At 46.4% G+C, this 72,089-nt stretch overlaps 1 protein-coding gene across 1 annotated transcript; it reads right to left on the bottom strand.

The window, feature by feature from the left end:
• Positions 1–32,836: 32,836 nt before the first annotated feature.
• On the bottom strand, positions 32,837–70,909 carry LOC142587031 (uncharacterized). The gene is made up of 5 exons (XM_075697914.1): positions 70,773–70,909; positions 63,687–63,823; positions 63,533–63,615; positions 52,977–53,063; positions 32,837–33,070 (listed from the first exon to the last, which is right to left on the bottom strand). Exons 1-5 carry the CDS (start codon positions 70,899–70,901, stop codon positions 32,922–32,924), a joined length of 585 nt encoding a protein of 194 aa, XP_075554029.1. The 5' UTR covers positions 70,902–70,909; the 3' UTR covers positions 32,837–32,921.
• Positions 70,910–72,089: the final 1,180 nt, after the last annotated feature.

The following is a 72,089-nucleotide window of genomic DNA, read 5'->3' as shown; positions in this document are numbered from 1 at the left end:
CATGTTATTCAATCATAAGCTGTCACTACTTATGTTTCGTCTTATAAATACCGAGTTTAATATTCCAGATTTTGCTTGCTCTAGCCTCGTCAATTATAACAACACAAGATTTTCAGCACAACTCAATCTTCTCCTTCCAAAAGCAAGAACTAATTATGGGAAATTTACCGTCGCGTTTTCAGGCATTTCTGCTTGGAACTCAATACCATCTGATACTAAGTCCTCTACATTATTATCATTGAAGCGTAGAACGAAGGAGCATTTCATGAAGACTTTATCTGACGCATTGTATAATTTAACGAACCTATAATTAGTTAGATTTTGTTCTGCTTCACCATTATGCAATGTACCGTTCAACTACCGAGTCACTGAATTTTGCCTATAATTAATACTTTTCCTCGTTGTTAGTTTTACGTGCCATTTATCCTCGTTAGAATTTCTGCAAGTTGTTTTTAAGATTTCTTCAATTATTATTCTTCTTTTTAATTGTGTGATTATACTTGTGATATTTTCAGTAAATTTTTTCTCTCTTACCGTTTATTTACGATGATGATGTAGAAATTGCATAATATATGACATGACTCACTCTCTCCCACGATCCTACTATCCCCTTTTCATGTCTTGTTAGGAGGTCCCCCGACAGTTGTTACTTCGGGACCTCCGAATGTGTACTTATACCCATCTTTTATTTGACTTTGTCAAAAAATAAATATTGATTGATTGATTGATTGATCACGACGCAGTGATGAAGATGGAACTACAGTGCGAATGACGTCAATGGAACCACAAGGGTGGCATGAATTCGACGGCATGAGGATGACGGCACGAAAGAAATTGGATGACAATGCTTGAATGAAACAACCAGGTGGTAAAGCTGGAATGAGTACGATGGTGTGGCCACGCCGGCATTACAATGGATGCATGGTAATGACTATCTGACGATGACGCAATGACGGAAAAGGGATGACAATGCCAGTATTACAGTAAGACTAAGGAAAAAGTAAACATGGACGCCGCATGAAATCAGTGAGAACAAAAGTTGTCATAAGACGAGCCAAGATGTATGCACTGAAAGATAAGCAGGGTAATATCCTCAGCAATGTTGCAGAATAGTAAAATCAACGGAAGAATTCTATACTGACCTGTACAGTACCCAGAGCAGCCACGATACCTCCATTCGAAGTAGTAATGAACAGGTTACAGAGGCTCCTTCTATAACTAGCGATGAAGTTAGAAGGGCCTTGCAAGCGGCAGGAGATGACGGAATAACAATAGATTTAATCAAAGATGGTAGAGATACGCTTCAAAAACTTCATGCTCTTTATACGAAATAACTCACTATTTCAGGGGTTCCAGAGAACTGCAAGAATGCCAACATTATACTAATCGAGAAAAAGGGAGACGTTAAAGAATTGAAAAATATCTCAGCAACTTTCGGTTTAGAGATGGCATTGTCCTGTTCAGCAACACTGGGGACCAGTTACAAGAAATGATTGAGGACCTTAAGAAAGAGAGTGCGAGAGTGGGTTTGAAGATTAATGTGCAGAAAAGAAAGATAATGATCAATAGCCGGGCAAGGGAACAAGTGTTCAAGATCGCCAGTCAGCCTCTAGAGTATGTGAAGGAGTACTTTTACCTATGTATCCTAGGCTAAGACACATCACTTTCTGGGTGTAATCATTGACCGCAACCTCTCGTGGAGCCCCCACTGCATCTCTCTAAAGAAGAAATTAGTTACTATTGCTCAGGTCTTTAAATTTCTCTGCCGGAAAAACTGGGGTACACCAGTCCGTTCTATGATGCAGCTCTACAGGGTACTGTTTCTCGTACTCCTACGTTACAGTATACCAGGGTTGTCAAATGCATGCAACACGAACTTTCGCGCTTTGGAGAGCATACAAGGTCAAGCCCTACGCATGAGTTTAGGGCTGCCTCGGTGCACGTCAACAGCCGCAACAATTGCCATCGCTGGGGACCATATGATCCAGACACACGTAGCTGTCTATTCTCTCAGAGCGCACATTCGCCATCTATCAAGGCTCCCTGACCATCATTTGGCCTCCCTACCAGTCGAGAAACCTCAAGCGACCTTTTCAAGAGTAATTAACGCTCATAAAGAGTGCATATCATCATATTTTACACCGGCGACGAAGCCTTCATCTCCGCTGTGGTGCCTACGACAGCCTCAAGTGAATTTTGTTATTCCTGGAATTGCAAAAAAGCCCGATCATCCAGCGCCGGCTCTGAAGCAACTTACGCTCCTATTACTGCACCAGACGTATCAGGACCACATACATATATATACCGATTTTTCGACCTCCCGTACCAGCTCAACTGCCGCATTCGTCGTTCCAGCCAAGAAGGTTACAGTTAAATTCAATTTGTCTCATACTACTACATCTGCATCGGCATAGCTTGCAGCTCTCCGTGCCGCTATGATGTACGTCAGCGAAGAGCCAACAGAGAAATGGGTCGTATTTTGTGACTCTAAGGCAGCCCTTCACAGCATCAAGTCTGCATTACATCACAGATCTTACGAGCAGATGACATCTGACATCAGGGAAGCGCGCCACCCTGCTCTGGAAAGCTGGCACACCATCATATTTCAATGGATTCTTGCTCACTGTGGCATCGTCGGCAACAACCTAGCTGACAAGGCTGCCCGGTCTGCCCACGAAGATGCCCAGACGCGTTCAATGCCTTTGGCGAGGTCGGACGCTGCCAGGGAACTTCGCCTACATGCACGCAAAAAGTCGCAAGATCTCTGGAGTTCAAGTGCCTACAATTGCCGATTATATAAACTGGACCCCACGCTACGGCTACAACTGCCGTCTAGCCTTTCCCGCGGTGAAGTAACCTTGTTGTACCACTTGTGGCTGGGAGTGGCGTTCACGAACTCATACTCTTATCGTTTGGGAATGACCGAGAGCCCGATGTGCGATTGGTGTGGGTGCGAGGAGACCATTGAGCACTTATTGTGTACGTGCCCCCGCTACGATGTACAACGCCTCTCTCTGCGGGAAACTTTACACCGACTGGACTTAAGACCGTTCAACGAGTAAAAGATACTCGGACCGTGGCCACAACCGTCACTGGCACGAAGAGCGAATCGTGTATTAGTGCAATACTTGAAGTGCAGCGGCTTACGAGACCGTTTATAGTGTCCCTGTGCATAGTGTCCCACCCACACGCACTCAGTGCTCACTTTCTACCCTTTTCCTCTTTCTATTCCCCCTTCCCCAACCCCCAGTGTAGGGTAGCAAACCGGATGCTCTTCTGGTTGACCTCCCTGCCTTTCCTATCCTTGCTTTTCTCTCTCTCTCTCTCTACTTTTACCTAGGTCAATTACTCACAAGGGACGGTGATCACGACACGGAAACTTACAGAAGAATAAAAATTGGCAGGAGCGCATACGGCAGACATTGTCGGATCCTGACTGGAAGCTTACCACTGTCATTGAAAAGTAAGGTGTACAATCAATGCATTCTACCGGTGGTAATATATGGGACATATACTTGGAGATTAACAAACAAGCTTTAGAACAAGCTGAGGACCGCGCGAAAAGCGATGAACGAAGAATGCTAGGCGTAACATTAAGTAACAAAAAGAAAGCGGTATGGAATTTGAGAGCAAACTGGGATAGCTGATATTAGAATTGATATTAAGAGAAAGAACTGGAGCTGGGCAGGCCATGTAATGCGTAGGTAAGATAACCGGTTGACCATTTCGGTTACAGAATGGGGGCCAAGAGAAGGGAAGCACAGTCGAGGACAGCAGAAGACTAGGTGGGGTGAAGAAATTAGCAAGTTCGCAGGAGCTAGTTGGAATTGGTTGGCGCAGGGCAGGTGTGATTGGGGATGGCAGGGAGAAGTCTTCGTCTTGCAGTGGACTTAAGATAGGCTGATGATGACGATGACTTCGTAGTAAGAACGACGTGTTTTTGAGCCGATATTTTCAACCGCAACCTCAGTGTTTAAAAAAAACTGTTTAATTCGTTGGCCCTGCTGGCCTCACTCACATACCTGCATGGCGTTCTTCGAGTTGCCAACAAGCGTGATGCCTATATTTTTTTGTGGGGTCTCTTTTTCAAACAAAGCGATTGTGTATCACAGACGGCTTAAGCGTATCTTTCTTTCTTATGTTTAGTAATGCATACGACAAACCAGAACCGATAACGTGTGCTTTATTCAAACTTGAATTTACGCAGTGACCTGTGCACTGCGTTGAATAGAAATTTCAATTGTGCCCGAAGTCTACTGCGGTAAAATCTGTCTGAGTGCCGGGGACCTTGCATCTTACAGTATTTAAATATGAAAAACAAAACCCGTATGAATAAGTGAAGGCGCGAATGTGTTAGACTTTAGGGCGTCTGGACAGAAAATCAAATATGTATTCTTTCCGATTTTTAACTAGACAGTAGCAGGATCTTGGGTATAGCAAGGCTAGGCGAGAACTTCTTGAGACTTTTGCATAATGTTAGATGACGTCATTCACAAAGATCAATGGCCAATATAATTTTTGTCTATTTAGGGTATTGTTGCTTGAAGCGGGAGAACTTCACTTTATGTATGACGTCATGTCCAGATGCGCTTCGTTGTTCTTTAAAGGATAAAATTGTGACTTATTTCACTTGATGAAAAGACGTAGCCTAGATACACATAAAAAAAGACGCCATGGGAGCGTCATGGCCTTCTTCGGTAGGTCATCTCTCCCACGCTATTTTTATAACGTAGAAGGTGCTAGTGCAACGTTTACGTTATTTACCATCAAAATGCTACAATAACTTCTTACCAGAGATTGCTTTTCTGTGGATGCTCACGAAGTCTTATAATAACCGTTCTCAATATTGAGGTTCCAACCGATACTCTAGATTGTCGAAACAGTTTCGAAAGGAAATAAATTGTACCACCCCAAAATCAGCTAGTTTCTGCCTGGGCACCGTTTCAGACCAGATGGCTTTCATCCATGGCAGTTGCCCTTCTTTGGCAAGCGATGAGTGCCCGTGGACGCCTTGTCATGCTTTGTATTGTCGTGGTCGCTTGTATAGTACTGTAACCTATATAAAGAAGAATTGAGTCGAAAATAAATCATTGCAAGCTGACCGCTTGCGGCTAACACCAGAAAAGCTTCTGTTTAATGCCCATCCTGGTAATTTTTACACGAAGCTGGAAGAAAACAAGCGCCTCGAGCAAGCGCCAAATAAATTTGTGTTTCGTCTCAAGTTTAAGTGAAACTGACGGTGAAAATTGCACTGGGCACAGGGTGTTATTTTACGATAGTGTTCAAACCAAATTATTCACAGTCTTGAAAGAAGTGTAGTTTCGCTGTACAGCGATATGGCTATGATACCATTAAACCAATGTTTTATAAGGGTGCAACGACACAAAGAGATGCCAATTGGGGAGCAATAATGCTTAGAAAAGAGTAGAAAACATGGAAATATGCATAGAAAGGACAAGGGATTCGCGGAATATCAAAGGAAAGCCTCAGAGGCTTGCTAAAATTGCATGCGTTGTTCCCACTACCAAGTAGTAATGAACAAGTGCACGTGCAAGTTCCTTTCCAGAAAAATGTGGCATGTCTAGGGGCTTTCCTAGAGACTTTGTTCGTCTAGTTGAAATACATTATAGTGCACAGAAAAGAGAGGGTGTCTTCACACAAGTCGGGAGTTTGTACAAGTTCTTGAGTTACTATTGGTCAAAGATGGGCTAGGTGGTCACTGCTATTGCTGAATATAAATTCATCCCTAGGGAACGAGGAAGACAGAACCATACAATTCGAAATAGCACTGAACTGAGAAAGTTGCATGAAGCCTGTGATCACCTCACACTACTCCAGGTAAAAAAAAATATAGTAGTCTTTTATAGCCAGTCCGCGCTACTTCAAATAAAGTGCGTGTAAGCCTGCGCCATCATAAAGCCCCATTGCAGTAGGAAAAAACCAGGGACTCGAAATGGAGACAGAAAACATGAACTCAGGTGCCCATTTCATCTATAGCGTAAACTAGCCGCCCAGACACTTCGGGTTCTTAGGCTATCCCCAGCATGAAATTTGACTCACCGGCACATGGAATGGGTTTTCCTTTCACAACCGTCACCTTATAGCGGTGCCTTTCTCCCTCCCGCTGCCTACGCAGTCTCTGATAGATGCCTCCTTCACATCTGAAGAGCAGTGGATACCACCTAGAGCAGTGTACGACTGGCCATAGACATCGAATAACACGATATCTGACCGCGTGTCAGCCGATTTGAATCGCGGTGAAAAACCACAGACTCCTTGCGTCGCACCTGTGTTCCGGTGCCTGACAGAAGCATCAAGCAGGTACTTTCTGACCTACGTGAGGAAGGAAAGTCTCATGTCATTTTCCATACCTCACACCTTAACCTCATATCAACGGGCTTCTCTGAACGCCATGCTTCTTGAAATGGGCACGACGGGCTTCTGTCAAAGTCTCAGTGCAAAAGACGACATCATCTACTTTGTGAGGAACGTCGAGCACCATCATGCTCGCGGTTTTCTGTACTTGCAATTTCCATTCTCGTATCAATGCTTGTCAAGTTGGTGTGCTAGTGGACATGGTAGTCACTGGCCATCCTTTGCGTTTCATAAACACATTGATGAATCATCGGCAGATGAAGGTAAAATTAGGGACGGCGCGGAATACTTTAACAGAAACTTCCTGAAGTGCCCCACGAGGAAGTGCATGTCGCAAATGCTTTTAATATTGCTACACGTGTGTGATGTCTGCTTGTTTGAACGAGGCGTGTGGGCGCCATCATTCGATAAAAGAGGAGGAAGAACAGAGTGGGCTCGCATTGTGGATCTAACCGGTCAGCGCTGCAACTGCTGTTCTAAATGAAACTTGTAAATAGTTGCTCGTCTTACTGACTCGTCCTTCGCGTAACATTGTGGTGGAGGTGGAACGTTGCCCGTGCTCGCCACGGAGCTCCGAAGCGGCCGCACCATCGTCTTCTCAGCCATGCCTTCCGATGGAATCACCCCGTCGCCACCTACTCCTGCGGTGCCTACCACAACGTACGTTACCGTTCCTAGACTCCGTGATCCTTGGACATTCTCCGTCCAAAACGATTTTGACGTCGACGACTGGCTCAGAATGTACGAGCATGTTAGCCAAAGCCGCCACTGGGACCCTACCGTCATGCTTGCCAATGTGATCTTTTATCTGGACGGGACACCATGTGTCTGGTTTTGCTATTTGGCAACTCGTCAGGTTGCCAACAGGCTGCGCGAAAAGAGCTTGCCACCCGCGTCCAGTCGTCGACCGAATAGTATGTCTCCTACATAAATGAAGTGCTCGCGCTTTGCCGGAAAGTCGACGAGCACATAACCGAGGTTGACAAGGCGGGCCATATCCTCAAAGCACATCCCGGACGACGCCTTCAGTTTGCTCGTCTATAACGACGTCTCTACCGTCGACGCCATCGTCAAAGAATGCCGCAAAGGTAGCCGAAGGCCGCCGCGTCGTCCCACACTTTTCCCGGCTCCCGAACAACCCTGCCACGTCCTCTTCCTCCGCTCTTACCGCCACACGACCATTTCAAGAGAACGTCACCCGTATCGTTCACTGTGAGATTGAATCGGCGAGTCTTGTTTTCTGCTGTTTCCTGGGCTGCAGTGAAGAGAAACACGGATGAAGATCAGCCGTGGAAGCACATCAATCGAACAAGCTAATCCCGCCCGATCTGTCTGTCTGTCTGTCTGTCTGTCTGTCTGTCTGTCTGTCTGTCTGTCTGTCTGTCTGACTGACTGACTGACTGACTGTCTGACTGACTGACCACTTTACCACCAATTTGGGTCCGCTTGGTAGGTGGACCATGGTCTAATAGGTAGCGCACCGGGCGGCTGTGCTGAGGCAACAAGGTTCAAAACCAACTGTAGGACCACGACCGCTAGATATGTGGCACTGGTTGTGTGCCTCAGTTCAACGAGCATATTGGATGCCAAATTGGAGCACTGCGTACGCGCCGCTGTTCAATGAACCGCTTTGACGCCAACTTGAGTCGCTGGGTAGGTGCCACTAGGCATGTCCTGATCTTCAATGAACATCTGCGACGCCAGCTTGAGTAATTGGATATGTGCCACTGCGCATGGGTCGCTCTTCAGCGACAAAAAAAAGGATCTTTTAGAATTTCTCTGCTGCTCGGTGGAGTATAACCTGGCACACGCGCTCACTTCTCAGCGGCGCCGCCAGATGGCGCTGCGTGTGCGGCGAGGAAAGAGAGAGAGAGAGAGAGAGAGAGAGAGAGAGAGAGAAAGGTGTCCGGTTGCATACACCTTTAGGCGTTGAAAATGCAGTGTGCCGCTGGATTGCTTTAATGCTAATGGTATTGACCTCGACATTCATCGTTAGCTGGGTTATGCCGTATTTCGTTTTGACGTAAAATAGACGCACGCTTAGTGGCACCACGGCGTGAGTCAAAATGCAATTCTATACAAAATGTTTCGCTGCCGTTTTGGCTGCCGAATAAATACAGTGCCAGTGGTAGGCGAAATTACCGTTCTAGATATGTTTATGGCAATGCTGTAGCTGAGAATGAGAAGGTGGCTTGACGACGCTAAAATAACGTTGATGACGACCATTGGTCGTCATTAGCGCAAGGGAGTGGAAGTATGGGCAGAAAAAGAAAGCAAGGACAGTTCTTAGCTCATTAAGGGCCTCTCGGTTGGTGTGTGCAATCCAGGCACAAAAGCCAGAAAAATGCGGTGCTTAGATCACTCACTGACAATCGGGCGTGTTTAGTACATCACCGTTACATGGCGCGAAAACACAAGAATATTCATGCCGATGCCCGTGATACCGTTCTACCTAGGAGTCCCGCTTCATGTAGGGGAATGAAGACCACAAGCATAAACCCTGTGACGTATGACGGAATGCCTGCAACGTCACCGATTTTAATAAGTCACCTTAATAAGCCACCCAATGCAAAAGACGCCTTACCACCATTAGAAAGGCACCGAAAAGCAAAAACTGAAAAGAAAGGAGAAGGGGGGGGGGCGGCTCTTGACGTATACATGATGCGGTCCGTCAAGAATTGTGTGGGCAAAAGGAAAGGGAGACTGCGGCTATGTTGGAAGCGAAGCTTGGCTTATTGCAGCAAGGCGATGCAAAGTTTCAAGTTTCAATCCCTGTTTTAGCACGGATTCGTGTTAGCGCATGCGTGCACACGAGACGCACGCACACGCACGCACGCACACGCGCACACACTGCAGAAGAACAATACACGCGAAAAAACAAGTGTTAGGCGCACATTGGCGCTGCCGATTGTGCGCCCCACTGTTTTCTTTCCGTTCCATGCTGCACGCTGGCTAGCATGCACATTCCCATATTTAAGCAACTAGCCCGTTCGTGCCCAGTCCTACTTGTGTTCTAATTTGACCAGATGTCTAACTAGAGCAAGCTTTATTAGACGGAGATGAAGTAGATGTGTAAGGCCATTCGTGAAGCAGACATTCATGAGAACGAAACTGCTCGAGGTAAAATAACGGCTGATGCATTTAAACGGCCGTAAATTCGTTGCTGGAGACTGTGAAAGCGGGGCGCGTAATATTTACGCACCACAGTATTAGAGTGCGGTTCAGTGCATCGAACGGAATGTTTCTGACAATGTACCTTTCCCACAGGAGCTTCCTAAGCCTAACCACACGACTTGGTTTCACAGCCGGTTTCTGTGTTCATGTACTCGTTTCAAACTGGTTAACTTGCACTGACCATACAAAGGTAATTGTCAAAAGGCCATACACTTGGGCTACACATGCACGTTCCACTCAATTTAAGTAGAATCGGCCTGCACTATTTAATACCGACGTCGCTCATGAAGGAAACGCATGTGTGCAGTGGAAACCACGGCCATTGTACTGCAACAATGATGTCTTACGTTTTTCTAAGCTACCTGAGATCTGGGCGAGGAGCGCTTTGTGTTGGTGATCCCCTGTGTTGGCTTGGATAACCTAATTGATCGATTTTGGCAGGCTACGGTTAGCACTCTTGTGTGAACTCACGTTCTTGTGACGTATTTTTCCGCAGCACTTAGTCCATTGCCAAGCACTTTTAGGTGTTTCCCTTCGCGTGATGGGATATAAGCTGAGTATTTTTGTATTCCTCGTATTCCTCATTGTTACGGCGGCCTTGTTTGGCTCTAAAAGGGAGTCAGAAAAGACGATTCACACTCATAGTCCGCACCATATGTCAGTGCATGGCTTCAGGCTAGAGATGCGAATGGTTGAAATAAAACAATATATTTCGTGACGAAATTCTATGTTTTCCAGTTTTCACATGAAGGCTTTAAAAACTACAACATCGTGTGCAGAAAGGGTCCACAAGGTCGCCTTTTTGTAAAGGAAGCTCTCAATCGAAAGCAGTGATACAGGCATAGAATATGTAGTGTGCTAGCGTTTTGGCTTCACATGTTTGTGTCTCCATATATTAAAGGTGTGTTTGAAGAAAGCTTAGATTTTTATGTCACGTTCTCTTGATTAAGTCCGCGCAAAGCTTTATTTCTAGTATAGTGAGAGAAAAACACGATCCAAAAGGTGTTTTCCTGGCAATTCACAAATTTCAGAAAATTATTGCATCTCTACTGCGCATGTAAGACTGCAAATAAGATTAAAAAAATTACAACGTGACCTTGCAGGGATGACTGTATCTCCAGAAATTGCGGTCGGGAGCCTGCACTATTCATTGCGTCTCCCTCCAGTGCGACATTACAAGCGTTCGTTGAATAGCATAATCCTCGTGATAAACTTAAATAAGAGCATAATATGGACAATGTTCTTTGGCAAGCGATCTGTGCACATGTAATACGCATGCTCAGTCAGTTGAAAGAAATGTCGCAGCCCTGCTTTCCCTGCCAACACGTCACCCTAGAAATCATGGTGAGCTGGGCGTCCTCAAAAAATGCTCCTTCTTTATTTGAACATGTACAGTTGTTTTGCAGTTTAGTTATTTCAGTCTGAGAAGATGTAAGATGAAAGGCATGCGTTGTCGATGTTTTGTTTATGACATTTGTTTGTAGGCTCTCATTCTCGAAATTCCGAGCAACAACTTTGTCAAGAACATAAGACAAGATACGAGCAAGTTTAGTGGCAGAATGGTGTGACAGTATTGCCCGCATACACCGCATGTCATACAGCAAGGCGTGGCATTTGTAGTTGCCGAAATATATGCGGCAAATATTGCACGCAGGACGCCAACACCGGATTTTCTGCGACATGGGGCCCTTAACGCTCTCGCGTTAATACATCTGTCGCCTGCAGTGCACAACCCAGTTTAGTCAAGCCAGATGGGTACGTCTAAAATCCGCAGATTCCTACTACGTTCTTATGCGACGCAGCCGAACGGTTCAGCGTGCAGGAATTCCTCCTGCAGTTAACTATACCACTTTAGCCATTTATTGTACACTTGTTGCTCACCTATATGTTAGAATCACCGCCATACGTGTGCCGTTGTTCATCGTCTGTCTACTATCGTCCAACCACTGAGATACTTAATCACCCCTGAACCTACAGTCTAGACAGGTGCACTCGCGGGCGCTGGAGTGCCTAAAATGATTAGATCCTACTTTTAAAAGAGCAATTTATTTTACGCACTAGCATCGTCATGTGTGATCACTTACAGTAACCATATGAACAAACTTAAAAAAGGGGGTACCAGTGAAACACAAAGGACGCTCACACAAGAAAAAGGCTCTTACGCAAATTAATAAGTCGCAGTTTCGCCCGACTGGCGAAGCATCGATTGCGATAGCAAATTAGTAGACAGTCATTTGAAGTAAGGTTAATAGTTCTATCGGCCATGCAAACTAGGAAATATTCGCCTACTAACTTAATTAACAAGCATGGTGTCAGCGCGCACAAGAAAACATGAACACATCACACTCACTCGCGTTCGAAACGCCGGTGTGAGCAAGTGCGGCAGCAGCAGCGAGCGAAGTGACCTTCGTGCGCTCTATCGCTTCAACGCGAGAGCGTCGAGAACACATCGTGCTCAAAGGTATGAGCCGTCTGCAAATCCCTTTCAAGATTCGGCGCGCGTAACCACAAGCGTGCATCGCGCGCATCGCACATCTGCATCGCGTGCGAGATTGAGCCGCGATAGCCAACTCTCCTTGCGCCCGGTCGGGAAATATGCAGTTGCAGCTGGAGTACAACATCAACCCCTACTTTCAGCCAATCCCCCCATTCCATATTGCGCGACCGCAGACGGCGCGTTTCCTCGCGGCTTTCCTCTTTCGCGCGCGCCAGATTTAGCCGTGATCGTCGGCTTCTCTCGCATGCCTTCACTCACACACACAACATACGACCCGATGCGACGGTGTTATCGTCCTTGGACTTATGTGGAACATCACGGCGACGGTGACGCAAAAATGAGCATGTGTCCCTATAATTGCTATGACAATAGAAAGCTTATTAAAATGTAGCAAATGTAGATTCTTTATTGTTGCTTTCTGCTTGCTGGTTGTGGAAGTTTTTGCAGCAAGAAATATTAAAAAGACGTAACAATTTTCTCTTCCCTCACAGAACCGCTAAAGTTGACTGCGTGGTTGCAGATAGAAAAAAGTTGAGCTCGGCAACTAATAAGTACCAAATGGAACGGTCCACAGCACATCATGGAGCAGCGCCTAATCTTTTTCAACATTTGTATTGCAAGTGACGCTCCGCAGAAGACCCCTGATATAAACGGGCAAATTCGAAGTAGATGGGAAGGTGCTTCACGTATGAGGTTATTTGTATACTAGCAGATATCCTTTTGATCGGGAAAATGTGACAGTGCAGCGCAAGGCTTGAACAAATATAAGGGAGGCATGAAGACCGGTCGGCACCGGCTCAGAGGACTTCTGAGCAGGAACCACAGTGTGGCTGAGGAGCAGTGACAACAGTGTTGAGGTGCGATGCGGCTAATAGGTCGCTAATTTTGCGTGCATGTTGCACTGAACAAATGTGGTGAGAGGATGTCGCGATTGGACCATCGATGCTAGTTGCTAGAATCTCTACTAATCTGAACAAGACTTACCAAGCTTCCTTTTGTTTTCATTCATAGGTGAGCTCCGGTGCCCAACGAGAAGCGAGCGCGTCAGGTTTTCTGCTCAGTGGGCAAGATGCTGCCCCCAGCATTTCAATAAATCGGATAGACAAACTCAATAACACATTGCGAGTAAGAAGTTGTCGCAGTTTTAGACTTTGACCAAATGCAATATCACGTAATTTGATTCAAGCTGCTACATTATATACGTAAATATAGACTCAAGCTGCCAGATTATACTGCGTAAATATACACTTTGGTTGTTCATTCGGCTTTCTAGTGCCAGGGGAGAAAAACGAGAAATAATATTACTTCCTCATAAATGCCCCTTTTTTTCCTGAGTGCTTACATCTGTAGTTTTGTGGTTGATTTACTAGAGTAACTGAAACCTATTTTTATTACCAAAAGCCAGATCATATGGAGGGTATGCTTAAGTTGCAGTTTTGGCCATATTTCTGACCATATTTCCTATAATTAAAGGAGTATTCAGTGCTGTGAATGTACGAGACCCCTATGCATTGGGATCCTGATTGTAAGGGGGACCTTATCAACTACATAGATGGAGCTTGCGTTTTCTTTCTCGCAGAGTTATTGGCCGCGAAAATTTCACAAGGTGCGGCTTCCATGTGCGTTCGCTTTAGTATTTGGAACTGCACAATGCATAATTTCATTGTAATGATCTTGAGCAGTTTCTTGGACACCTTGGTAGGAGTAGACATAAGAGCAGAAGTGAAAAGCATGGCGTAATAAATGAGCCTACTGAGGTAAGTTCGCTACACCTACACGTATTTTTCTTTACGCACCAATGTTACTTAGTTTCACAGCATTCCCTTCGCATCTACACGTGTAGTATATGGCGATACACTGAAAAGTAAATGCTGGAAATTCTTTGAAGACGTGTACAATCAACAGTGAGGCGAAGCATTCGCAGCCGGAAAAAACACACTTCAGCAACAAACACCAGATCGTGCGCACTGCAGTAAAAGAACACAGGTGTGCGCAGTTAGATAAAATCCATAATAAATAACAGGTTGTCGTAGAATGTGAACCTGGTAACCCTCAGAACAGCACTCGTATAAAGTGAAAGCAACTTTGGTAGGTTTCTTAGGAAATTTTCATGCATACACTACAACTGGACGCTGCGTGGTTGCGAGAGCTGGTGACGTGTTACACTAATCAGCAACTGAAACTTGATCATAGCAGTCGAACTTTCTTGCGCCGCAAGGCCTATGAGGCCAGATCGACGGCGCAGCGGATTGTAGACAGAAGTGGCACCTAGTCAATATTATCTTGAGATGTCACAAATGAGGATGTAGGGATTGCTTGAACCATGTACGCTAATATGAGGCCAGCTAATTACGAAACAGAATGAACAGTCTGTATATAATTTGTGCAATATTGACACGTATCCTTGTTTATCGGGTGACCACATTTCACCTCCTAACAAATGTCATCGCACAGCGCAGGATGCGCCTGCATGTATCGGAAGTTTCTTGAAAGTTATCTATGGTTCTATCCGCTGTCTGTTGCCACCGAACATTGTTAAATATGATTTCATGTATGCAAGACGTCAGTGATGTAGAACTTTCTGGAAGACACGCGGGCGCAAGCGATTATTCTGGGACCTTTGATTACTGACGTGTAAAAGCCGACGCACTTAACCGGCTGATCAGAATTCGATGACCGCCGTCCGTGTTAGCCGCTATTGTTGTGTTTGAGTGTAACTTGTATTTGTGGGCACAAATGCGCCCAATAAAACGCTACTCTCGCCATTCACAGTTTTGCTTTCTTTCCCGTCACTACCACGTGACATCTGGGGGAGGTGCTAGTGTCTTCATATACTGGACACCCCCGCAAAGCCGTGATCCAAGTCCGAACCGCGAAGGCAACATCCCCGTCGTGAAGGGCCAGTGAGCTAGCCCCAGGCTACAAGGACTGCCATTGGAGCACGGACCTTCCAATGAGAGGACCAGGAAGATCGTTACCTTGTGGTAGTCAACTACCAGAATGTCAGCACTAGCGTCCCCCATCGTGCTTCAACAATCCAGAGAGTCACCCACCTTCCGTGGAGCTTCGTTGGAGGATCCGGAAACCTGGTTCGACACTTTCGAAAGGATCTCGGTCTTCAACAACTCGACCTCAGAGGATAACCTGCGCCACGTGTACTTTTGCTTGGAAGATGTCGCGAGGACCTCATTCGAGAACCGGGAGTCCACCTTTACAACGTGGGAGCTGTTCCGAAGTAACTTCTTCAGGACCTTCACGAGCATCGCTCGGAAAGAAAGAGCCGAAGCTCTATTGGAAGCCCATGTCCGAAAAAATAAAAATAGCAACCGATGGAGGTGCGGTTGCTGTTCGCCGAAATGACGATCGAAGATCCTCCGCCGCCGACGAAAGCGTTGAAGAGACTATCTCGACGCCATAACGATAACCTGCCGCCAACTCAACGAAGCCTGGAAGCAAAGAATGCACCGACTAAGGACCTGATGCTGCAACGTACCAGCAAGAAATCAACGTGACGCAGCCGCGATCCGACACCGAGACCTAACTGAAACACAAGACAGAAAACCAGCGACCTCGACCTGCTTCTCGATGGCCATGCAGACACCGTCTTGTTGGACACAGGAGCCGACTACTCCGTGATGGGTGGACCTCTTGCCACCCTGTTGAAGAAAGCTAAGACTGCATGGGAAGGCCCTCAAACCCGGACAGCTGGGGGACACTTAATACCGCAGACGGAAATCTGCACAATAAGAATTAACCTTCATGAGCGGACTTACCCTGCCACCTTCGTTATCCTACAACAGTGTTCATGAGACGTCATTCTCTTCACGGACTTCCTGAACCAACATGGCGCAATCATCGACCTGAAGTTGAAGTCGATAACGCTGTCGGAAGATCATGCGATACCGCCGGAGTGCTCTTGTAGTCACCACGCCTTGAATGTGCTCGAATATCAAGTTAGCATCCCGCCCCGCTCCAGCGTTGTTATTTCCATCGGCACCGAAACACGTGCAGACGTAGAAGGCGTCATCAAGGGCGACCAACGTATATTGCTCAACCATGAAATTCGCAAGAGGGATCGCTCGGTTGCACGGAGGGAAGGTGAAAGTGTTGCTGACAAACTTCAGCCAGGAGTTCAAGCACATCAACAAGGGCACGACGATCGCGTCCTTTCCGACTTCAACATCCGGGAATAAGTGGTTCGTCGTGACGGCGCACTATCCCACCCGCTTCGCTGGAACGAAAGCTCTGTCGAAAGGAAGCGCACAGTCTAAAAAAATTTCAGTAACGCTACGGAGGATTTCCGTCATTATACGGAGAAATGCTGGTAAAAATACGGAAAGTATGTCATATTTCAAGAATACGGCAAAGGCTTCCCTTAATATAAAGGACGTGCTCCCTGTTTAAGCTTTTGTGGACATTTCACTGTAATATTACAGTGTTTACACTGTTTTGCACAAAACAGACAGAATTCCGTATTTTTATTGTGTGAGCATCCGTATTTTTGCGAGGAAAACTATACACGTTGTCTGAATGAGCGCTTGCACTCACAAAGTTTCACCTAACAATATTTTATTGAACAGGCCAACTGTATGCATTATGAAGATACGTGCAAAATGCGAGAGCTTGCCTTCTACCAAAAGCTGCAATAACAGATCGTGCAAATATACATACGAATCTTCTATTCTGGTCGCACCTTGCCGCGCTCTATGCGCAAATATATGCGTGTGTTTGCAATGCTCTCAAATTAAGCGCTTTGCAGCTAATAATACAGCATATATGTTTAAGTAAACGAAGAGCCGTGGCCATACGTGGCAATGTTGTCAAACTTGCCGCACTCAGGTGCTGGTGCACTGAGAATGGCACTGGTGTTGTAGACTAAAAATTGTGCGCACTATAAATCAGTACTGAAACGCAGGGAGTGGTACAATGACCGTAATTGCACTTACATTTAGCAAAAAATTATCTCGAACGGAAGTGGCGGCCTTTAGCTGCAATTACGACAGCCGGATGGAATGTTCGAAAGCGGGAAGCAATTAACCTTATAGAGAAAGGGCTTTTCTGAACTATCATGCAGTTGGTTTCACTCATTCTTGTAATATTTCCGAAATATCTCGCATCTATCAATAACTGTCCATTCGTTAGCAGTATGTTTAAAGGGGCTGATTAGTTAATCTTTACAATAAAGAACAGAAGCAGCGCGACCCTGGACGAGCGAGTAAAGAGCACAGGACCGAGCGCTCACTGTAACGAAGAAATGCTTTATTTACAGGACCAGCATCTTTATGCTCTTTATGTCGCCTTCAATGATGTCTTTAAATGCTGCTTCTGCAAATAAAGTCCCTGGAAGAGACTTCAGAAGGAAAACTCGTTTAGTTCAAATCCGAAACCATATCTCTTACGTAATTTAGACCACCGCGGGCGCCTCCTGATGCGCGCGGCGGTAACTATGATAGGAAAAACACAAGAAATTCAGCATACTGCTCTACGGGTTCTATAGGCTGTTACAGTAACGACAGCAGCCGGTCCCATAGTGATGATATGTCTTCTTGCGTCACGCCATGGGCGACGCCTGGGGATGCAACGATTTCGTCAGCGGGAGGGTAGCGTTGAGATGTGCGACCACTGACGGACTATGAGTTGTGCGGTTGTCGTTAAACTGCAGAAGTCTGTCGATGGCGGCAGACTACTTCAGCATAAAAGAGATCTCAATGCTGTCATTTTGCCGCCGTTCTTTTGTTCCCGCAAAGGTCGAATGAAAGAGAGTCGACTGTATGATACATTGCTTTGAAGTAAAGAACTAAGTTTTAACTAGGACTTTTCAAAATTCCCCCTAAAGCAAGTAACAAGCCCACATTATCTGCATATCTAAATATCAAACTTGTCAGCTTTAGATGCTGTAGCGGTTGCATTTCACAAAACAATGATATCTTGCCTTTTGGCGCACAGCTGAAATTTATAAACTTCGTATTTTGATTTTTCGAAAGTTACAAAATCGTAAAAATTTGTGTAAGAATTGAATTATTGAACTATGCAGTTTTACGTGCCAAAACAACTTTATGATTATTAGGCACGCCGTAGTGGGGGACTCCAGAAATTTGAACCACCAGGGGTTCTTTACCATGCACCTAAATCTAAGCACACGGTTATTTTCGCTCCCATCGAGACGCGGCCGCCGTGGCCGGGATTCGATCCCGCGACCTCGTGCTTAGCAGTTCAACACCATAGCCACTAAGCAACCACGGCGGGTATTGTGTAAAAATCATAGGTTCAAGTTAATGCTTTTACTCTTACAGTCACTGGAATTGAACGTTCTCTTTCAAATGCAACAAGTTTGATTGAAATCGGTCACGCGGTGGTCACATAAAAGCATTTCTGCCTTTTCATGCATTTCAATAGGGAACCGGAATTTGGCCCCGTGCTAATACCTTTTTCTTATGAGGAAATTTTAGCTCAGGGCCAAAGCTGTACAGCTAGGCGCTCAACAGCGCGACGATTAAGCCATGGAGGAACCACAGCGGGTGAACTTGGGAGAAAATGGTTTTCTTTCGTTGCTCACGAAACTAAGGGTTCCCACTGAATACCATAAGCTACGCCGAATTACTCGAAATTTGATGTTCACACTTTGTTAATACTGAAAAAAAAAACGCAGAAGTGCTCATGGTATCTTTCTAAACCTAATGTATTGTACTACCTGCTCTTTTTCAGCAAGAGGAAATCGCACGTTTGAGCTACGCTAAAAAAAGCGACAAGACAGGGAAGTCTTAGATGGAAAATATTTTAAGGTGTACAACAAGTTCACCAAAGGCACAAAACACACTTCTGATGATGCCGCGTGCGAACATATACTCAAAGGAAGAGATAATAGTACATCTGCGAGACAAGACAAGACAAAACATGTTGTTGACTTTAACTACACCCTGGGTTCATTTACACTTGCCGCAGTTGATAGCCTTAAATATTTAGGCGTAACTATTTCCAAGAATCTGAGTTGGAAGGAGCACCTTAAAAACATTTGTTCGACAGCAGAAATGAAACTCTGGTTTTTGCGTAGGAAGCTCAAGCTTGCTTCGAAAGACTGTAAGTTAACTGCCTACCTATATCTGGTGAGACCCACACTGGAATACGCCAGTATTGTTTGGGACCCTTATGAAACAGGATTGATAACCATGATTGAAAGAGTCCAACGAAGAGCTGCTCGATTTATTCTGTCTCGTTACTCGCAAACTGATTCTGTTACAGAAATGCTGCAATTACTTAACTTACCCTCCCTAGCCGAACGACGCCATGTAGCCAGACTTAAGTTTCTTTTTTTGCTTTGGAAAGGGCATTTCAACATAAATACTACTCCCTATTTAGCACCAAAACAAGGCAGAACCTCAAAAGGTACACATGAACATAATTTCCAGATATCTCAACTGCACATTAATGCATACGCCAATTCTTTCTTCCCCAGAACAATAAATGAATGGAACAGACTACTAAAAGCCATTATTCAATGTGACACCGTAACACAATTTGAAAACAATCTGAGGCAAATCATGTCCTAAACAAAATTATGTACATTATGTTAGATTAACACAGATTGTGCTTATTGTCCCTGCATATTGCTTTTGTATTTGTGCTGTTACTAGTTTCCTGGTTCTTTTTATGAATGTATGCTCAAAAAGAGTGTTTTATGTATAACTTGCGTGCATTGTGTATAATGTACATTATGTTTTTCATTTTCTGTGCTGTACCCCACCCCTGTAACGGCCTCCGGGCCAACAGTATGACTAAATAAATAAATAAAAAATAATGCACGGATAATCAGTGCGCTTGCATGGAAGTACTGTATGAAAATATCGCGTCGGCCCTGCTGCCGCTTTCCTTCAATATTTTGCCATGGTACCAATTTTACGCCCACCATGTGAACCTTTGAGTGCATTTGGGGTACCTTTCCTCTATCGTGCGTGATTTCATTACACAATTCTTTAACGAACACATGTATGTACCTGTAGATACGTCGAAAATAAATTACTGATGTTACCACGTTTCCGCACTGTAGTCCTCATCTGGTGTATGTTGCGGCTGAGAAATATTTTAATGTGATTAGCATTCTTAGGATTTCACTCCTATCTATCTATCTATCTATCTATCTATCTATCTATCTATCTATCTATCTATCTATCTATCTATCTATCTATCTATCTATCTATCTATCTATCTATCTATCTATCTATCTATCTATCTATCTATCTATCTATCTATCTATCTATCTATCTATCTATCTATCTATCTATCTATCTATCTATCTATCTATCTATCTATCTATCTATCTATCTATCTATCTATCTATCTATCTATCTATCTATCTATCTATCTATCTATCTATCTATCTATCTATCTATCTATCTATCTATCTATCTATCTATCTGGTAGTGACCCAACAATTTGGAAAGTGTTTCCCTACCGACTGTTATTAGGAACGTGGACAGTGGTCCTGAGATTGTTTCTATCTAGCTGCATGAATGATTATGAAGATACGCTTGACTCTAAAACAAAACCTTTAAGCCTTTCAACAAAATCACATTCGCGTCACACGGGTCCCTGAAACGCAGCTACCAGACGCTTTGGCGCACTGGGGACGTGCTGATCTTCAGTGAGCCTCTTTCACACCTACTTGGATCCGGGGATTTGTGATACGTGATATGTGGCTCACTGTAGTCGCAAAAAAAAAACAAAAAACAAAAAGAAATTCTGTAAATTACTCCAATGCAGGGCCGAATTGAAGCTCCATCATAAACAAAAATTCATAAAATGTTGTCTGAATCCACAGTCTCACCCGCGTTATGCCCGGACTTAGCGGTGGCATCGCTAGATGGCGCATAGTGCCCAGAGGGAAGTTTTCAGTATAGCACAGCAATGCAAAGAAATAAAACTCAATAATTTCGTCATTCAAGCTCAGGTATTAGAAGTTATTTATGATGAATCATGGTTAGTAAAAGTGGGTATCAAATAAACTGTTTATAATTGCCCTTAGGGTAGCAAGAAGACTTATGAATTCGCAGTGGGGCCACTAGGGAAGTTATCACGAGGCTTGCTGTGGGCTCACTTCCGTGGTCGCAGGCACATCAATGCAAAATTTGCTGAACAGTTCAGATATGTTAGCCATTTTAAATTAGCAGAGTCTTTCTCTAGGCCATATTTGGTAGTTACACACACTAACACGAGGTATGCCAAGGATTTTATAACTATATTATGCATGAAAGAAATTACTTGACACTAGTTCAGTGGTAATATATAGACACAAACAGCTGCTGTATTATCATTAAATTATAGAGCAAATGCGCTATGCATCCATAGCAAGTTCTGGTAAATGTCACTAGAGCACACTTTGGCACTTTCGTGTAGTGGCAAGATCATTTCAGTTGAGCTAATAATTTGCAGGTGCACCTGGCCAGTAAAAGAATTTAAAAGTCCTATGCAAGGTTGGGGGTTCCAAAGGAAGTTAGTAGGAGGGATACTGCGCGCTGGATCGCTTCAACGGTCGTAGGCACATAAATTCAATATTTGCTGGAAAGTTCACAGGTATCTCAGCCCTGAAAGAAGCTGCTCCAGACTTTCTGCGGGTCTGATTCAGTGATCGTACACAGTAAAAGTACTAAAGATTTGATAGATACACTGGGCATTCATAAAATTACTAAAGGATCACTTTAGTAGTTGCAAACATGCATATTACTGGAAAGTTCACAGATACAAAAGCAGTTACAAGACACTTTCTTTGACACAAAACCAAACTAATTTCCCAGGTACTAGAAGTTGCAAGATACTTACTGTATTTGAGTGGTCACAAACACAAATTCACCGTAAGTGTACACGGGCTCGAAGGCCTTTAAGCAAGTAAACATGAGCTGATTACGATCTTTCTGTGGTCGCCGCCAAATATTGCTGAAGCCGTCACATGTACCTTAGTGGCTACACACTTAACTAAAGGCTTGCAGCATGCTCGCTTCAGCAGTCGTAGACAGAAAAATGAATTATACGAGTTCACGCGTACCAAAAGCTAACAGAGGATTTGTGTGGATTTGCTTCAGCGGCCACACACAAACACAAGTTCTTCCTAAAAATTCGCGGGCATCAGACAGCCTCAATGGAAGTTACCAGAGGCAGAGTGCGGCTGTTATTCTATGGCAGCTGCAAATACAAATACTTTTTAAAAGATCACAGGTATCTTGGCGACTAGACATTTTACTAAGTCTCACTGCAGGCTCGCTCAGCGGTCGCAGACTGCATTGAACTTCACATGTACTAAGAAATTTAGTGATGCATTTCTGTGGACTTGCTTGAACAGTCACAGAAACAAAAGTTAACGCAGAGTTGACAAGTACGTCGACCCAAAGGGAAGTTACCACACGCTCGGTGCAGCTTTTCATCCATGGTTTCAGATGCAGAGGGGAAGAGATCACGGGTACGTTACACAATTTACAAGTCATCCTGTAGGATTGGTTCCAGCGGTCGCAAACACGAAAATACACCGTTAAGATGAGATGTGCTGAGAAAGTTAGCTGATTTTCGTGGGCCTGTTTCTGTGCTGATCATCAACGAAGAATGATGTCCACCCAAAGTGACACCAGGCTGATGGAAGGAACACAGCATGGCTGTAAAGTATGCAATAATTATGTTTTAGAAATATGTAGAAGAATAGCTGGCCACCATGTGCATGTTAACAATTTGCACTTTTAATAGCAATGTGCAGGTTCTGACAGTAGCTTCCTTGTGGCTTAATACAAACACGCTGAGCTAACAGTTCTCAGAAAAGAAGTTGTAAGGATTTCAACTCTGTAAAAGATAAAAGAAATTCTCCTAGTCTCTACGTCAGCATAGCTATGTCAAGTGAGCTGATAACAGTAAAAAATACCGCAGTTTCGTCCGAAAATCGAAGCAGTATTGCGACGGCACATTACCAGACAGCTATAATTAAGCAACTATATGTGTTATGGCTACTCTAAATGGCAGTAAACCTTCGCGTTCTTGTTAAATTAAAAAATAATGCCGTACACAAAGCCAAACATGAACACATCTCACTGACGGTAAACACGTTGTATGAACGCTGGCGTGATGAAGCGGGGCAGCAGCGACAAGCGATCGTTTTTGCTTTTTCTAGCTGCAGTGCGTTTTCAGAGCCAAGTTTACGGGACCTTCCACACTAAGCTGCGCGGGAACAGGGCTCACGAAGCCACAACCCAGCACAGTGCATGGCCGCGTTAGCGGAATTTCTTCGGGAGTGTCCCTACAATTTCTGTCTCAATAAAAAGGCGAATGTCGACTATATAGCTTCAGTAAATATACAGTAACAATATGGGGATGATGCAACAGTCTCGTAATCTTGTACAGCGCGTCGCGCACACATGGCAGCACATACGCTGGCACAAATGATGGCAAATGCGACAAGAAACCTGAAGCAACATGGTTGGTCAACTACCCTGTGTGAGAGGCGCTGCGATACAAATGCCTACAATATAGTTCCATCAATCGGAACTTCTGCAGTTGTAAAGAAAAAAAATTATGAGGCACGCCGTAGTGAGGAACTCTGGAAATTCGGGGTTCTCTAATTTTTTAGGAACCCCACCTAGGGTTCTTTAACGTGCACCTAAATCTAAGTACAAGGCTGTTTTCGCATTTTGCCCCCATCGAAATATGGCCGCCGTGGCCTTCCGCGCTTATACGATTGCTCTTGCAGTCGCGGTTACGCAAGGAAAACGCAAACAGTAGACCAAGCTTGAGAGACACAGTGAATAACCTGACCGAAATTTAACAGTCAAAAGAGACAAACGTTGTCCGTTAAAGAATAAAATCACCCATGAGGAAAACAAATGATGTCCCATGTAATTATGCATGACATTGATAGAAACATCAACAGAGTTTGGAAATGTATAAACACAAGCTATGAATATGCTCATACCGTCACAAAGTAGTTTGCAAAAAATAAAATGGCTGCTGCGTTTTGTACCTCTGGAAGAGCCACAGAGGAAGGTACTTTTTTTATCAAGGACGCCACTCCACCACCACGTCTGAGGTGGTGTTTTCCTATCACAGAATAGTCGGGTGGTGCAAACTCGTGATGAAATATGTTAAGCGTGAGCTAGGTTTCTGTAATGGCTGCTAGGTGAGGTTCATGATCAATGATCAGATTTCCAAGTGGTTCAGGCTTGTTGATGACGCTTTTTGCATTCGCTGTGAGGAGTGTTCACTGATTTTGCAGTGCGACCAGTAGCAGCTCCCTTCTTTTGTTTGGCTGAATTCATGGCAAGGATGGGGCCAATCAAATTTACCAATTATGACTGCCATGATATTCACTAATTCTATATAGTTATGTTCACTTTATGCTTCTGGTGACTCGCATTAGGAATGCGTTTCACTTGTTGGTACCTAGATATTTGAGGTACGTCCATATAATTTGGGTACCTGGCCACAAAATATTATACTTAAATGAAATCGCATATACCTTAGCAACGCGTCAATAGTTAGCCTGATTATGCTATATAGCATTTTGTCTGGTTATGTCATATCTGCTCAGTGTCATAGGCATGTCATCGTACAAGCAGTCGCGGACTCCACTGCAGAATGCACACTGACTTCCTCCACGAATTCCCGACATCTTTTATATACATGGCGCAGAAATGTTTGCCAGACAAGGAAAATTGAAGTGTCCATCACGAGGTGCACTGTCGCATTACTGACGCCAAATTTCTGTCAGCGCAGGTCTGGAGTGGTTTCCTCATCCATGTGTGCATTCTCTGGTGAGCTAGAGACAGAAGACCATTTCTCTCATATCGAACGCCGGCAACAGGTGTATCTTTAGTGTGTTATGTATTACGTTTCCATCAAGAGATAGGTACCGCCAGCGCATATGTATACAAGCGGGTGATTTCAAATAAAGGCCGCTTTTGGTTGGAACTGTCTTGGTGAGAGCGCATAGCACGCGAACCCACAACCGGTCTGATGTCACCGTCACCGTTGTCACCGTTCCTGGCTACGTCAGGAACGTCTGCTATTCCGTGATCGCGTTGGCTGCGGTTCTTCGCGAATTTTCTTCTTCCTAGCGGCTGCGACAACTTATCGTCAGAATGGCGCTGAGCACTCTAGTTTCATTGCCTTGGATCTAAAGGAAAACGCGTTTTCGAAGCTCTTACCTCGGGAGCAAGGAGCACGAGAACGGTTGAAGTTGGCAAAAAAAGAAAAACACGGCGGAGGAATGGACGTGTACAAGGGCGCAACCGCAGTGTTAGGCCGCCATTTCACTTCTTCTGGCCATATTCATGTGAAACGACACAGTTTTCAAGAGACGGCAGCTCCTGGGTGAAGCAATAAGTGGCTTTGTTGTTGCTATCGGAGAACGAGCTGACGAGAATTTCTGGGACCAGTTTACCACGGTCATCGCGTATTCTGAGCTGCGTGAGATACTTCTGTTTGAGGGTGACATGTTAACATTTATGCGAGCAACCGAGATGTATTTGCTTCGGCAGCAAGCGGCCCGACATTTGGCATTTCTTGGAAATTCAAAGCAGAGCGTCCCATCCTAACCGCCAAGCGGGCGCGGTGCATTCAGAGAAGACCCCGCGAGAATTATCACGCTGACACTCACGATAGAGGCGCTTGCCGTTATGAACCGCAACGTTCATGCTCTTTTCACCCATCTTCAATGCCTGCCGACGCCAGAGCTGCCGCGCACTCTGGAAAGCTATTGGTCTGCGATAACTGCCCTAAAGCATGTCACGAACGTGCTCGACGCCCAGCCCCGGGCCGATACCTGTTATGCTTGCGGTAGTCTTGCTCATTTCCGCGTTGTTTGTAGCCACAAGGCCATAGGGGCTCACCCCCAGTGCTGAATTTTGTCCCAGAGGAAAACGCAACAAATTTAATCAACATTTTGACTACCCAAGCCGAAGTTACGGTGGCTCTGGCTGACCACATCTTCAGCCCACCTGCTCAGCGCCCAGGTACCTTCAGTGATGTGCAAGTCACTGCTCAGACTTGCACATCAACTGCTCCTCTGAACCGATACGCTGGGCGATCTATCTCGCCGGTACCAAATCTACCCTGTCAATTTTCAGAGAACAATACTTACGAAACTTTATTCAAGACATAGGGCTGCTCAGCGATGCCAGCTTCACGCTGTTTGAATTTTCAGGACAGAAGACGATAGTTCTTGGCTCCTTCAGTGCTCACATGATTTACAGTGCAGGGACAGCCAATGCTACCTTCTACGTTACGCCAAAAGGAACGTGATTACTAGGGTTGAACGCTGTGCGAACTCTTCGACTGCAGATCAACGGCGAAGAACTTCGCTGCCTGGATACGTCCGCTGAAGCTAGTCAACCCGTGGCTTCTTCGATGACGTGTCATTCACCGAAAACACCAACCACAAAGGCCTAGTTTCCTTAAGATCCCTCCCGAATGGGTTTGCCAGCACCACTGAATGCGATGTCTACGCATTTATTCTCGCCAGGCCTTCGACTAGCACATGTATTTCAGCGGGAGATCAAAGTGCCTCCCGCCGCACTCAAGTTAAGATTACTTTTCCTCTCCATGCGACAGCCAGTGAGTGACGAGCTGAAGTGTTTGGAAGCGGCTAATGTTATTAGACAGAACTGATACATCAGAGTGAATGTCCAAGTGTCCCCTGTTGTTGTAGGCAAGAAAGATGAAAGCATGAGTCTTTTTGTTCCCCTCAGAGAGCCAAACAAAGCAGTGGTGGTAGACAAGATTCATCTGCCCCACATCGCAGACTCGCTGATGCGGAACCCGCCGCTTCTCGAAGTCAGGTTTAGCATTAGCGTACTACCAAGTATTGCTTCACCCGGATAGCAGGGACATTAGAGAAGTTATCACGCACTAGGACTTCTACAGGTTTCAGCGAGTGTACGTCTATCTAGCTACAGCCCCAGCTACTTTCCAGCAAATGGTAACGACTATCCTTCGTGAATGTAAGGGTGCCTTGTGCTATATTTATGACATCATCGTCTTTCAGAACACCAAATAGGAGCGCACACTTAACCTCAAGGAGGTCCTTTGTCGTTCCGCTGAAACGGGGCTCAAGCTGAATGATAAATGCGCATTCAACACCAATGAGTTTTCATTCCTTGGGGATCGTGTCAGCGCTGGAGATATAGCACCCCTTTCAACCAAGGTCGATGCGATCGTCCATGCAAGACACCGTCAGATGCCGCCATGTTGCGCACCTTTTTGGTTTTCGTCGATTATTATTCAAGGTACCTTCCACCCCTAGCCCAGGAAGTAGGACCAACGTGCCGCCTTCTTCGCAAGGACACTCTCCGAAGTAAACTCAAATTTGAAGGTTCTATCTGTGACTTATTCACTGATATATTAACCTTTGCCCTCGAGCTAGTTCAAAATAGCGCTGTCAATTTCATTCTCGGAAACTACGGCTGTACTACCAGCATCACTTTAATGAAAGAGCCTTTAAAGCTTGGCTCACTCGCTTGCCTGCACAAGTTCCATCAACTATGTCTTTCAACACCTTATACTACAATGCCACACTGCACAATGACGTTACTCTTCCTGGGTCATACATTTCACCTTGTTACGATCATGCGCAAAAGGCGGAAATAATGTCAGTATTATCGCAAACATGTTATCAATAGTTTACGCTCCGAACTTCAGCGCACTGGAACCAGCTTCCGGGATGAGCCAAATTGACTGTTCGTTATTTCCAGTTTCATAATGTTTTAGATGCAAGTGCATTACGGTGCAACTAACCAAGTTAGTAGTTACGTTCTTTTCGGCTAAATACTCGACGGTTTGTGGTTCCGGCTTGTTCTGGCATCGTTCCGGCTATCATTGTGTTAAAAGAACATAGCCTGTGTCCTGTTTTTCAGCAAGCTCTACTCCCCTTTGTAATGCCTCTGACCATGACAATACAAAAAAATACAAACAAGTAACTTATGCCAAGAAATTGTCGAGTTTTCTGAAAAGAAATCATCCGACCATTTTAGAGCCAGCGCAGGGTGTCATTGGCTTGGGAACGAATGCCGCAAGTGCACATTTACCGGACGAGATTTAGAGGCATTTCGAGGTATACCGCGGTCAGTGTAATAGCTTTTTAAAGCCTTGTGCGTATCTGAAGACGTGACACACCCTAAGTTCATACAGATATACCTTGGGCTTACACTGATACCTTGATAGCTACAGGCAGATGTTTAATGAAGCGAACGAGTGCGATGTAAGAATAGGGATAATAGAGATAATATTTTACTTGAGTTCCGATGATGGGCATGTATACTGACATGAACACTGTCTGTTTATAAGCGGCTTCGTCGAAAACCACCCGTCCAATTTGGATACATCCTATAGGTGCTCTAGGTACTACTCCAAGTGGGCAAGGATAATATTTTCTTATTACCGTTACTATACAACTGACCGGCGCTTTTTGGGTGTGTGAGGTGAGTTATAATGGGGACCTGCCCGGCTTCAGTAGCGCGACTAAGCGGCTTGTCTTATATTCTTCATAAACCATGTCCTTAGGCCTGGATACGTTGAATCGATTCAGTAGTTCTCTCCGTGTGCATTCACTCAGGTTGCACAAGGCACGGTAGGATTTTCTCTCGTATTCCGGGCGTGAACAACGCCTCCATGAAGCAGGAGATTCTTCCAGCTCGTTCATTGCAAAAGGAAGATTCGTACGGAAGTCACGCGAAACGGGGAAGTGTCTGGGGGCTGCAGAGCGTCGGCCTGTAGAGCCTCGGCCTGCAGAGCCTCGGCCGTTCAATATACACAATGTAAAAAATTGATAACGCGGCCTTTACGTTAGTTACACGTTCTTCAGCATGCTGTCTGCGCATAGCCACATGCTGTGACAGAGAGGTGCACACTCCAAGCAACTGTCTTCCCCGGACCACCACCGGTTTCCAGGCTACACACTCCAAGCAACTATCTACCATGGACTACCACAGGTTAACAACCGGTTACCAGGCTACACACTCTAAGCAGCAGTCTTCCATGGAATACCACCGGTTATCAGGCTACACACTCCAAGCAACAGTCTTCCATGGACTACCACCGGTTACCAGGCTACACACTCCAAGCAACTGTCTTCCCTGGTCTACCACCTGTTACCAGGCTACACACCCCAAGCAACTGTCTTCCATGGACTACTACCAGTTCCCAGGCTAACATCTTCAAATGTCTGGACGGCATCGCTCACTCTTCGTATTTGAAGCCACTTTCAATGCACAGGCGTGTAGTATCAAGACTCGGGCTTGCGCATCAAATTAGTGGTATTTCAAGATGTGTGGAAGACGGAAACAAATGGCTGAATAATAATTTATCAGCCGAAACTTGAATGACTGCTGCACGCGTTGCGACATTTTATACTTGTACATAAATCATTATTGCGTTACCATTCGTACAGCATTTCACGCACTTTTCGGGGCCTAACTCTCTATCCATATACCTGCCCGTTTTCTTGCCTGCTTAGGTCATGGGTGTGCACATTCGAATGGGCAGCGCATCGGGATGCTCTGCTAAGGAAACAGGATTCTAAACCAACTGTACGACCAACTTGGGCCTCTTAGTATTTGGCAAAGTAAGAGCAGACAACGAACCTCTTTCCCAGCGATAGGGATTCGGTGTGTACCATTCTTCAATTAAACTCTTCCGCGGTGACCTGTAGCCCTATGCGTATGCCAATCGACATGTACGTCTCTTCAATAAACCCTTTTGATGCCTACCTAGTTCACTGGCTGCGTGCCTCTAGGCGCGTGCGCCTCTTCAATGAACCTCTTTGGTGCCAATTTGTTATGTGCCACTAGAATTGTGCCACCTTGCAATGGTAAATAGATAATGCAAATTTTTCTGACGCTGGGCGGACTCAAACCCACGTCACACCTGCCCCTCAAGGACAAAAGTCCGGCTCTTTAGCGATCTGGGCCATGAACGCACTGAATATGTGCCGCTCTTCGATGAACATCTTGCCAGACTGGATTACAGTTTATGAACCTTGGGGTGTGTGACCAGACAGTGCCGCTTTAAGCATTTGTAAGCAAGAGCTCGCCACACTCCTTGCCGCGGAGTAAACGCACAGAAACTCCTCGGAGAGTTCTATAAGTATGCGTAAGCGTTGTGCCACTTGCTCACCTCCACGTCACCCTGTGTCATCATTAATGTTACGAAACTTCCCAACACTTGCCCTTGGTGCGGAGGGCGGCCGTCTCTTGGCCATATCACATGGTCGTGCCAGAGTCGGCCACAAGAAATCCAATCACCCCTTATGGGGCAAAACTCCAACAGTAGGCAGTGGGAGGTGTGGCTAGCCAGCACGGTGCGGGAGGATCAACTGGCCCTTCTTGACCAAGCCCGGCGTGCCGCGATCGCCAGTGGGGCCCTGGACTGAGGGACCCACCCACTGGACCTGAGTGTGATTTTTTTTAAATAGAAGTTTATACTACTACTACTGATCGGACAAGTAGAAACGACAGCGCTGCAATGACATTAACTGCTGCGGACGGCGGCGCAACGTGAACTTATAACGCATGGAAACTACTACAGGTGGCGACACCAGGTGCGCTGATGACTTTCTGATCATTAAAAGCCATTATAGTTCTTCAGGGCCTTATCCATCCGCGTCGAACCATTATTAACCGGGATCAAAGCACTCAGGCAGCGGCTGCGTGTGGCGGGGCCGCTTGGGCCTTATCTTGAAAATGATCTACAATCGCAACAGGGTTTGGCGCTTCGTTTGCGCTGTGTTCTCGCGGCTTAGTTCGAGTTGAAGCAAGAGGCAACACGAAGGTCAATGCGCTCACTCTATCTTGAAAGCGATCGTCTTGCATCAGGGATAGACGGACGGGCTTGTTCTTTGGGTAAGCATAGGAATGCTTACGCATTTAAAAACGCGAGAGGGAGTGAAAACAACCACGCTTCCATCTGATGCGCTCCTCAACACATGCAGGGGCGCGCGATGGATTTCTGAAGACACAAGGCTTTGTAGTGGTGCCGCTCGATGGCGCTGAGTGTTCTTAAGGAAGCGCAACAGATGAGTTCCGCTGCCCTGCACATCGCACCCATAGCTAGTTTCGACGGTCACAATATGAGGTGTCGCTTTATTTATTAAGTCCTAAACGCTTTGCCGTTCACATTATTCGTGAGATTGCATCTGCGGAATTGTTTAGTTAGTATTATGTAACATTCTCAAGCTTTCCAATATACTGACAGCCCTCTGCTTATGGTGAGGCATTCTAATTCTTTAAATGCTATTGGTAACGTCCACTATGACTCGCAACAGCTTGTAAATTGGCGTCACAATAAATTTACAAATCTAAACAGACAAACGTCGTATGGTTTCATAAAAATTTTAGTGATCCGTACGGGTGCTCGCGACGGTGCCGTAGCGGTCATGGTGTTGCGCTATTAAGCACTACGTCGCGGGATCAAATCTCGGCCCCGGCGGCCGAATTTCGGTGGGGGCAGAATGCGAACATGCCAGTGTCCCACGCGCCAGGAGCACGTTAAAGCTACCCTGGTGGTCAAAGTTAACACAGACTTCTCCACTAAGTCGGGCCTCAAGATGAAATTGTAGTATAGGCACGTAGCACCCCAGAATTCAAGTAAATTTCTACGGAAGCTTCATCGAGCAATCAAAGCAATCTGCCTACCTACGTGTCCAACCTGCACCTCCTGCGAAATACATACAAACTTTTCGTTTGGTTTATGTCCTGGAGCCAATATTTCGAAGGTCCTTGCTCTGATATGTGAAATCTTGCGTGTCTGTTGCACTCCCCCAGGTCACTGTGGCCTATGTATATACGACGGCAGTTGGTATTCTCTTTAGCAACAGTGTTTGTGGTTTGGAATCTTGCTTTCACTTACGTTCTAATTCTTGAGCGAATTAAACTGTAAGGCTTTACCTGCGAAAACCCCGATCTTATTACGAGGCCTGTCATAGTGGGGGACTGCAGAAATTTGATCCACCTGCGTTTCCTTAACGTGCAGTGAAATCTAAGGGCAATGTTGTTTTCGCGTGTTACCCTCATTGCAATGTGGCCGTCATGGCCGGGATTCAATTCCGCTACCTCGTGCTTAGCACGTTGCCTCAAAGCTCTCGGTCTCTTCTCAAAAGCATCTAAAAATATCTTAAGAGCAGCTTTCAGAAGAGGGATGACCAGAGTGGAATTTGCACTAGAAATGCCTATAGGAGTTTTCTGTATCTTTTAAGGAAAGAAGCGCTGTAAAGTACATTTAGACGATAGAGTTCTGCCTCTCTTATAAGCCTGACTGAGAACTCTATCCACGGCAGTGTTAAGGCTTGTTCTTTCTTTTTTGGCGTATCCACCCCCGTAAGGGAAAGTGTATATCAGAGTAATAAATTCCAGGCGTTTTGAATTTTCTGCCTGTACATTTGTTTTCATGAGTAATTAGGAAGCTACAAAAGAAACATTTTTATAACTTTAACCTATTTAAACCTGCCATTATGTAAATATTTCCTGCGATTATGTAAATATATTCAAACGATATAAAAGAAATGTCATAAATTTTTTCTGTCCTTTTGTCTTGTGCCGTAACAACGCAATGCTGTGTAACAGGATTTGTTTAGGGACAGTTGAACGGTCGTTACCTCTTATTTGGCAGAAAGCTAAGTTAGAGTGGCACCCCTGCTGCGAAGGGATTCTTCTTAACGTACTTCAAGAACAGCTCTCTTTATGAGTGGTTACATAAAAGAGTAAATAAACTAGGAATTGATTTGACACATATATTTGCTTATTTATCACCTAAAAAACGGACAATGTAAAGGGCTGTGAATTGCGGACGGTTTATTATAAGAGTAATAATAAATTCAAGAATAGGCAAACATTACAGAAAGTGGGCTCTTCTGCAGTGCTCATTGGCATGTGGCGTTGTAGGGAGACGTCCAGCTTTTCTTAGTCACACTTAGAATATAATCATACTTTTCCTGGCATCCCACATCAATAATTGTAGCGTTATCCGGGCGTCCTCTCAAACGCAGATCTCTCCAGACCGTAGTATTCTCTGTGAAAGAAGATGAGAAATGCATCAGGCTGTTAAACATGAACGTCTATATGGGTTGTTCAGAGAAAGTAAACATTTATTAAATTACTATTTTAAGGAATGAAGCAATCGGCTTTGCGACATTTTGACTGCCGTCAATAAGCAGCATTATTTAGGTCCTGTTACGTTTCGCCTACGACGCGCGGTATAGCCGGCGCGGATGCAACGGACGCTGGGGCTTCGTTCAAAGCGGCAGACATTTTGGCCCGTTCGGCGCCGCCGCTACGCCTCCCCGCCAAGCGCGTCCAGGCATGTTCCAATGCCACGTGTCTTCGTGTGCGTGTGTGTGTGTGTGTGCATGTTGGTGCCCACGCTTGTCGAAGCGCGGCAGCCGGGGAGAGGAGCTCCCCCAACTGTGAAGCGAGGAGGTCTGAGCGGCGCCGGCCCGACGGATGCGTCACCTACGCGTCCCAACGTGCCCGAGCGGCGCCGGCCCGGTGGATGCGCCACCTACTCATCCCAACGTACCCGAGCGGTGCCGGCCCGGTGGATGCGTCACCTACGCGTCCCAACGTGCCCGAGCGGCGCCGGCCCGGTGGATGCGCCACCTACTCATCCCAACGTGCCCGAGCGGCGAAGTCACGTGCGCGTCTATAGAGGCGTGCCTTCTTGCCCTCAACTGCGAGAGTATAAAAGCAGCTGCCCCCGGACGCCAAGGGAGAGGCTCCGATTTCTTCAGTTGAGTTACGTGCTCTCCCGTCTCTCCACTTCGGTCGACCTGACCGCCCGCTCTTTTACGATGCTAGAATAAACAAGTTGTTCTGTTACCAGTCGACTCATGCTTTGCCGGGACCTTCGGATGCTTCCAGTTGTGTCCCAGGCCGCCAGGCCAACGCTACCCTTGGGGCTTGCGACCCAGGTGCAACAACGGGCGTCAGCGCTGAGGTTCCCAACAACTGTCTGCCAGCGGTGGGATCGCGACAACGGAGGCCAGCAGCGGAGATATGCAGTTGACTGTATGCTGAGCAGCACAACGACCATCCGGGAGCAGTGCAACGAGCCATGTGTGATGACTGGTTGCCTGCAGCGGAACGACTGCGCTGAATTCTTGGCTGCGAGGTTTGGTGAGTGCGGGACTTTCTTCTTCTGAGTTTTGCCAGGCTTTTGTTAGTGTCAGAAACAGAGCTGGTAATTGTGGTTGTCGTTGCTGCCGGGTTAGTTTGCGGCAAGACAATAATAGGCAGTAGAGAAAGCAGCATTCAGAGCAGCAATGGATTTGAAGTCGTTGCGCAAACCGAAATTGCTGGAGCTTGCAAGAGAGTTGGGTCTAGATGTCTCAGACAAACTCAGAAAACCAGAACTGCTAAGGGCTATTCTTGAGTTAGAAGCTGAGGATGACGAGCTGTCGGAATGCCTTGAGACCATTGAGGAGAGGGAGACGGCAAAAAGACAAGAGCGTGAACGTAAAGAACAGAAAGAGCGAGAGCAACTAGAGCGCGACCGTCAACACGCTTTGGAAATGAAGCGTCTCGAGATAGAGATCGAACGCGCTCGTAATGGAAGTCAGGCGCACGGTGCAGGAGAACGCGTATTGTTCAAAATGACTGACCTGATGCGGCCGTTTAAGCTTGGAGAGGACATTGGTTTGTTCCTGGTTAACTTTGAGCGAACGCGCGAGAAGCAGGGGTTCTCTCGGGAAACGTGGCCACAGCGCTTGCTCACTTTGTTACCCGGCGAGGCGGCCGACGTAGTCGCTCGCTTGAATAGAGAGGAGGCAGAGGATTTCGACAAAGTGAAATCGAGTCTGCTAAAAAAGTACAGGCTGTCAGCAGAGGCGTTCCGTCGGAAGTTTCGGGAAAATGAGAAAGGCAGAAGTGAGTCATATACAGAGTTTGCGTACAGGCTTATGTCAAACATGCAGGAGTGGCTCAAAGAAGAGAAAGCGTTTGGTGACCACGAGAAAGTTCTGCGGTGTTTCGGGCTAGAACAGTTTTATAGTCGGTTACCTGAGAACGTGCGGTACTGGGTCTTGGATAGGCCAGACGTTTGTACGGTGGCTAAAGCCGCTGAGCTAGCCGAGGAGTTTGTGACGCGTCGGGCTCGCGGAGCTAAGGGCGGTCAAAAGGGTGAATTTGGCTCGAAGTTTGAGAGGCCGAAGTTCACACCCATGAGAGCAAAGGGGAACACACCTAGTGCGGATGCGAGTGAAAGCAGTGCGACCGAACCTAAGGAGACGGCGGCAGCCGAAGCCGAACGCAGAAAGCGGTTCGAGACGAGGCAAGCGCGCGTTTGTTATACGTGCCAGAAGCCGGGTCACTTTTCGGCGCAGTGTCCGGAAACAAAACCAAAAGTTGTGTTTTTCTCATTATGCAGCACTGACAAGAACATGAAGCTTCTCGAGCCTTACATGCGAGACCTCCTCGTGAACGGGAAAGAGTGCCGAGTGCTTCGCGATTCCGCAGCTACAATGGATGTAGTTCACCCCTCTTACGTAGAACCCCATATGTTCACGGGCGAGTGTGCATGGATCAAGCAAGCCGTGGAAGCTCATAGCGTATGTCTGCCCGTAGCAAAAGTGCTTATTGAAGGACCTTTCGGAGCACTTGAGACGGAGGCCGCAGTGTCATCTATGCTGCACCCCCCAGTACCCGTACCTATTTTCGAACAGGTCCGATGACCTCCTGCGCGAGAAGGGGCTTTTGTTTGGTGAGGCTAGCGTTCAGGCCTTAACCAGATCGAAGGTTCGGGAGCTCGCTGCAAAGGCGGTAGTTGCGGGGCTGACGTTATCAAACAATGAAAAAGGGTCAGAGGCGCAGCAAGCTGATATTAAGAGCACGCCCGAACTGAATAAAATTGAGTCTGTAACGTTAAAGGCACCAGATACTGGAGAGGAAATTCCCGATGCGGGAAAGTTAGAAAAGCTATCTGCAGATTTGCTCATCGCGCCTACGTCAGATGGACTTGATAGGTTGCTAAAAGTCAGCCGGTCGGCTTTGATAGCCGAGCAAAAAAAGGATGGCAGCCTAGAAAACATACGCTGCATTGTCTAGGAAGGTATCGCCAAGAAAAATGCTCGCTTTGTGGAAAGAGGTGGGGTCCTGTACCGGAAGTATCTAGACCGCAGGGGAGTGGAGTTCGATCAGCTGATCGTGCTTCAATGCTATCGTCAGGATCTGTTGCGCTTGTCGCACGGGGGTTCGTGGTCCGGACACCTAGGAGTTAAGAAAACTAAGGACCGTCTCTTGCAAGAGTACTATTGGCCAGGGTGTTTTCGGGACGCAGACCATTTCGTGAGGACATGTGACACCTGTCAGCGGGTGGGCAAACCAGGGGACAAATCGAGGGCGCCGTTGAAATTGGTACCTATCATTACGGAGCCTTTTAGACGGCTCGTTATTGATACAGTGGGACCTCTGCCGGTAACAGCCACGGGGTACAGACACATTTTGACTGTGACCTGCCCAGCGAGAAAGTTCCCTGAAGCAGTGCCGCTTAAAGAACTCAGCTCAGTTGAGATAGTCAATGCACTACTGTCCATATTTGCGCGAGTTGGTTTTCCTGCGGAAATCCAATCAGATCAGGGCACGGTGTTTACTAGCGCTTTGACGACAACTTTTCTCGAAAGGTGTGGGGTAAAGCTGTTACACAGCTCAGTGTACCACCCACAGTCGAATTCCGTTGAGAAGCTCCACTCCGTCATGAAGCGCGTGTTGAGAGCATTGTGTTTTGAACATCAAACTGACTGGGAGCTGTGTCTGCCTGGGGTGATGTTTGCATTACGGACCGCGCCGCATGCGGCTACGGGGTTTTCGCCAGCTGAGCTGGTGTACGGTCGCTCGCTGCGATCTCCGCTTCGCATGCTTCGAGAATCCTGGGAAGGCAGGGGCGACGACCCAGTCGTGGTGGAGTACTTGCTTAAGCTCCTCGAACGCTTAAAAAGGGCGCAGGAGTTGTCAGGTGAAGCAATGGCAAAGGCCCAGCAGAGGGCCAAGGTTTATTATGATCGGACAGCCAGGGCCCGTCGTTTTGAGGTGGGCGATGAGGTCATGATATTGCGCACATCGCTAAAAAACAAACTCGACGTGCAGTGGGAGGGCCCTGCCCGGATTGTTCAAAAACTGTCGGACGTCAACTACGTGGTGAGTCTGCCAGGAAAGCGGAAAGCACAGCAAGTTTACCACTGTAATCTGCTCAAACCCTATAAACAACGGGAAGCAGTGGTGTGCATGATGGTAAACGTTCCTGAAGAGCTTCCGGACGAGCTTCCGGGACTAGGCTCAGTGACGAACAGGGAAGACACCGGTCAAGTCATTAGTGACTTAATCAGTAGAGCATCGCTGTCGCCTGAGCAGAAAACCGAACTACACCAGCTCTTACAAGAGTTTCAAGGTCTGTTCTCTGAGAGGCCTGGTAGGACTTCTGTCCTTACTCATGATATAGAACTTACCTCCCCAGAGCCAGTACGATCCAAGGCGTACCGGGTGTCACCCCGCCAGCACGATATTATGGAGGCTGAGGTAAAGAAAATGGTACAGCTCGGTGTTATTGAGGCTGGTGAGAGTGATTATACCTCCCCTTTGATTTTAGTTGAGGTACCGGGCAAGGAACCTCGTCCTTGCGTCGACTACCGCAGGCTTAATTCCATCACTAAGGATCAAATTTATCCGATCCCTAACATCGAGGAGCGTCTTGAGAAAGTTAGTAGCGCTCAGTTTATTTCCACCCTAGATCTTGTCAGGGGTTATTGGCAGGCTCCACTTACTGAAGAGGCTAGTAGGTATGCGGCGTTCATTTCACCAATGGGAACATTCCGTCCTAAAGTGTTGAGTTTTGGTTTGAAGAACGCGCCATACTGCTTTTCAAGCCTCATGGATAAAGTGTTGCGGGGACAGCAAGAATTCGCTTTACCGTATCTAGACGACGTAGCGATATTCTCCGCATCCTGGTCTGAGCATATGGCACACTTGCGGGCAGTATTAACCCGCCTGCGCGAAGCGGGCTTGACAGTCAAGGCTCCTAAGTGCCAGTTAGCACAGGCCGAGGTTGTCTACCTCGGTCACGTGATTGGTCAGGGTCGTCGCCGCCCCTCTGAAATAAAGGTGGCCGCTGTGCGAGACTTCCCGCAACCGCGCACGAAGACCGATATTCGGTCGTTCTTAGGTGTCGCCGGCTACTATCAGAGGTACATCCCGAGGTACTCTGATATCGCGGCTCCCCTGACGGATGCTCTAAGAAAGACAGAGCCGCAAACAGTCGTCTGGGACGAGACAAAGGAAAGAGCTTTTAGCGCCCTAAAGAGTGCCCTAACAAGCCAGCCTGTGCTACGATCGCCAGACTATACAAAAGGGTTCGTTGTTCAGTGCAATGCTAGTGAGCGAGGCATGGGCGTTGTACTGTGCCAACGGGAAAATGGAGAAGTAGAACACCCCGTCCTGTATGCTAGTCGTAAGCTGACCAGTCGTGAGCAGGCGTATAGCGCCACCGAGAAAGAGTGTGCGTGTCTCGTGTGGGCCGTTCAGAAATTGTCATGCTATCTAGCCGGCTCGAGGTTTATCATTGAGACGGATCACTGCCCTCTCCAATGGCTGCAGACCATCTCTCCCAAAAATGGCCGCCTCCTGCGCTGGAGCCTCGCTTTGCAACAATATTCCTTTGAGGTGCGTTACAAAAAGGGGAGTCTCAACGGTAACGCCGATGGCTTAAGTCGAAGCCCCTAACGTAGGAATCAGCCTCAAAAATGTTTGTTATTGATGTTTTTCTTCCTGAGGCAGGATTTTTAACATATTGCTTTTGTTTAGTGTTTCAAAGTGATGACGTGCTTTCTAGTGCAATTTTCCAATTTGTGGACTCGTTCTGAGTGCTGCTAGACTACTGTAAGGAACTAGGCAGTGGTATAGAAGGGGAAAGAGCCTGGCAGGGCTTAGTGAGGGTTGTGCCGTGCTTGCTGACTGAGCGGTTGAGTTTCAGCGTAGTTCGAACGCTTGCCGGGAACGAGAACAAAAATGTGAACTCTCCCGAAGTCACTTTGCAGTGTCCTGTGTGAACCTGAACGAGAGAACGAGGCCTTCTCTGTGCGCTGCGCTCAAGAAACGTCGAGGGACGCCCGACTTCGGTTATGAGCATCATCGAGCGACATCCCTCCGTACAGCGGATGCAGTCCCCTGACCATCGGGATCTCCTTCCCCCGGCGGGGCGGTCTGTTACGTTTCGCCTACGACGCGCGGTATAGCCGGCGCGGATGCAACGGACGCTGGGGCTTCGTTCAAAGCGGCAGACATTTTGGCCCGTTCGGCGCCGCCGCTACGCCTCCCCGCCAAGCGCGTCCAGGCATGTTCCAATGCCACGTGTCTTCGTGTGCGTGCGTGTGTGTGTGTGCATGTTGGTGCCCACGCTTGTCGAAGCGCGGCAGCCGGGGAGAGGAGTTCCCCCAACTGTGAAGCGAGGAGGTCTGAGCGGCGCCGGCCCGGCGGATGCGTCACCTACGCGTCCCAACGTGCCCGAGCGGCGCCGGCCCGGTGGATGCGCCACCTACGCGTCCCAACGTGCCCGAGCGGCGCCGGCCCGGTGGATGCGCCACCTACTCATCCCAACGTGCCCGAGCGGTGAAGTCACGTGCGCGTCTATAGAGGCGTTCCTTCTTGCCCTCAACTGCGAGAGTATAAAAGCAGCTGCCCTCGGACGCCAAGGGAGAGGCTCCGATTTCTTCAGTTGAGTTACGTGCTCTCCCGTCTCTCCACTTCGGTCGACCTGACCGCCCGCTCTTTTACGATGCTAGAATAAACAAGTTGTTCTGTTACCAGTCGACTCATGCTTTGCCGGGACCTTCGGATGCTTCCAGTTGTGCCCCAGGCCGCCAGGCCAACGCTACCCTTGGGGCTTGCGACCCAGGTGCAACAACGGGCGTCAGCGCTGAGGTTACAACAGTCCTATGCTAGCATTACATATGACATATTTGGAGGACCACGTACCACTTGTAAATTTTTACCATACGAATGAGAGTGCTACTACCACATCAAAAAGCTCACTATGACCTTAATACACAAGAGATCCTGTATTCTGTAGTGCTGCAAAGAACATTAAAGGTGCCATTACAAGCAGCTGCGGCGTAACAAAGACTGAGCAAAGTTAAGTTCAGGATACGTGATGTCGAAGTTTGCTCGCACGTATTCTGTCTGTGACGCTTCATTCTATACTGTACTGTACTATGTACTGCGACGCTTTATTGATTTGAGATGATATTCCATTTTATCCGGTATCTCATTCATCACGCCGATGTGACTAATGGAGCATATCCCTCTGAAAAGCAATTTTGTTTGCTTGAATATTTTAATTGATGTGTTGGCCAGATTCTATACAAGATTGCCTTAGTCAACATCTGGAAGAACATCGAAAAGAATGCATGCAATGCCTTCTAACCTTTCAATTATCTGAAATGTTGATTTTAGAGCAGCGTTATGTTCACATTTCTCCAACGGTCGGGTGTGCTATAAGCCATGAAATTTTGTCAATGAACGGTCGCAAGCCTTTGAGCATAACATATCGCCAACAATTTGACTGGTGCTCGCTTTCATGCACAAGCCATCGCATGTGATAATTTTGGCAGTAACCGAAGTGTATGAGCACTTTCGCATCAGAGTCTCCATTGTATTTGTTCGTCCTAGCAAGGGAAATTGAATGTTGCACTTGAACGCATCTACATATTCAACTAAGCGTTGTAGAGAGGTATACGCTCGGTAGCGATGGTGTGAGCTTACAGGGTCAGTCCAGCATTCTTAATTATAGCCTTTGTCCTTTTATGGCGCGTGTTCATCGTTGCGCATAATAAACTTTACGATAACCTACAAAAAAGTGAACTTAAATGTCTTTACAATGGTGTCATTTTATTCCTCACAACAGCTACCTGCTATGGTGAGAAATACCATATTAAGCGTTTTCATATCATCTACGGTACAACTATCAACCAATAGCGCTGCTTTAGCATTGTCGTGTTGTATAAAACCAAGACATTTGGTGTTAATGTTGAAAAGAAGAATCCCCGTTTCATCACCTTCATTATCTTCCTTCTCTTCATCTTTATTGTCAGCCTATTTCATGTCCACTCTAGGACGAAGGCCTCTCCCTGACATCTCCAATTACCCCTGTCCTGTGCCAACTGATGCCTACTAGCGCCTGCAAATTTCCTGATTTCACCACCCCACCTAGGCTTCTGCCTTACTCGACTGCGCTTCCCTTCTCTTGCCCCCAATTCTGTAACCCTTGTGAGCTACCGGTTATCTAACCTACGCATTATGTTAGATAAACGGTGGACCATTAGGGTTACAGAATGGATGCCAAGAGAAGGGAAGCGCAGTTGCGTTTCATACACAGCTTCCTTAATTAAGTTCTTATGCTGCTCTGCCATATAGTTTACGAACTTGCCAAGGACGAAATCTTGTTATCACTTTAGGGGGCAAGACGAAGTATTAGGAATTTTTATATGAAGAAAAATATGCATTACTTGTAAGCTTGATCGAACAAATATTTGTTTTGAATTAAAATATTTCATAATGCGTAAAATGGTTTCACCTTTTTTATTTACAATTGATAACAAGTATTGCTTTCATGCCCACACTCATACCATCATACACACAAAAAAATGGCAGTCACTTTAGCATAGGCCAAAGAGGGTGAAGGCAGAAGTCTGTGCGCTCAAGAGGCATTAATTAAATTACTTGACATTCTCGTTCGAATGCTTTGTAAATTCTTATTACTTGTTTGCTGGCACCAAAGGGCATGGGTTCGAGTGCCTTTACTGAAGCTGCTCTATTTAGTGGCTCTTTAATTAACTTCGTGCTAATTAACACCAGCGTTCGTGGGTTGGAGTGAAAGAATTAACGCTATCTTAATTAACTTTGTCACTGTTTGGCATGATGAGAGGCATCGGAGCCAGCTGTGGAATGACTCCGATGAATGACATGACTCTCTGTACCGCAAGTCACGTTTTCCAGATCAACGGGGTTATGAGCCTCTCGCATTGAAATTCACGCTAGGGGCGTATGAACTCAGCAGGCGTTCGGTGCGTGGCGACACCATGCATCTGTGCACAGGATGTATGGAGCCTCCCACGTTTAGCTGTGGCCGGGGAAAAATAATTTTGGGAGATTTTGTGGGCACAAATTTCTAGGACCTTCAGTCTACTCAGCAAAGGCAAAACATTATATGGCCTTGTGTTCATGTCTGACCCATCCGGAGGAAATTGAAATTTACCTTTTACTGAACAGCTCTCCGGTTTAATGCGAATAAGATTCTTTGCCTACTTCAGCCGTTTTGAGCCTGCCTGTCGGTCTGTCTGTCTGTCTGTGAGTCCGCCTGTCTAGCCTCTTATGCCGGCGCACTGGCCTAAATTGTCCATCTGCTTAGGGTGCTGGTCATGTTCTGTCGGTGATGCCGCCGTGATCGCTTCAGTGTCGTCAATCCAGCCTCGTGATCTTTTTATAGTCATGCAGTCTACATCACGACTTATAACCCGATCCATAATGCCCAAGTTGTCTAATAGTTAGTGGCAATAGGTATGGGTTGATGGTCATCATGCCGTCGTGGTCACTGTATTACCGTGATTAGAGCTTAGTCATGCGACACTCTTCATGCCATCATCGTCACGCCATCGTCCTCATGCACTCGTCATGCATTCGTTGTCACACTACCAAATTGATGCCATCGTTGTCGTTCAAATTCCAGTTTCGTGATCTGACTCTCGTCATGCTGTCGTCGCCACACCTCGTACTACGACCAAATTGTCCTAATTGCTAAAATCACTAGGTATGTGTTCGGATTCGTGATGCCATCGTGGTCATTGCATCGTCATCATTCCAGCTTTGTGATCCAAATGTCATCATGTCGTCTTCATCGCAACATCGTCGTCCTACAGTCGATGTCACATTGTTGTCTTTCATCTGTCGTTTTGTCATTGTCATGACTTCCTTACGTCATACCTTTGCCATCGTACCATCGTCGTCATACAGTCCTCGTACTTCCTTGAACGCGAATATTTCTCATTTATTGTATTAAAATTATACTGTCGCCATTTATTCGGGATTATGGCGAACTTGTAATGCCGTCATCGTCAGTCGCTATCATTCCTCCATTGTTAGACCTTCCTCCTGATGTCGTGCTCGTACCATGATCGTCACTGCAGTTACGTCATCCGACTCTCGCCATGCTGTCGTCAAGCTGTCGCCGTCATACATATTTAGGCAGGCAGTCATCGTCACGCCGCCATGCCATTTTTCTCATGGCTTTATCTTGTCCATCGTTGTCACTGCAACGTCCTCGTACAGTTGCTGTCATGCCTACATGTTGGCGACTTTGGGAGGCGACTGCAATAGCAAAAGTGCGTCGATATCGGAGTATGTGGTATATAGGCGATTTAACGAAAGTCTCAGAATTACAACTCAAACGCTTTCAATAAACGGAACTTCAGGATATGGTATGTCGCTGCATTGCTCACTCCCTGTTCACATTACGGTCGACAGTCATCGTGAATGAGTTAAAATTATTTTTTTACTCCTCATCGCGTCTTTCCCATAAATAGCTTGTATTCCATTACCATGTAGTTTCTTTCGTATTTCTTGTGGTGGGGTTAAAGCTGAGCGACGGGTCTGTCTTGGTTGGTCGCGTAGGGTTACAGTGTCATTGAACGCTTAGTATGTTATATTCAAGAAAAGAAAAGGACGGATACCTAAGCTATTCTCATAAGTTATGAATGCGTAAGCATTAATGGTAAATTGAACGCCGCTGCGCGGGCCTTTGTGTCTTTTGTGCTGCGAGTAATGTACCATAGCCGCACGTGCTGCGCGAAGCAACCTGCGGTGCCAAGGCCACATGCCACCGACGACCTGCGCGTCAGCAGAGCGAGGAAGCCGCGGCGGCCACCAAGACAGTCAGGCTAGCGCATCAGCTAAGCCCAGTGTGGGTGAGACGGAGAGATTTACGGACCACGCACCGGCTTCCGAGAGCGAGGATGGCGCGGCATTGCGGCGATGCCGTCTCCCCTCACGCAACACCTGGCGTTAACTCGGCAGCTCTGCTAGCTCGTTTCGCTCCGTCGAGACACGCTTGAGACGTGAGCTCGCAGCGAATGGGAATTTACGTGCCGCTTCGCTACTACAGATGATAGATGCCGGCTTTCTTGCTCAGTGGGGTGAATGGCGCTTCGCGCATCATTAACTTCTTAGTTTCAATAGCGGGCAGCCAGCACCGCGCATGCTTATTGAGGAAACAACCTCTTCTCTAAACAATAATCGACTCCTTAAACGGAGCCGAACCAAAATATTTGAAGAGGTGTGCCTAAACTGACTGCAATGCGAAGTTGCTTTGTACCTACGTCAAACACAGAAACCCCACGACAGATTCTCACCTCTAGCCAGTGAAAAGACAGTCACTCTATGGGAAGGTAGAAACTGTAAAATTATAAAGAACAGTACAGGATATCTACTAGCTGATGTAGTGAATAAGCAACGAAGTGTGAAATTTCAGACACTGTACCTGACGAATGAAAATATACAAGAGCCAGATTACGCACCTAAATGGAAAGACGTTAGATAATATGAATAAATTTAATGTACTAGCACATAAATTATCAGGCACTGACAAGACCTGCCTTGGAAAACTTTATAAGTTTGCTGCAAGGAGAGACACCATTTGATTTAGTTGCTTTTATTATGGGGTAGCAATGATATCGACAGTGAGGGCCCTTGACTCTGCTGATAACATAACACAACCCTCGCTGTACAGTCATCCGTGCTAATATGTGTTTACACGCAGCGGTGGCGTAGAGGTAGAACACCCGCCTCGCGTGCAAGAGGTCCATGGTTCGAATCCCGGTGCCGGCAATTTTCCATCGGATTAAAAGAAAGAAAAAATCCGTGTGTTGATAAAATTGCACAAACAGGCCTGGAGTGTGGCCCGATCCCGGTGACCAGAACCGGTAACGCACTCCCTCACCAAAGCAGGATCGGCCACCCTGGTGCAGTACTTGGCCACAACCTCCTATATGAACACAACAATCAAACCCCGGCCCTCAATCCCCAGCAGCTGCGAAGCAACTGACCACGGCGGCGGTCAGATCTGCGACGCAGCAGAGGGTGCTAGGAATCACTGGCTCCGGACAGGCCGCCATTGGAATGTGAACCTGGCAACGTTTAACGCTAGAACGTTATCAAGTGAGGCGAGTCTAGCAGTGCTATTGGAGGAATTCGAGGGCAGTAAATGGGATATAATTGGGCTCAGTGAAGTTAGGAGGCCAAAAGAAGCATATACAGTGCTAAAAAGCGGGCACGTCCTGTGCTACCGGGGCTTAGCGAAGGCAAGAGAACTAGGAGTCGGATTCCTGATTAATAAGAATATAGCTGGTAACATACAGGAATTCTATAGCATTAACGAGAGGGTGGCAGGTCTTGTTGTTAAACTTAATAAGAAGTACAAAATGAGTATTGTACAGGTCTACGTCCCTACATCTAGTCATGATGACCAGGAAGTCGACAGCTTCTATGATGACGTGGAATCGGCGATGGGTAGAGTGAAAACTAAATACACTATACTAATGGGCGACTTTAATGCCAAGGTAGGCAAGAAGCAGGCTGGAGATAAGGCAGTGGGGGCATATGGCATAGGCACTAGAAATAGCAGGGGAGAGTTATTAGTAGAGTTTGCGGAACAGAATAATATGAGCATAATGAATACCTTCTTCCGCAAGCGGGATAGCCGAAAGTGCACATGGAGGAGCCTGAACGGCGAGACTAGAAATGAAATAGACTTCATACTCTGCGCTAACCCTGGCATCATACAAGATGTGGACGTGCTCGGCAAGGTGCGCTGCAGTGACCACAGGATGGTAAGAATTCGAATTAGCCTAGACCTGAGGAGGGAACGGAAGAAACTGGTACATAAGAAGCCGATCAATGAGTTAGCGGTAAGAGGAAAAATAGAGGAATTCCAGATCAAGCTACAGAACAGGTATTCGGCTTTAACTCAGGAAGAGGACCTTAGTGTTGAAGCAATGAACGACAATCTTGTGGGCATCATTAAGGAGTGTGCAATGGAAGTCGGTGGTAACTCCGTTAGGCAGGATACCAGTAAACTATCGCAGGAGACGAAAGATCTGATCAAGAAACGCCAATGTATGAAAGCCTCTAACCTTACAGCTGGAATAGAACAGGCAGAACTTTCGAAGTTAATCAACAAGCGTAAGACCGCTGACATAAGGAAGTATAATATGGATAGAATTGAACATGCTTTCAGGAACGGAGGAAGCCTAAAAACACTGAATAAGAAACTTGGAATTGGGAAGAATCAGATGTATGCGTTAAGAGACAAAGCCGGCAATATCATTACTAGTATGGATGAGATAGTTCGAGTGACTGAGGAGTTCTATAGAGATTTATACAGTACCAGTGGCACCCACGACGATGATGGAAGAGAAAATAGTCTAGAGGAGTTCGAAATACCAAAGGTAACGCCGGAAGAAGTAAAGAAAGCCTTGGGAGATATACAAAGGGGGAAGGCAGCTGGGGAGGATCAGGTAACAGCAGATTTGTTGAAGGATGGTGGGCAGATTGTTCTAGAGAAACTGGCCACCCTGTATACGCAATGCCTCATGACCTCGAGCGTACCGGAATCTTGGAAGAACGCGAACATAATCCTAATCCATAAGGAAGGGGGCGCCAAAGACTTGAAAAATTATAGACCGATCAGCTTGCTGTCCGTTGCCTACAAACTATTTACTAAGATAATCGCAAATAGAATCAGGAACACCTTAGACTTCTGTCAAGCAAAGGACCAGGCAGGATTCCGTAAAGGCTACTCAACAATAGATCATATTCACACTATCAATCAGGTGATAGAGAAATGTGCGGAATATAACCAACATTTCTATATAGCTTTCATTGATTACGAGAAAGCGTTTGATTCAGTCGAAACCTCAGCAGTCATGGAGGCATTGCGGAATCAAGGTGTAGACGAGCCGTATGTAAAAATACTGAAAGATATCTATAGTGGCCGCACAGCCGCTGTAGTCCTCCATAAAGAAAGCAACAAAATCCCAATAAAGAAAGGCGTCAGGCAAGGAGATACGTTCTCTCCAATGCTATTCACAGCGTGTTTATAGGAGGTATTCAGAGACCTGGATTGGGAAGAATTGGGGATAAAAGTTAATGGAGAATACCTTAGTAACTTGCGATTCGCTGATGATATTGCCTTGCTTAGTAACTCAGGGGACCAATTGCAATGCATGCTCACTGACCTGGAGAGGCAAAGCAGAAGAGTGGGTCTAAAAATTAATCTGCAGAAAACTAAAGTAATGCTTAACAGTCTCGGTAGAGAACAGCAATTTACAATAGGCAGCGAGGCACTGGAAGTCGTAAGGGAATACATCTACTTAGGGCAGGTAGTGACGGCGGATCCGGATCATGAGACGGAAATAATCAGAAGAATAAGAATGGGCTGGGGTGCGTTTGGCAGGCATTCCCAAATCATGAACAGCAGGTTGCCACTATCCCTCAAAAGGAAAGTGTATAACAGCTGTGTCTTACCAGTACTCACCTACGGGGCAGAAACCTGGAGGCTTACGAAAAGGGTTCTACTCAAATTGAGGACGACGCAACGAGCTATGGAAAGAAGAATGATAGGTGTATCGTTAAGGGATAAGAAAAGAGCCGATTGGGTGAGGGAACAAACGCGAGTTAATGACATCTTAGTTGAAATCAAGAAAAAGAAATAGGCATGGGTAGGACATGTAATGAGGAGGGAAGATAACCGATGGTCATTAATGGTTACGGACTAGATCCCAAGGGATGGGAAGCATAGCTGGGGGCGGCAGAAAGTTAGGTGGGCGGATGAGATTAAGAAGTTTGCAGGGACGGCATGGCCACAATTAGTACATGACCGGGGTGGTTGGAGAAGTATGGGAGAGGCCTTTGCCCTGCAGTGGGCGTAACCAGGCTGATGATGATGATGATGATGATGATGATGATGATGACACTAGGCTTTGAGAGGTTGTTTAAATATAGGTCACAGCGAAAGCCACCCTATAAATTGCGCCATCGCAGGTTCAACTAAACCTTATTTTTTCCTTAAATATAAAATCAAGCATGCTACAAAACGGGAGTGCCCTCTGGAAAGACAAAGGAACGAGGGGAATCCTCAGCATGACCACTTACTTTCTAAGACCGCGACTGCTGTTGCAAGTATTTTGTGCTGTAGAAGCAGAATACCACTAATTCGGTTAGTTTTTATGGAGAGATCTTAAATGACCACTCGTGTAGGTAGCACCCTTGTTGGAAACAACTGTGGATATTATTGGCTGTTTTAGAGGGAGAATGAGCATTTTTACCGCTTAGGTCTGTGTCCTATTATTATCAGCAAAGCGCAAATAAAGCACAACTACTAGATCCATTATATACAGTGTTGCCTTTAGTGTCCTGCAAGCAGTATGTTCTGCAGAAAAAGGGAAACATAGTGCAGAACACAAACTCTCAGCAGACCGCAAAATCCAAGGAATGCAAGATTCTTCAGTGTTGGATACAGAACCACTCATGTACAAAGGGAAAGGCGAGGACGAATTTGCTTGAAGGTGTGGCCAGACGTTTACTAATAAAGAATGTACCTTACTCGACCAGGACCACAGGTTTGAAATAAATACGAGTATCAGTAAAGTTCGTCAATTTGACTAGGATGAAAACACGAACAAGCTTCACTTTCTAAGGCAGTATCGACAGAACGGAGATGCCGTAGCCACCGGGACCACTCCTCTAAAGCCGATCTCTGCCGCCTTAGAATAGGGCGCACTAGATTACCGCGGTTTTTCGCTAATAATCCACCGCCTATATGCCTATCATGCGAAGAACAATAACGATAGGGCATACGTTGATTTCTTGCGTACTAGATGAAGTGCAATGACAAAATTTCTGTCTGGCGTTGTGCACATATGGATACCACTATACTCGAAATTTTCACTAGGTGACAGGTGTTTAGAATTAGAAAAGCCTTCCAAAATTTTGAAAGGCTTTGTCATGCGTTGTTATACGGCTGGGTTGTCATACAGGAATGTAATGCCTAAAGAGCCACATATGACAGTCTCCTTTCTATTCTCCATATTTCAGTACACTGTGTAAGGACAAAGAAGTTATCATCCAGAAATTTCCCCTATTCTGAAGCCATTCTGAAGTTTTCCCAAAATGCCATTATTCTCTGCCCACGCTTGCAGGTTTAACTGAACTGCCTACATTACTAACCTGTATGTTACCGATGTAACGGCCATCGGTCTATACGAGCAAATTCTATTTTTCTCTCCCTTACCTTTATAAATTAAATTCATTATACTTTGTTGCCAATTGCCTGGTATTCGTGTATCTTTTGGACTTTATTTACTGCTTCTTGGTCCTAATTCCTTAATCAGCCTAACGGGAACCTCGTCTAGCCCTGTGGCTGTGCGCTTCGGAATTTTCTCTTCGGTATTTTTCTAGTTGAAATTTGTCAGCACCAGCTCCTTTTCGATCTGGTTTTCTTTCATGCTCCTTTTTTCCTCCACTATAAGCTCGTCATTACCTTGAAAAGATTTGGCTGTTATTGTTCGGATGTAATTTATTGTCGCGTCCTCTTCCAGTTTGTTTCCAGCTTCCTCTTGGATATGTTGTATTGTTGCAGATTTCCTGCCTAACAATTTTATGTGGTTCTAAAATATTCCAAGTGCAGCCTTCTTTTACTCATGTATGTCTGACAATTGTCCTTCACTTTCTTCTTTTATCTTTGCTTGAACCAATATTTGAAACAGATTCCTTCTCCCGGTATATCTACTATTTTGCGGCTACTTTATCCGGTGGCAAATGCGAATTTTTTGCCTGCCTGTGCTACCGGGATGCTTTCTATCGTTCGGCGATCGCTTTTCGTATCTCCCTGTTCCACCAGCTTTCGATTTGTTTCCTTTCCAATGAGCATGCTGCTTTTCTTTCCATATTTCTGTCGTTATTACACGTAGAAGCTCACTATATTCCCAGTCTTTGCTTGTATCATAAGAAGCCAACAAACATTGACACCAAGGACAACATAGGAGAAATTACTTGTGCTTAATAAATGAAATAAAGAAACGAAGAATTAATGGAAAATAAAGTGGATAAAAAAACAACTTGCCGCAGGTGGGTACCGAACCCACAACCTTCGCATTTCGCGTGCGATGCTTTACCAATTGAGCTTCCGCGGCGCTGTTTTCCCATCCACTTTCTTGGGTATTTATGTGTCCTAGTAGAACCGTGGGAGTGTTAGCCAGCGCCACCACACACAGACCTTGGCGGTGGACGTGGGACGTCCTTTTTGCCGCAGGCGTCCCGAGAACGTGATCTTTTTGGGTGAAGGCAACTGGTCAATAAACCCACATATGCTACCTGAAGGCATCAATGTAGCCGGATTCGAGACCCTCGTTATGTAATAAACGAGAAGAAAGGGGGTTAACCGAGGGTCCCGATTTTATTAGTCATATCATAAGAAGCCAACAAACATTGACACCAAGGACAACATAGGGGAAATTACTTGTGCTTAATAAATGAAATAAAGAAACGAAGAATTAATGGAAAATAAAGTGGATGAAAAAACAACTTGCCGCAGGTGGGTACCGAACCCACAACCTTCGCATTTCGCGAAATGGCGCACCGGTGCGCCTGACTATAGAGGGGTCGTTTTCGCCGACGTGACGTAGCGTGCGCGCGCGGGGGCGTTACGTCCGACTATAAACGGCCCTTTACGCTCCATATTTAGCTCATTTTAGAGTTCTTCGGCCTGTTTCCCGCGGTCATCCTGGAAATCCTCCATTTTCTTTAGCCTAGCTGTTGACATCTCAATATCTGCCTATTGGCTCGATTTACTCTCCCTTCTGATTCTTCACCTCGTCTGCCTTGAGGGACTCCCGCACACTGTACGCTTTACCGTCTTTTTTGCGATGTGTTGGACTCAGATTTTTATAATGGAAATACTGAAGTTTGCAGATCATGTGCCTTCTAGCAAAGGCCGATACGAACAAAATCAAAATCTTTAAAATGCTGCATTGTAATTATCAAGAATGTTTTAGAAACAATAAGTCCCGCCCAGGCTTAAGGTATGGCACGTGTTCGCGCGTGTTCAAACAGGCGGTCACGCTCTCACTGTCCTACCAATGTAGTATTCTCGATACCATTGCACACACACTAAAAGCACTGACAGCTAATATAGTCCAGCCACTCGCGAACTACCGTTTAAAGGCTACAAAGACCTAACGTTCCACACAGTTGCACATGTTGAAACACGTGGTGCGAAATGACGCACTGACTATCCTGGCAAAACCAAACATACACGAATCACACGCGCATGCACGAAAAAAATAAAACTAGCCAATTACTATATAAAGGCTAACAAATCAGCAAATCGAGAACGGCAGCAAGCTCAAAGCATGCCAAACGAACTTATGTTCTCGTAGCCGCCACGGCGCCTTTGGAAAGCACGTCCGTCCGCCACAAACATCACCGGATCTTGCGGCGTTCTTGCGGTGCTCCCCCCCCCCCCCCCCCTGTGTTACACTGTAAGGAACTGCTTTCCCTCGTGGTGACCTATTCTATAGGGCTTCTAGCAATTAAGTTTTATGGGAATACAATTCAAGACGGTATTTTCATTAGAATTACGACATTGCGTAAATTAGGACGAAACAGTTCCTGTTTGGAAAATTCCTGCTAGTTTTAGGTATAAACGTAATCATATTTTGTTGATTTTTTAAGAAATGTGTCAGTTCGAATTTTTTGTGGAAATGAAACTTCTTTGCATTAAATTTACCTTTCCCAGACTTCGTTTTGTGATTGCAACGAATAATGAATGCTATAACATCTACACAAAAAATTAATTGTACAAAAGCGGTGAATTTCTCCATTGCAGGAAAATAGTACGACTTTGCTCTTTTCATGAAATGCGGTGCAGTTTAGAGGATGTACTTAGCGCCCTACTAAATGATCTAATCATTATCGTGCCGGTTTGACGTTATTCTAGAGCTACATTCTTTTATTTCTGAGCTAAGGGTTCAATTTATTAGAGTGCTGGGCTATGTTGTACATGTTGCCATGAAAACAATTTTTTATTGCGATCGCAATTATATGGACACTTCGAACGTATCCCTGCCGTCGGCGTCGCCGTAAGGTTCCGTCTAAAGGCCAAGGGCGATAAAATCATCCCATCCCGCAATGTTCTGTATGTGCGAGTGAAAGCGTGCGATGGTGGCTCAATTTCACGCACAAAAGGGAGAAAAGCAGTAGGAAGCGCGACATCTTTCGTCACCCGCAAGGCTCCGTGGGGAGGGTAAGGAGGAGGGTGGGGAAATCCGCGCTGCTACATCTTGAAAGCCATTTGCGATGAGGACACCGTACACCGGGCGCTGTGTTGTTTTGATGCGACACGCATCATTATTTTGATGCGACACGCAGCACGAAGGTCAGTTCGCTCACTGCTGCTGCCGGACTTCCTCACTTCAGCGTTCTAACAGCGAGCTTCCGCGGCCATCGAGTGGGAAATGTTCATGTTTTCTTGTACGCATTTGACACCGCACTTGTCAATTTTGTTACTATGCCGATGTTTACAAGTTTATACGACTAATAAAACTACTACCATTACGTCGTATAGCTCTCCTATAATTTGCTATCGCAATCAATGTTTCTCCTTTGGGGCGAAACTGTACCTTTCTTTAATGAAGTTACAAGGCCTAATGCAGTTTTTACCGACGTATGGTGATGTTAACGATCATTGCGACTCATAAACAAAGGCTTTTCCTTTTGTTAACGATACGAATATAAAGGATTCATATAGTTGAGCAAGAAGCATCTGATTTCATGCCCTACTAAAGCGCCACATTTGGAGTCCCTTCAAGAGGTGATGCATTGCTTACCTCCGTTGAAGGCCAACACGGTAACGACACCGCACGAGAAGTTCTGGCTGGAATATTCTAATACTTCCTCGTATACTCCACCTGTCCCTGTATGTGATATCAAAAGGTATGATATGTTAAGCAAGTCAAGGTTATCAGGATATTATTAGAAGATCGCTACAGGCTACAGGTGCTTAAATGTATAAAAAATGATGGGAGAGGAGTGCATAATATAAAAACTGTAGTTCAAAGGAATCAAGTCAATTTATTTAGGTAACGAATAACGCCCCTCGAAAAGGTAACTTGCAGTTTCACCCTCAAACATAGTTGACACCAGCGGGAAAGAAATATTAAAAATACCAGACATGAATATTCTTCCTACCTTGAAACCATTTATTGACACAAGCAGGGCTTCACTGAAGACATCGCATTTCATGGTGTCCTTGCAGGGTTGTACTTATACTGAATACGCCACTGATTATGTACTACTTGAAATACATTTGCAGTGTTGAGGCATTCGACAAATATTTCTACGAACCAGTATTTATTACTGTAACCTAAACCCTTTTGATGGAATTTTGTACCCTATGTTAATATACTTCACGAGATACAGAAATGTAAATCCACCATATGGTGTGGCATGGCGTGAACCGTAAATATGTTGGCCACCTACATCAAATAAACAAGTCTATGACTCATGAATACAGCCATTTCTGTTGTACCAATGTTGGAATAGAAACAGCAGGCGCACCGACATTTTGCTTGCCAAGGTTTATTTCACTGACCGCCTGCGGTTGTTAGCTATTGCTGTGATGGCGAATGAATTACACCAACTGGCTCAAGTTACCGCACCTATGTAAAGGTACTTATATACGTATGAATTTTTTGAAGATCTGGTGGGGATACCTTCAAAAAGAAGAGGAACAGTCTATTTCGAGAAAATTTTAACAATTAGCATTTTTTGAGTGAGAAAAAAATGTTTTGGACAATTTAAGCTTTCATTTAGAATTTAGAAATATATATATATATATATATATATATAATTACAATTTAGAAATATATATATATATATATATATATATATATATATATATATATATATATATATATATAGAAAAGCTATATTTACAATATATATTGACAGGATGAGTCAGAATAGTTAAGATGGCTGACCACCAACAACACGCAGCAGCCAGCGTCTCCGATCTTCTTCTTTCTCTCTCTTCTTTCATGATTTCCTAACAGGACCCCCGGGTGGCGAAGCGCAGTCTCCGCGCATGGCAGGCGAATAATTGTGAGCGAAGTATCGCTTCAGCTGCGAAACGTGCAGGACGTCGACAGGCGCCTGACTTGAGGATGCATCAAAGCGTAGCGGCGAAATCTCGTAATTGACGTCGTTAATTTGGCATTGACTTCATAAGTCCCTGTGTAGTGAGACAGAAGCTTCTCGGAGAGGCCAACCCGACAATATGGTGACCAGAGGAGCACCCAAGTACCTGGTGCGAACTTAGCATCGCGATGGCAGTGGTCGTGACGTTCTTTCTCTATATGATGTGAGGCTAATAAACGAGATTGGGCGACTTGACGTGCCGTGCGAGCGCGATTGATGACTTCATGAGCGTACTCAGTTGCAACACGTGGCACAGAAGGGAGAATGGTGTGAGACGGCAGTGTGTGGACAATACAAAAGATAAAAGGGTGAATATCCTGCGGTGCCATGTCGGGACGAGTTGTACGCGAACGTCACGTAAGCCAGCGTGGCGTCCTAGTAGCGGTGATCGTTGGAGACGTACATTGACAGAACCTCTGTGATGGTTCGGTTGAGACATTCCGTAAGACCGTTCGTTTGTGGGTGGTAGGCGGTGGACAGCTTGTGCTCAGCGGCACAAGATCGGAGGAGGTCTTCCACAACTGGAGACAAGAACGAGCGGCCGCGGTCTGCAAGTAACTGTCAAGGTGCACAGTGCTGGAGAACGACGTCGTGAAGGAGAAAATCGGCGATGTCAGTTGCGCAACTAGTTGGCATCGCCTTTGTTATCACGTAACGTGTCGCGTAAACAGTAGCAACGGCGATTCACTTGTTCCCTCGAGTTGTTGTCGGAAAAGGGCCAAGTAGGTCAAGGCCTACGCGAAAAAACGGTTCAGAGGGAACTTCAATGTAATGGAGTCGTCCGAGCGGTACCAGGGGTGATTTCTTCCGGCGCTGACACAATTTGCAAGTTGCGACATTAAAACGCGCAGAGTGGTAGAGAGCTGGCCAGAAGACCCGGCGTCGTACTCAGTTGTATGTTCGCAGAACTCCAAGGTGTCCCGCCGTCGGTGCATCGTGAAGTTGTTCGAAAACGATGGGTCGCAGATGACGAGGAAGGACGAGCAGCAACTCAGGGCCTTCAGGGTTGAGATTGCGGTGGTAGAGGATGCCGTCATGTAGCACGAACATGCGGCAGGTGCCGTAGGGGTTGCCTGATTGTACTCCAGTGATGATGGACATTAAGGATGCGTCGCATTTTTGCTCAGCACGCATGTCGGTGATGTCAGTCAAAGCCATCACGCAGGTCACCGGATCATGCGCAACAGGATTGGGAGGATCCACGGGGTGACGCGAAAGGCAGTCAGCGCCCTTTTGTAGGCATCGAGTCTTGTAATGGACACTAAATGAAAATTCCTGGAGCCGCAAAGCCTAGCGACCAAGCCGTCCAGTCGGGTCCCGGTAGCATGACAGCCAGCATAGTGCGTGGTGGTCTGTGACGACTGAAGACGTGCGGCCGTACAAATATGGCCGGAACTTCGCGACAGCCCAGATTATAGCCAAGCGCTCCCGCTCGGTGATGGAGTAATTTCTCTCGGCAGATGACACCAGGCGGCTGGCGTAAGCTATCGCGCACTCGGTACCATTCTGGTGTTGGGCGAGAACAGCGCCGATGCCATATCCGCTTGCGTCAGCGTGGACTTCGGTTGGTGCGCACGAATCAAAGTGGGCAATTTGGGAGGGGTGGTCAGAAGCCCGATGCGCGCGGTGAACGCGTGAGCCCGCTTCGGGCCCGATGAGAATGGCGTGTCCTTTAGAAGGTCTGTCAAAGGCCGAGCAATGTCGGTGAAGTTTCTGACGAAACAGCGAAAGTAAGAGCACAGGCCGACGAAGCAGGGCACGTCAGAGGCAGAACGTGGCCCAAGGAAACTGCGTACGGCGCGAACTTTTTCCGGATGTGGTCGGACACTGCATGCGTCAATGAGGTGTCCCAAAACGGTGATCTGACAGTGCCCGAATTGCCATTTCGTGGAATTCAGTTGAGGGCCGGCTTTTCGGAAGACCGCAAGGATTACAGAGAGTTGGGAAAGGAGGCTGCCGAACGTGGGAGAAAAAACAATAACATCGTCAAGGTAACAACGACAGGTGGTCCATTTGTAGCCCTGCAGAAGAGAGTCCATCATACGTTCAAATGTCGCAAGAACATTGCATAGGCCAAAGGGCATGACTTTGAACTGATATAAGCCATCCGGCGTGATGAAGGCTGTCTTCTCGCGGTCCATTTCATCAACTCAAATGTGCCAGTAGCCGGATCGAAGATTGATGGACGAGAAGTATTTAGCTCCGTGCAAGCAGTCCAAGGCGTCATCGATGTGGGGCAGTGGGTAGATGTCTTTTCGCTGGATCTTGTTTATGTGGTGATAATTGACGCAAAAACGCCAGGTACCATCTTTCTTTTTCACAAGGACGACAGGCGAAGCCCAAGGACTGGCTGATGGCTCGATGGCTCCATTGGCGAGCATTTTTTAAACTTCTAACTGGATGACTCGACGTTCAGCATGCGATCGCGATATAAAGACCGACGAATAGTATCTCCAGTGTTTATACGGTGGTGAATAAAAGGCGTTTGCCCTAATGGCCTGTTGCCAAAATCAAAGATGTCATTGTACGATTCAAGTAGGAGTAGTATGTCCATGGCCTGTGCAGAGGTGAGGTCATGTGCAATCATCATCGCCAAGTCATCCGTTAGAGAACCAGAGCTGTGAGCTGCAACTGTAGCTAAGAAACCGCTCTCGGCATTCAGACTTTCGTTGTCAAATTCGGTAGTATTAGAAACGCTGGCAAAGAACATGCTGGCTGGAAGCACTTGAGAGTACTGGCTGAACCTCAGAAGCGGAAGAACGACGTTGTTATTAGTAATCGTCTACAGCGTATGCGGAAGAGCAACGTTCCGTTTCAAAAGCACGTCGATGATGGGGCGAAAGACATATTCACTGTGCGGTAAAAGCGACGTCAGTGACTGCCTCACGTGACAGACGCACATCTTGACGCTAACACAAGTGTGGTAGAGCGGTGCTCGGAGCATCGGTGACTTGAAGGAGTTCCAACTGAAGAACACTGGTCGGGCAGTTGATGAGAGCGGAATGATGGGATAAAATGATGCGGAATGAAGGATAATGTCGTGAGGGCAGTTGTCGATCACAGCAAAGAGAACAGAAGTAGGGCGGCCGGCTATACTTATAGGCGCAGTACACATTCCAAGTGCAACCAGCATGCCGCCGTCAGCCACACTATGCACTCGGGCAACTGCTGGGGCGAGGACCTTCTTTAAACGTGTACGTAACCTAGGACTCATCACATACACGTGGGCTCCAGTGACAACGACTGGTTGGACAGGTAAGCAGTCTATTATAACGACAATTACGCTTCTCTATGTGTGCACACATAGAGAATTTGCAGCAGTAGTGGGCAATGCAGTACCATTTCTGAGGGCTGCATTTCTTAGCTTTCCGAAAGGGTGCGGCCTGAGGCCACGGGGGACGAAAAGTGACATGGCTGCTGTGAACGAGACTGGTGTGCGCGCCGCAATGGTGACCGACTTTACCACGTGTTCCGAGCAGAGTTGTCGGTGCTGTTAGACTCGGCGGTGGGCAAAACATTGCGGGCATTTCCTTCAAAACGGCTCAGGTTGATCGGCGTGCGAGGTGTTGAGGGCCACGGGTTGCGACAGTATCTGGCGACATGACCAATGCGGCGACAGGTGAAACATATCGGCTAGTCGTCCGCAGTTTTCCACTCATTCGGGTTACGATAACGCGGAGAGAAGCGTCGGGGGGGAGCGAACATAGTAGAAGGGCGTTCGTTGGCCCTGGGGTTTGTGACAGCAAAGACAGAATGCAGCCCAATGTTTTGAAGTTCCTGCCGAATGATGGCTTGTGCGAGGGGAACTTAAAACGGGGTAGCATCAGGGCTGCGCGAAGAAAACACTGTGGGCGCCATCGCCTCCAGTTCACGCCGAATGAATTGCGCCAGGTCCTCTGATGGTGACTCATGCTGCTGTGCAGACGTATCTTCACACGTCGACGTTGCGGCACTATTGGAAAGCCTGGTGAGAGGGTGTAGGACGCGTCGGCTTTTGACCTGCTCGAATTGTCGGCACTATTTGACGATAGCATCGACTGTAGAGCAGATTTCGCATATGAGCAAATTAAAAGGCTTCGTCAGCAATTCCCTTGAGCACATGCCCTACCTTCTCAGCTTCTGTCATGTCGCGATAACCTTTACGATAAAGCGCCTGCACGTCCTGGATATACAAAATATAGGAATCTGTGGGGGATTGGGCACGAGAGGCCACTTCCGCTTTGCAGCAATCTTACGGTGGGCTGGTTTGCCAAAAAACTCTGTTAACTTCTGTTTGAATTGGTCCCAGACTCTCAGCTCGTCTTCATGCTTTTCCACCTACACCTTTGTCGTGCGTCTAAGCTAGAACAATAGGTTAGGTAGCATGAGTGTAGGGTCCCATCCGTTGATTCTACTGACGCGTTCGTACATAGCAGCCCATTCTTCAACGTCGGCGCCATCAGTCCCGCAGAAAGTTCTGGGATCCATGGGTTGCACAAAAACAACCGAAGGGGACAGCGACGTAGCGGGCGATGGTGACGTTGGAGGCGGCAACGGCGTGGGATCCAGAGCGCTCACCGTCATTCATGGTGAGGACGGTGATACGACGTCCACTGCAGAGCTCTGTTCCCAGCCGTGGCATCCCGTATCTCCCACCAATATGTTACGGGTGTTGCGGGTATAAGACCGCATTTACAATGTACACACAAGCAGAGTCAGTGGGGTTAAAATGGCTGATTAGTAACAACACGAAGCAGTCAACGTCTCGCGCTCTTCTTCTTAATCTTTCTCTTCTTTCATCCTTCCGTAACAATAAATACAAGCTTCCTGATTTTGCTCCCCGAGAAGACCATGGAAACTAACTAAACAAACGCCTCGTTTTTCATGCATGGATATAGACGAAAACGATATACAATTGAATTCCTGGTTCATAATTAACGTGCACCCTTTTAACGTTTGAACCATTTGTTCTCCCATAAATGTACACCAATTCATAACAGGCGCCTTCGTCGGGCCTGTTGAACTGGGCTGCGTCCCCGTAAATATTGCGCTGCGAAGAACCATGGCAGCCATTTTTTTCAAATATATAATTACTGGCGGCGGCGGTTCTTTGAGCGAGCTGTAAAACTTTGTAAGCTTTTCGTTCGTAACATCTCTAAGCAGGCTGAAGATGAATTTAGCCTATAATGAATGACAACTGCCATAATTACTCTTGTCAAAAACCTGAACATGTTCTTCTTTCCTTCTGAGTATGCACGGTGAACTTATAGTTATCTTAGCTGACGGCAGTAAAAACACGAGCATTTTCGAACACATTAGTATACCCACTAGGAGCTTGGCGGCAAAACGCAGCACAGCGCAATGTTATTACATTGGTTCAGTGCAATGCTACAGGAGGAAGCTGCGAACGGTGCTAAAGCAGTTGTTAAATGCGCAAGCTTTCCTATGTCAATCCAACGAGAAATTTATCCATAATATATCACAATGAATGGCTCATACCTCCTTAAGCAATGGGTCATACCGCCCAATGGGAACGGACACGAACAAAATATTTGTGAACTGGAGTTTTGCTCCCCACAGTTTGCCGAATGAAACAGTTTGGTTTTGAGCAAACCAAACCAAACATACAACAATACAAAGGTGCGATAGAAAGTATTCACGTGCGTGTGTCGAGCGGTGATAGTATTTCACTCGCGTGCATGAATGTTGAGGGCCGAAGTTTCTGGAGATTATTTATTTTAGTTCGCTGTGAGCTCACTGCATAGATCGGTATGACCTAGGATGCGATGGACCGAAATGCCTTGTTGGTGTGCGGATGGGTGCCGAGATCAGATGGAGGACGACAAGAAGTTATTTTGCACCGCGCGCAGCAAACAAAACCTAACCAGAAGGTAATTGTGGTTGCATAGAAATGGACGGAAAGACTGAATCGTCGGTAACTGCACGACTATGCGAGGAAAGTAACGTAGAGCGATACGAAGGTGCGAGAGAAAGTATACACCTGTCTGTGCAGAGCTGGGGTGCTATAACGTAAAACTATTCCAAACTTTTCTATTCCAATTCTGCTATCAGCCCTCCACGATTGGTCAAAAACTTTTCTCGACCACCCCCACTTCACCTGTCTGTCACGCGACGTCACGAAAACCGCGATACCTCCCCATCTGATATGATGTGTACACACTGATTATGCATGATTTGACAGAAAAAAGAAACACAGTTATTTCTGATTCTACCCCTTTTCGCCATTAGCCCTCGGCTATTGGTAAAAAGTTTTCCGGTTGCACCCACTTCACCTGCCTGTCACGCGACGTCACAAAACCGCAAGAACTCAACGCGTCAAAGTGACGTGTACGCGATAAAGATGCATTAATATGCCGAACAAAACTGAATTTTCTTCGGAATAGCCGCAGGATGCCCCGTTCCGAAAGGAATAAAAGATGGCTGCCGCCTATAGCTCAGACGCTGGCTACTCGCACCTGCCGGAGAGCATGGGTGTATTTTCGTATATTAAAACTTCTTGCGTGGCCGTGTAACGTTTTCGAGCACTTTCGGCACGTTTACCCCCTCATTCCACCAACTCTTCTTTGCTGAGGGTCCGTTTTAGTGTCATTCTTGAGCTTCCGTTGCATGCTGCCGCGATTTTCGACCAGCCACCGCAAGCTAAGTGAGGCAAAGCCGACCAATCGTAGACGCCGGCACCACCCTCTTCATCCGGTTATCGACTTTCAGTGCAGTGGCTCGGCCCCATCGAATCCCTCTCCACTTGAGCGTTCTCCTCGCCTCTTGTCAGCCAATTAGATACGACAAGCTGCTCAGTGTAGCCAACGATATTTGTTTTTCAAGCAAACAAAAGTGACCTCCTATGAACGGGGAGAGCGTTTGATTGGTCTGATTAGACAACCCTGCGGGTGACCGCCCGGTGCTTGCGTTGGTGGTTACGCAAATTTGACGTCAGGAGATTGGAATAGAAACATATTGGAATAGTTTTACGTTATACGGCCCCTGCAGTATTATTTCATTCGCGCGCATGAATGTTGACGGCCGAAGTTTGTGGAGATGACTGATTTTAGTGCACTACGAGCCCCTTGACTTAGCAAGTGCAGTATGACCTAGCATGCAAGTAAATAGTGGGGCAGAAACGCATTAACTCGCTGACAAGTTTCCGCATTGCGTTACGAGCGATAAAAAAATAAAATTCAGCATCGAATTTTACTTTTACACTTTCCTGTGTTTGTGCGCGCGTTGTTAACTGCGCTTTAAAACATGTCCAAAAGTAATTTTCAATATCCTAATCGTATTTTGTGCATTGCATATGTGAATAATTATATTGCTAAGTGCCTGCATTACTCTGCTTTTAAAAACGAATACTGCATAGCCACAGCTACTGGCCGTCAAATAATAAAGCGTAATACACTATATCAAAGTACATTACATACAGCTGCGAGCTCGTTCCTACCAAGTTTCCCTTACACTCGAAGATGGTTCAGTAATCGGCAATGCCATTTTACTGATGAAAAATACACAACTGCAAATGAACATAAGAAAAACGCCACAAGCGATACACGGATTGCCAGCAAAACACAGTGCAGTAATAGCTGGGCCAATCCGCGTGCGTTTCGTATAAGGGCCCTCTAATTCTTACGAGGCTTTAGCGGTGCACGGAGGCGAAAAGGGATAAACACAACAATGCGCATCATGATTCGAGTTTACGCGGCGACGTCGCACGGTTCACGAGAACAGTCAACCGCACTCACAAACGCGCACACACTACGCTCGATATTGGTGTGCCGCGAGATCACATCGCGCTGGCAGCCCGAACACGATCGAGGAGACACGCTGACACGATCCATACAGCCTCTTCATCATGTCACGACAGTTGCACTGGCTCGTAGCATTGAACCACATGACACAGCAGTCGTCGTGTAATCGCTACACGACAGACACACTCAGCGGCAAGAAGACTGTTGGCGCACTCGTTTCCACACACACACAGGATGTTGTTTAGTTGCCGTGAGGGTCGCGCGCTTTGAGAGTCGCACGTTTGAGCGACGTTATATCGAAAGTTTTTCGGTCCAAGCGACTGTCAGCCTTCATTTTTACACGACTTCTTCGTTCAATGCAACCGCTATGTGTACGCAGCACACTTACATGCAAAAGATTTCACAGAGCATACGGGATTAAGCGCAAGCAATCACGAAGGCTCGCGCGGTGATTGAGCGCAAACGAACGAAATGTAAACATGCGGAATCGAGGCGATCGAGCCCTCATTACGCTCTCTTGAGCTATTTTCTTGGCGCGCTCATTTGAAATGAAAGGACTAAATTTAGCAGTTGGGGTCCTTCTTTCGTTTTTCGCCACAGTCAGGCACCAGTAGGTTTTGTTTCCGCGCGTATGCAGATATTTTTTCACCTTACGAATGCCGCGGCGCCGCGGTTTAGCGTGGGCGCCATCTGCTACAGGAACTTCCTAGGTGGCGCGCGCGGCAGATGTCGCTACCTTGAAAATTATAGAGGGACCTTAGTAGCGGCCAGTGAGAGGTCACGTGGGGAAAGGAGGAGGGGGAGGTGTATCGCTGACAAACTGCTACGTTGAGTGGCCTCGAGTACGAGCTTGACTCTGACTACGCAAAGCCAATGCTTCACAATGCTTAAAAGCAGTTGGCCACATTGACATGTCATGTTCTGACCCCCTTGTTTTTCTCTAGAATGAATTTACATGCAAATTTTCCATTTAGCTCGAAAGTACACATGTTTTTTAATTTTTATCTTCACCCTATGGACTAGCTGCTTCACAAATATTACGATTGAGCATCATCACTTTTAAATGATCTGCGGGTTACTTTTGTAGAGAAACATTTGTGCCGCAACAGTAGCACATATATAACGTTATCTTGCACCGCTTGGCGTTAGCTAATAACCAGGGTCCGGAATGAATAAGATTATTCCACAGGAAACGATGATTTTCTTTGATTAGACGTACGGTAGATTTGCGAAATAAGCAAATGACTCTATGTGTGTAGAGTGCGGCTTGTGCCTCGTAACCAAATGGCGCCATTTGCTTTCTGAAATCTAAAGGGATCGTAGAGTGGAAGACTCACTTACAACGAAAATAAACGTACTTATCTTTTACTGTTAATAGCACCTTCATTGACTAATTTCAAAAGTACTATGTGCAGCAAAAAAACAAAGAACATCAGACTGCTACCTACCGCCAGAAACTTCAATTCTGTCGTAGACAGTGCTCCGAGTTTCATCATGAAGTTCAAATTTTCCTTGGAGTTCTTCTTTTATGCTGTTCAAGATGAATTGAATTAGTCATGTCATGTCGAATTTAAAAGACGCATGAGAAATTCTATCTCTTACATTGTCCCATTCTCTTCATATGACCTCTCAAAGTAAGTGGTGTTTGAAGTTATATTTTTGTTGACGTCCTTTCGACATTTCTGTGCCTTCGGCTGAGTAGTGTTAAAAACCCAAATTTCAACGCTCGTATTGAAGAACTGAAACAAAATAAATGCAATATTTTATGCTTTCGTTATGTAAATATGATTATCATCATTATGATTAGCCTACTATTATATCCACTACAGGACGAAGACCTTTCCCAGTGATCTTCCATTACCCCAGCCTTATGCTAGCTGATTTTAACTTGCCACCTGTCCCAATTTCCTAATTTCATCACCCTACCTAGTTTTCGGCCATGCTCGACTGCGCTTTACTTTCCTTGGCACCCATAACATTATTGTAGTGGTCCGTCAGTAATCTGCCCTACGTATTACATGCGCTGCCCTGCTCCAGTCGTTTCGCTTAATGCCTACTACGAGCAGAATATCGGCTATACCCGTTCGCAATCCGATCCACACCGATCCCGCCTTGTCTATGAAAATTACAGCTAACCTTCTTTGTTCTGTCACTCTTTGAGCGGTTCTGTCACTCTTTGAGCGGTATATATATATATATATATATATATATATATATATATATATATATAATGTCGTTGCGATACAACAGTCGCTTAGGATGCATGGTGCAAAGGGTGGTCACTGCGCTTGGCCTGGTTATCATCTTGGTCTCGGGCTGTGCTACTCTTTTAAATATATGTGTAAATGGCCTCTTCTGTCTGTGTCTTTCCGCATGCGAGATTATGGTGGAGCATTGCGATCCCCCTCCTCGTCACGGAGCTCCGCTGCGCTTGCTACATCAAACTCGATACCATGGCCCCAGAGAAGAGGCTCCGTCATCGTTGGCTGCGACTTAGACTGTTCCAGTCGTTACGCTTGCCCACGCTTGCGACCCTGGTCTGTTGCTCGGCTTGGACGGCACTGACGTCGAAGAGTGGATGAACCTCTATGAACGCGTCAGCACTAGCAATAGGAGGGATCCAACGATAACACTCCCTAACGTCGTTTTTATTGCGACAGCGATAATATCGACACTCCAGACGCATTTCTGCCGTCGGTGTCGCCATCGCCGTGATGTTCCGTATAAAGTCCGAAGGCAATAAAGTCGCCGCGGCGCACCATATGCTGTATGAGCCAGCGACCGCGTTGACGGTGAGCCGGCGAACAAAGGTCAATCTCGCGTGCGCGAGCGAGGAAGGTGTGGCGGAAGCGAGCCCTTATCTTCGGTGCGTGACGCACGGCGATGAGGCGAGGGAGGGGAGCGTTCTTCTCCGGCGGCTGCTGCTTACAGCGCCGCATCTTGAAAGCGATCTGCGACATGGCCAAAGTGCGCGCCCGCCCAGGCGTCATCTTCAAAGCGTTCTGCGATGTTTGCAGAGGGCGCGTAGTGCCGATAGTTTTGTATGCTCTGTACTTTCAACGTTTCGTTCCCGTTGAAACGAGAATGAATGAAGGTCAATTTGCTCACTGACAGCGACCTTCCATGTTCATCTAGCGAGATGTATTCATGTTTACCTGGGCGTGCGTGGTACCGTGCTTATTACTCTAGCTAGTAAGTGAATGTTTGCAAATTTATGCGGCCGATAAAACTGCCATCCTTACTTCGTATAGCTATCTTCTATCTTCGTACTTCGTATAGCTACTAGAATGGGTGCTTCGCCTTTCGGGTGAAACTGCGACATTTTTCGACACTCCCATTGCACTATGAGATGGTGGATAGTCAGCGAAGCTGTGTATGTGAGCCCCTAATGGCGAACTGTCCATCGCCGTGGACCAAACGCCGTGTGCACATAAAAAGATAAGGCACGACTAGTCGGTCCTCCACGATATTGAGGCTTGGAATATGTAGCACCGAGAGGTGTACATACACATTTATTGTTGCAAAACGCAGCACACCTTTATTAAACCAATCCTGGCACGTAGAACAGACACGCACCTCACCGCGCTCCGAGGGCCCACACGGCTTTACCGTAGCCAAGGCGATCGCGTGCGTTCGTCGAAGTCCAGCAGTGCAGTAATGGTTGTAAGGCCACTCAAAAATTACAACTTTTCCTAAGCACGGAAAGAAATCAGGGCACACAATTTCCATGGTATTTGTATTCGCTACAAATGTGAGCCTTTGATTTGCATTTAGTGAACAAAGTGTTCAAAACATCGTGCCAACTTCGCTCGAACGTACATGGTAATTCAATGTAGCAGGTCAGGCACGTCTTCCTTGAATGATTTGTACAGAAAAATTAAGTCTAGACCCCGGCTTCTGGAGCTGTGCATACCAAGTTTCGGATCATTAAGAAAGTGTTAGTAGTGATAGCACACCTATGCTGAAATTGTTTATCATGCACAATTGGAACACACGATTAATGTATTATCTCAATTTTCTCAATACATCTAGCTCCTAAGTTGTTCCAAATAAGAGATGAGAATTCAAGAGGAGGTCTGATTACCAAAAAAAAAAAAAGGTGGAGCAGGACAAATAGACATAGCGCAAATATTGGCAGTATTATGAAACTGAAAAAAAAATAAATCAATGGGGTGAAAGGAGACGAAAAAACAACTGGCCGCAGGTAGTATACGAACCCACATCTTCGCATTACGCGCGCACTTTTCTTACAGATTGAGCTACCATGGTGCCATTTTGCTGTATTGTTTTCAGGGGTCTGAATTGCTACGTGCTAATTGAAGGTCATGATGCGGACATATGGATTTAGTGGGATGCACCCATAAACAACCGCTGGCTGTTCTAAGGACGACGATGTGTTTTGGTTGATATTGGCTGGTTTCCATGTTGGCCAGTGCTTGGTTTTCCTTGTATATACACAGTGTAAATAGTTTAACCACTATGCTTCCACGTAACATTTATTTGGTGGAGGTGCTGGGTACTTTTGACGACGGAGTGTCTCAGCGGACGCCATGTCGAATGTACCACCATGCCGCCAGGTGATGACACATCGCCGCCAGCTACGCCTGCGACCACCACCCGGTTCATCGCCCTCTTACAGCCCCACGATCCTGGGACCTTTTCCGGGGCAAACAGCGTTGACGTGGTTGAGTGGTTCAGCATGTGTAAGCGTGTCAGCAAATGGAATGGCTGGGATCCAACTGTAATGCTGGCCAACGTCATGTTTTACCTCGGCGGATCGCCTCGCATCGGGTTTCAGACCTCCGAGGGCTATATCACCAGCTGGGACACGTTCAAGCAGCACCCGTTTGGTCGACAAAACTGGCGGTACATACCCAAACGTCAACTGAGCCATAGTTCTCGTGCTGGCCTTGTGTCTACCGGTTGACCAGAAGATGCCCGAGGTTAACAAGATCGCCCACATTTTGAAGGGAATCGCAGATGATGCATTCAATCTGCTCGTCTTCACTAACGTGACCACTGTTGGCAGTGTGATCAAAGAGTGGCACTGTTTTGAGCAGGCGAAATGCTGACGCATCTCGCATAAGTAAAAGCGTCAACCGAATACCGCTGCATCGTCTTCCTGCGAGGCGACTCGTAGTCAGACATTCCCATCAGACGCTGCGGCGCGCATCGTACGCCGAGAAATCGAGGCCGCATATCCGGCTTCTTATAAACCCACTGTATACGAGACATCGACGCTGGCTGTTTCTCGAATCCATTTGGTTCTTGGACACATGCCGTTGTTCGCCCCGAATTTGCCAACCTTGGCCTCCACTCTACTGTCTGCGCCATGAACACTCCTGACACCGCAATAGTCTCCGCGGGCAGGTCTGGTCGCGCTTTTCATCGTTCCAGAGACGCGTAGGAATGAATAACAGCCGACAATAAGCCTAACTGTTTGCGCCGCTGCCGAGCTGGACACATTCCTCGCTATTGCCGCAGACAGGGGTCCATTCAGGATTATGACTCATTTCCCGCTTACCCTGGTGCTTTCCGTAGTTCTAGCCGCTATGTGATCGTTGACCTCTGCACTCGCTAAGCCTGTTGAAGGCAAGCGCTACGCCCAGTCGGCTCTGCCGCATCTCGTTCACCGTCTCCATCGCCGTCGCTTTTCGCCTGAAAGCTAGACTGCGCAGCTTCTGGAGGTGAAGTTGTACTGTCGACCTTGATCCAAAATCGTCTGATACCCGTACTTGCCGACCGGCACATACTTGAAGCCCCCGTCGACAGCGTCAGTGCTTTGGTTCATATTGGGCTGCACGTCTCTCTCTTTAGCGCCAGTTTCTGTCGCCGCATGAAGAAGGTTATTATACCTCCCCCGACCCAAGTCGTACGTGTCGCTGCCGGTGCGACGGACGCTACTGTTGGGATGTGCAAAGCTCGGGATAGCGCTGCTGGTCACCAGGTGCTAGTTACTTTTACGGTACTTGCGTAGTGCCCTCAAGACCTCATACTTGGGCTTGATTTTCTTTCTGGCCATTCCGCTCGGAGTGATATCTCCGCCGGTGTCCTCCGCCTTGAATTTCCTCGCCGCTGGGAACCCAGGGATCAACCTCCTGCGTCTCGCTTACATTGCATAGAGTTTGGTCACCTATCATTTAGTAGTGTGACATATGTCGCATTGTCATGATCGCCAGCTGTTTTGAGATGACGACTACTACTTGACGCCTCTTACTGACGTCCTGTTCACGCACAGCGCCGCTGCAGCCTACATGGTCCTGAGCATTACGGACTGTGTAGGCATCCTAAGCTTCCACTTGCGAATTTTGGCTTGATCAAGCTAGTCATTCCTGAGGGGTTTTCCGTAGCCTACTTGCTGAACGCTGAACTTTCTCTGCAACTGTACTGGTGTTTGGTAGTTTGATAGGTTCACGTTCGGAAAGGTAAACAAAGTAATATTTAGTTTTTGCCCCGGCAAGACAGGTAACGGTAACGATGGGCGCTTCTGTCCAAGGGCCGCATCAACAAAAACTGTTTTGTGGGCCGTATAGTTCTTATTTGTACAATCTGTATGTAACCGACTTGACACCACATAGGCGTCTGCAGAAAGGTCATGTCAGGAATTTAACAATACCGGCATTTCTGCTTAACCGTGCACACACACACACACACACACACACACACACACACACACACACACACACACACACACACACACACACACACACACACACACACACACACACACACACACACACACACACACACACACACGCACACACACACATATATATATACATATATATATATATATATATATATATATATCAATGGTAAAGCGGCCGGATTCTAGAGGCAGTGGCGTAGCAAGGTTGTCTGATCGGAGGTGGCTTAATATTGGGTTTTTCTCCGTCTTGTCGGACAAGCACATCGTAGTTATTTTGAAAGTCGTGTGCATTGTTAAACAGTTGTACATCCTTTAATTACCCGTTAATGAAGGCGTGCCTTCATGTAGACATTATTATGAATATTAGAGCTGCATATGTTTTGTAGCAACCAGTGTTCGCAATATGTCAGGGCTTGCGTGCGCGTCTTGTATACATTTGTTCTCGGTACTTTCGCTTTTTCTGCCAATTGTAGAGGCAGAAGGACTTATCACAGTCTGTTCTTTCGTATTCTTATTGGTAATAGTTGTTTCCCATCGCTAGTCTCTGCATGCACTACTGAAAAGTTCCTACGAGCCGAGAATGTACATTGCTTCTAAATATAAAATTGGGTTCATACAATGCTGTTAAAATTCGCGTGTAATCTTCAGCATCGACTACTATACTCGCGGACAAGTTTCTGTGGCTATGAAGGGAAAGCTACGGAGGCAAAGCGCGCACAAGTCAGAGCACTTCTGAAGAGACTCCTGCATTTTCCCCCAAGTAAGTATAAGATGGAGTGGAGACAACATCAACACCTCATTAGCAACAGTTAAATAAGACAAAACAGACCATTGAATGTAAAAGCTCAATTATTTTGCGATTTTTCACTTACACGCCTAGGCAAACGTGAAACCGTTCCACGTGAAAGCTGCACCGATTAAGCATCTCTTCCGAGCAACTAAAAGCACTGTCAAACTTTTGCGGGCTACCTGGCACGGTAACACATGCGGAGAAGTTGCGCCCCCGCAACTTTTCATTCATAGTCACAGAACGTTGTCCACGAGTATAGGGACTATTGCTACACAGAAGCATGTACATGCACCCCAGTGCAACGCACTACTTCCCGCCATAAATCGAAGCTATGCGCAGCATTTGACCTCAGCAAATTTTGCGTTCTTGTTGGAAGAGGCCGCTGAGCCAAGTGAATGTCGTCCTTCTTGAAGTTGAGAGCATGCTGGCATAATAAAGGCTGCCTGAACATTTCGGACAAGCAACTTGGCTAATGCCAACACATGAGTTATGGAGAAACGCGGCAGAGCTATGAAAGGTAAGGTTGGCGTCATCATTTGCTAAGCTTACTAATGTCAGCTTTCCGGGGGCGAAACAATGCCACTTAAGGTGCATGTGCATGCACCCATTAAGAGCGTTACACTGAAGCACTGGAATAATAACGCCCCACTATTTAAGTAATCGTGGGGTCATTCATCCAATCAATCAATCAATCAATCAATCAATCAATCAATCAATCAATCAATCAATCAATCAATCAATCAATCAATCAATCAATCAATCAATCAATCAATCAATCAATCAATCAATCAATCAATCAATCAATCAATCAAAAGAGGAAAACTTATTATATGATTAGGAAAAGTTAACAAGGAAATATTTATGCAGGCAGCTGTTGGATAACATCAAGTACGGCCTTCCCAGCGCTTCGAAACTTCAAGTTAGCGTGGTCAATACAATGATCTCGCAAGATTAATCTAAGACATACAGGTGTTGGTGTTAACACTGCAGCAGTGTGTACCTATTCGCTATTTCGCTTGCCCGTCTTAGATTATATTATCCAGCCATGAACAAATAACTATATAAGCTGGATATTATGCAAGACCATTTTTATGTTCTTGTATTTATTGCATTCGTTCATCGTGTGAAGTACTCTCCTCTTCAACTGCACGCGCCATGTGATCAATGTAATGAGAATTTTTCTAATCTGCACAATGCAGTCAAACTTATAGAAATTTCAAAGAGCCAGCGCATGTCCTAGGATATTTACCTTATCGATAGGGTAATCTGGTTCCGCTGGGGCAGTGGTTGCAATGGAGCTTTCAGTGGAATCACTTAACCGCACTCCATAGATTACGGCTGAGAGCACAAGAACTACAAGACATCTCTCGGAAGACATTGCTTTGCTACGATAAGGTACCCTGACGTGTGTGTTTAGCTGAAAAACACTTATATGTAGTCGTGCGAAAGAATAAAACGCCCCTATATACTGCAGTGCAAAACACCCAGCGACATTTTGGACCACGTTGTTTGAAAGGGGTCATAACATTTTCCTAAGATTTACCCTACACTTGATTGACCGGTCTGCGATGTTAAAAGGCAACTAGTGTTCTTTTTTATGTGGCTAACGCGGCAGCACATGCGTCAAAGAGAAGTAAATAAAATAATAGAAAGGTAGCAGTTTCACCCGAAAGGCGAAGCATTGATTGCGATAATAAATTAATAGATAGCTCTACGAAGTAAGCATCATAGATTTATCCACCATATAAAGTTGTAAACATTCGCTTACTAACGAAATTAACAATGATATGATATTCAGACAGCGCTGTCTCTGTGTGTCTGTTTCTTGCTACGTCCTCGTTCTATCCTGCATTCAACCAACTAGCCCGCCAACGTATTCTATCTAAATTAACAATCATGGTGTCACGCCCACAGGTCAACGTGAACCGATCTCGTTCGGTGGGCGTGTAAACTCTCTGTCAAAGTGTTGGAGGGAGAATTCGCGGCAGCGCAGAGATTCAAACTGACCTTCGTGCATCTCTCGCTTCAACGCGAACGAAACGTCGAAAGCACAGCGCATAGGAAACTACCGGCACTACGCGCACTCTGCAAACATCGCAGATCCCTTTGAAGATGAGGCCCGCGAGGGCGCGCAATTTGGCCGCGTCGCAGATAGCTTCCAAGATACGGCGCCGTAAGCAACAGCCGCCAAAGAAGAATCCCTCCTGCCCCCTTCCTCCCAAGCTCGCCTCACCCCCGCGCCTTGCGCGTGACACGAGAGGGTGCGCTTCGGGCCCGCATTCTTCGCACACGCGAGATTGAGCCGCGTTCGGCGGCTCACCACCCGCACGCTTTCACTCGCACATCCAGGATACGGCACGCGCTGAAGATTTTATTACGCTTGAACGTAATACGGAACTCATCTTACAACTTTTTGCGCGCAAACAGGGACATAGGATAGGAGCAACACAACGACGAGCGCTTTCTAACAGTCGGTTTTATTTTTGAAGAACCACCTGCTTAAATACCCCCAGATCTGCACGATCAAGTCAACAGAGCACGTCTATAGCACAAATAACAAGACTTG

Source organism: Dermacentor variabilis, chromosome 7 (genome assembly GCF_050947875.1).
Source record: "Dermacentor variabilis isolate Ectoservices chromosome 7, ASM5094787v1, whole genome shotgun sequence".
In the NCBI taxonomy this organism is placed as follows: Eukaryota; Metazoa; Arthropoda; class Arachnida; order Ixodida; family Ixodidae; genus Dermacentor; species Dermacentor variabilis.
Note: the sequence above shows the minus strand (reverse complement) of the source record. Positions and strands in the feature narration are given on the sequence as shown.

Bases quoted from the DNA above. Each gene is read 5' to 3' on its own strand.
- LOC142587031 (XM_075697914.1), bottom strand. From the start codon at position 70,901: ATGTCTTCCGAGAGATGTCTTGTAGTTCTTGTGCTCTCAGCCGTAATC. The intron at 63,824-70,772 runs GTAAATATCCTA...ATTTTGTTTCAG, and splicing joins CAGATTACCCTATCGATAAG to TTCTTCAATACGAGCGTTGA. The intron at 53,064-63,532 runs GTAGGTAGCAGT...TATCACATACAG, and splicing joins CAGAATTGAAGTTTCTGGCG to GGACAGGTGGAGTATACGAG.